The sequence below is a fragment of the Rutidosis leptorrhynchoides genome, chromosome 7 (genome assembly GCF_046630445.1).
Source record: "Rutidosis leptorrhynchoides isolate AG116_Rl617_1_P2 chromosome 7, CSIRO_AGI_Rlap_v1, whole genome shotgun sequence".
Classification (NCBI taxonomy): domain Eukaryota; kingdom Viridiplantae; phylum Streptophyta; class Magnoliopsida; order Asterales; family Asteraceae; genus Rutidosis; species Rutidosis leptorrhynchoides.
Window position 1 is genome coordinate 63,747,061 of NC_092339.1, and position 72,089 is coordinate 63,819,149.

Below are 72,089 nucleotides of genomic sequence, written 5' to 3' on the forward strand. Positions count from 1 at the left end.
ATAATAATAATAATATAATAATAATAATAATAATAATAACAATTATAATACTTGTAATTGTGATAATAATAGTAATAATGCTAATAATACTTATAGTACTAGGAATAATAATAATACTAGTAATGATAATAATAATTAAAGTCATAATAATAATAATAATGATAATTTTTATTATAAATCATAGTAATGATATTAGTAACAATATTAACATAATAATAATAATAATACTAATACTACTTAATGATATTATTTAGTAATAACAAAAATGATAATAATATTAATTCTATTATTTATTAACATAATAATAACAATTATTAATAATAATAACAATAACAATAACAATAATAATAATAATAATAATAATAATAATAATAATAATAATAATAATAATAATAATAATAATAATAATAATAATAATAATAAAACTAGAAGAAAACTACCTTAATGTATCCAGGCTTTAAAAACAAATAAAAGTCACTGCCCGGGCTCGAACCCGAGACCTCTCGGTCGCATACTAACACTTATCACCACTGAACCATTTCCGATTTTTCTGTAATATAATAATTGAATATAAATATATCTTGTTCTATTTGTTTTCTAATTCTTCCCCTTCTGCCAAAAATCAAACGACTACTACTAGTTTTAAATAACATAATCAACTTATATCTGTGATTGAACTGCTTAAATTAGATTAACAGATAGAGAAAAAAACTGTAGTCGTATTTTTTAAAGTTCAAGAACCCAATTGCAATTTCAAAATTTTAATACGTTTCAGCCTATGTTTATAACATAAAAAAGGTTTTAATTCATTCACTTAAACTTTATCCATTATCAATTTCACTTAACATATCAAAACAAAATCGAATTTTTATAATGCACAAATTATTTGACTTTTGACCTATAAGGTTTGAGTCATAAATTCGATTTTAATTCAAATAATTGAGAGCTGAAACCTTGCAGTTATATTCAATAAAAGGTTTCTAACATAACCTCATATATAGATTTTTAAAATTTATTCTAATTCATGCTATTGAATACCCCAGTTAATAAAGTTATGAACACCGAATCACATTTTAACGTGTAGATAGTTTTAGATTATAATTACAATACAAAAAAGGTTTTAAATCCATAGTATAAACTTTCTGCATCACCAATTAATCTTAAAACATAAAAATGAGTTCAAATTTTAAGATGAACGATTCAGTTGACTTTTTAAATTTAACATTTGACTTCAAAATTCGAAATCAAAACAAAGAATTGGGACATGAAAACTTACAGATGGTTTAATTAGATCATTCCTAATAGAACTGCATTTTTACATTTTGAAAATTCATTCAAACTCGAGCTTTTGTTAATTTGGACCAAGAACAGAGGTCGTCGTATTTATTTTCTGTGTTTTGGTTTCATTCCCTTACAAATTACAGAGTTATATATATAATATGAACGATTTCTGTTTTTAAACGTGATTGAGAATGACATGTAACAAAATTCGAAAATTACAAAAATGAATTACAGTATGGATAGAGATGGACAACTGATTCATACGCTTTATAAAAATTTATATATTATATGCATATAACTGTAATTCTATATTTATATCTGTATATATATATATATATATATATATATATATATATATATATATATATATATATATATATATATATATAACTATATTTATAAATATCCGTTTGTATATCTGCATATAAATTCATAATTTTGGTATTTAACAAGTATAACTAGATTAATATTACTAATAATAATATTACTAATAATAATAATATCATTGATATATGAACTAGTAATAATAATTGATAAATAATGATATGATAATATTAATACTAATAAAATTAATAATAATGATAATAATGGTAATAATAATCTCATAATAATGATAATTCTTAATGATAATGGTAATATTAATATTATATAATAATACTAATATTATTCATATTAATTAAAATTTATAACCTTACAATTAATTATAATAATGATATTAACAATGATAACACTGATATTAATTATGATAATAATAATATTAATAATAATGTAACAATTAAAATGTATCAAATATAATATTATTAATAATACATATATTATTATTAATATTAATATTTATTTTAATACTGATAATGAAGTAATAACATTAATATAACAACTATATTGTAACTAATATTATATATTATTAATTGTGAAATTAATAATCATATATTTTATAATATCCTTTATTGAGTATTTATTATTTGTACATTTTATATATATTACCATATAATAATATTTATTTTTAAGAATCATATATATACATATATAGCTTAGTATCATATATATATATATATAATATATATATATATATATATATATATATATATATATATATATATATATATATATATATATATATATATATATATATATATATGTATATTTTTATTTTAATAATACTTAATTATTCTGTTTATTATTTTACATTTTTAACTCTATTGATTAAAGTGTATTTTTATTTATTCAAAAATATTACATACACATTTATATTTATAATTATATATATAGTTATATTTTTTTTATTTACACACAATTGTTCGTGAATCGTCGGGAGTAGTCAAGAGACAAATGAATTCATGTGAACAGTTCTAAAGATTTTTGATACTCAACATTACAGACTTTGCTTATCTTGTGAAATCATATAGAGATTGAGTTTAAATTTGGTCAGAAATTTTTGGGTCGTCACAGTACCTACCCGTTAAAGAAATTTCGTACCCGAAATTTGATAGAGATGGTCATGGTTGACAATAAGTATGTTTTCATGACGAATATGAGTTGATAAATTGAGTTTTATCACTATTGAGTCGTAGGGATAAAATAATTTAATTGAGTAAATAGTACGAGTGAAGCTATCACAAAATAGTGAATTGAAATGAGATAATAAAGATTTGTCTTAACCTCTGACGTAGTCAAGTTTGCGTTTAGAAAATAAGGTTCGTCTTAAATTTTGACATCGTCTCGGTTGAATTCCAAAATTCAAGAAATTTAGAAAAAATCTTCGTAATAAGATTTGATTATCCGGTAATTAAGGAAATTAGGATCTTCTTTGGTTAAATATGATAATCTGTTTTGATTGCTCTGTCGGATATTTCCATTATAAATGAACCCCTTTCGTTCCATTATTTCCACAACTCTCATCTTTTATACTTCAATTCATATTTCCAAAACATTTATCAAAATTATCAGAAGTCACTGAAGAAGATAGAACTATTAATAAAAATATGTTCTTGATATGTTTAGAGATTAGGTAGAATGTAAGAGTCGCGTGACATGGCACATGATGATGTTATAGTCCGTGAATCATCACGTTTCATTAGAAACTCAGCATGACTTACTGTAATATAATCACGTTGATCAAGTGTCATTATATTATACTAACTCATGCTTCAGTTCCCAACACTACTTTAATATCATTCATATTTTAAATTCGAACTTTTCAGAATTTAGAAACTGAAACAGTTTCCTTTATGATGTAATGCAGATAACGTGAAAAGATAAACAATTTCAGATAAGAATATCTTCAGATATATCGAGGATATATATAATAAAAGATACGATGATATCTTAGAATTTTAAAATCAAATTGTGATGAAGAAATTCATTCACGATGATTTAGAGCGATTAAGGAGCAAGATATTCGCTAAATATTTCATCAGAAACAGAATCATCAGGATTCTTTATGTACAAGTTTAGTCCTTGTGATTTGTCCACAGTCTCCTTCATAATTTCGCATAATCCGCTTTTTGGTACTAAATTTTCTATTGAGCGTTTCCAACACTCCATTCTTTATCATCATACTTTTGACTGTTAAGGTCATTTACAGTTTCTGCTGCTTCATTCAGCTTTTTGAATATTCAGAGTATTGGTTCATAACCTGAGTGCTTTTCAGAATTTCAAAATGGAAGATCATAATTCTAAGAGACAAATGTTATATGTATACATATAACTGTTGATGTAGAAACGCTGTGAGATTCAAAATACTGATTGCTGATTCCCAGTAATTAGTAAGGCAATTCTTGTTATAAGATGCGAATGAGTATATGAACAGGTTTTAACGAACAAATATAATGGTTCTTCGGAGAGACTTAAGCCAATGAGTAATGAAGTTGCTAGTAAGTTTACTTCTAATATGGTGGAATATAAACGGTTCTCTGGTAACGATGACGAAAGGTAAATTTATATATCAAGATTATAATAAGGCTAATTCGAATGAAGAGTCGAAATTGATTTGCTGAAGCTGTGACAAAATTGGCTACTTTGGAAAGGGATTGCAAAATTATTTTCGGTAATAACAACTCCAAATAGTTAGCACAGCTACGTGATAAACGTGTACTTTGGTTACGAGTGTTTTCAGGCGCATAACTATATGTATCATTCTTTTCTTTCGTAGATGAAGTGCGGTTGGTTTATCCTCTCGATTGAGGTGTTTTCAAGAATCATAAAAGGTTTAAATGCAGATTGTAACCATCGAGATACAAATGAGGGTTAAGATGAAATCAAGTGGCAAACTTGAAGAATTGTTTAGTTTCATATGTTATAATCAATATTTTAATTTATTTTAATTGTCCAATGTTGGCAGTCCACAGTTAGCAGTCCATAATTAGTAGTTCAACAATTCATATATAGTTTAATATATAATATTCAAATTAATTAATACGTATCGTGACCCATTGTATACATGTCCCAGACTCGATCACAACTCAAAGTATATATATTATTGTAGAATCAACCTCAATCATGTATAGCTAACTCAAGCATTACTGCATATAGAGTGTCTATGGTTATTCCAAATAATATATATAGATGCGTCGATATGATATGTCAAAACCTTGTATACGTGTCCCGATATTTAAAATGCTAAATAACAGTATTTAAATGACGATAAATAAAGTGCGTAAAATAAATAACAGAAATTAAATGACGATAAATAAAATTGCGAGAATTAAAATTGTGATAATTAAATTGCGATAAATAAATGTAATAAGGAGTTAACAGTTAGCTAGGAACAGTTAGCTAGGATTTTGTTAGCGTGGATTCTTAACAGAATTTCTCATAGTTAATTTGTTTGTTTCTAACAAATTTTATTTTGTCAAATGTTTTCTTCATTATGCCACTTGTTGGATTCTGATAGGTCAAAATCCAAGTATGAAATTGAATGAAAATGGTTATTCTGTGGTGAATGGATTCGTATATCTGTGGATGTAAGTAGGATAGTAAATGACTGTTGAATTAGATTCGAAGAATGTACAGTGTAACTTATTAATGTGAAATCTAAATATTCCTCGGGTATTACCTACCCATTAAAATATTTTCATCATTAACAGTTTGTACGAAAGAATTTTCAATTACAATCTTTATGAAAATATACTTACATATATATTTTCTTCAGATGTAATCATGGATTTAATGAGTCAATATGATATTAGACTCATTTGATTTACCATTAGAACAAGAATATATAATCTCTAAAACATTAGAGATTATATAATCGCCATGTCGAACGAAGATAAATGATGTAGAACGATTCGTAGAACGATGATTATGCTCGAGGTACATAATGAGATGTTGAGGCATGTGATGTTGAAACTTGGGTTGTTGGTGGTACTGTTGATGCTGGTGATGTTGCTGAAGTTGGTAAGTTTTGCACCATATTCTCCAAATTGGTTACTCGAGTGCGAAGCTCGTTGACTTCTTCCATTATTCCGGAATGATTGTCTGTCGAAATGAGCGGATGAATAAGGTATAGAATTGTGGATAGAATATAATAGTGTTGAGCTACTTTGGAAATGAGGCTGAAAATGGTGTTTCGATAGGCTCGCCGGTAAGTGCTTCAGGTTCTTCGCCAAGAGGTGAATTCGGTTGTTGGAAAGGATCGCCTTCTTCTCGTCTTCATTGATTTAGTCAACTACGAACTCATCAGATGAATTGGGGATGGCGGATTTGATTCATTCCGGTCACACTACTTTCGGAGCTCAGGTGAAACTCCATATCGGAATCCGAGGGACTTGAACTAGTGGCGAGTTCCATTTCGTACGATTGAATAAAGGATTTTTTCGATATAAAATGATTTTCGGCTATCGGGTGGTATTCTAATTATATAGAATATCTATATATATATAGAGCAAAAGATTTCGTAGATTATGGAGAAATTTACGGAATATGTCAGGCAAAGCTTACAGTAACATATATGCTAAGATATTAATTAGCAGATACGCTAAGATATGAATTTTGTCTATACACTATTAATGCAATCAATGCAATAAGATGTGTCTAGACTAAGAATGATAAGCAGGTAATTTCTGACAAAAATGATAAACAAAACTTTTGACATGCAGACACGGTCGAAGTCCAGACTCACTAATGCATCCTAATGACTATCAGTTTGACACACTAATGCAGACCTGGTTCGCTAAGACCACCGCTCTGATACCAACTGAAATGCCCCGTTCATATACATTATAAACGATTCACAATAGTTGATTACATCGCGAGGTACTTGACCTCTATATGATACATTTTACAAACATTGCATTCGTTTTTAAAAGACAAACTTTCATTACATCGAAAGTTGATAGCATGCATACCATTTCATAATATATCCAACTATAATTAACTTAATAATAATCTTGATGAACTCAACGACTCGAATGCAACATCTTTTGAAATATGTCATTAATGACTCCAAGTAACATCTCTAAAATGAGCAAATGCACAGCGGAAGATTTCTTTCATACCTGAGAATAAACATGCTTTCAAGTGTCAACCAAAAGGTTGGTGAGTTCATTAGTTTATCATAATCAATCATTTCCAATAATTTTAATAGACCACAAGATTTCATTTTTGTTTCAAGGTGCAGGTCTGCTCACTGCTATAAAATTCATTCATATGGATTGAACACCTAGTAACCGACATTAACAAGATGCGTATAAGAATATCCCTTATCATTCCGGGACATCCATCGGACATGATAAAATAGCATCGAAGTACTAAAGCATCCGCAACCATGGATGGGGTTTGTTAGGCCCAATAGATCTATCTTTAGGATTCGCGTCAATTAGTAGATCGGTTTACTAATTCTTAGGCTACCAAGCAAAAAGGGGCATATTCGGCTTCGATCATTCCAACATAGAATGTAGTTTCAATTACTTGTGTTTATTTCGTCAAACATTTATAAAAAACAGCGCATGTATTCTCAGTCCCAAAAATATATATTGCAAAAGCATTTAAAAAGGGAACAAATGAAACTCACGATAATGTATTTTGTAGTAAAAATATATATGACGACATTGAATAATACAGGGTTGGCCTTGGATTCACGAACCTATATCATTCATATATTATTAATATACATAATTGTGATCGAGTAAGTTTCTATATATTTAATTTATTAATTATATCATTTTTATATTAATAATCTATATATGTCTCATATATTCTTTATATATATGAAAATATTGATTTTGTTATGTTATATGTAACGAATATATTTGTATATATATATATATATATATATATATATATATATATATATATATATATATATATATATATCATTTGTTTGTTAGAACTAGTAATTATAATGATATTAAAATTATATTAATATTGGTAATAATGATAATAATTATGGTACTATATATTACTAATAAAGGTAATAATGTTAATAATTTTATTAGGGATAAATATCATAATATTAATATTAATAATAATAATTGTAAAATTTTAATCTTACTGTTACTGATAGATATGATTAAGGATTTTAATATTTATATAATAATACTCATTAATTAAACTACTTATAATGATACTGATAGTAGTAATAATATAATTGTAGTTATAATAATGATAATGATAATAATAACAATTATAATACTTGTAATTGTGATAATAATAGTAATAATGCTAATAATACTTATAGTACTAGGAATAATAATAATACTAGTAATGATAATAATAATTAAAGTCATAATAATAATAATAATAATGATAATTTTTATTATAAATCATAGTAATGATATTAGTAACAATATTAACATCATAATAATAATAATAATAATAATAATAATAATAATAATAATAATAATAATACTAATACTACTTAATGATATTATTTAGTAATAATAAAAATGATAATAATATTAATTCTATTATTTATTAACATAATAACAACAATTATTAATAATAATAACAATAACAATAATAATAATAATAATAATAATAATAATAATAATAATAATAATAATAATAACAACAACAATAATAATGATAACAATAAAACTAGAAGAAAACTACCTTAATGTATCCAGGCTTTAAAAACAAATAAAAGTCACTGCCCGGGCTCGAACCCGAGACCTCTCGGTCGCATACTAACACTTATCACCACTGAACCGTTTCCAATTTTTCTGTAATATAACATATGAATATAAATATATCTCGTTCTATTTGTTTTCTAATTCTTCCCCTTCTGTCAAAAATCAAACGACTAATACTAGTTTTCAATAACAATTACACCTCGTTTTATTATTGAATTTGAAACATAATCAACTTATATCTGTGATTGAACTGCTTAAATTAGATTAACAGATAGAAAAAAAAAACTGTAGTTGTATTTTTTTAAAGTTCAAGAACCCAATTGCAATTTCAAAATTTTAATAGGTTTCAGCCTATGTTTATAACATAAAAAAGGTTTTAATTCATTCACTTAAACTTTATCCATTATCAATTTCACTTAACATATCAAAACAAAATCAAATTTTTACAATGCATAAATTATTTGACATTCGACCTATAACGTTTGACTCATAAATTCGATTTTAATTCAAATAATTGAGAGCTAAAACCTTGAAGTTATATTCAATAGAAGGTTTATAACATAACCTCATATATAGATTTTTAAAATTTATTCTAATTCATGCTATTGAATACCCCAGTTAATAAAGTTATGAACACCAAATCACATTTTAACTTGTAGATAGTTTTAGATTATAATTACAATACGAAAAAGGTTTTAAATCCATAGTAAAAAACTTTCTACATCACCAATTAATATTAAAACATAAAAACGAGTTCAAATTTTAAGATGAACGATTCAGTTGACTTTTTAAATTTAACATTTGACTTCAAAATTCGAAATCAAAACAAAGAATTGGGACATGAAAACTTACAGATGGTTTAATTAGATCATTCCTAATAGAACTGCATTTTTACATTTTGAAAATTCATTCAAAATCGAGCTTTTGTTAATTTGGACCAAGAACAGAGGCTGTCGTATTTATTTTCTGTGTTTTGGTTTCATTCCCTTACAAATTACAGAGTTATATATATAATATGAACGATTTCTGTTTTTAAACGTGATTGAGAATGACATGTAACAAAATTCGACAATTACAAAAATGAATTACAGTATGGATAGAGATGGACAACTGATTCGTACGCCTTATAAAAGTTTATATATTATATGCATATAACTGTAACTCTATATTTATATCTGTATATATTTAGATATATATATATATATATATATATATATATATATATATATATATATATATATATAACTATATTTATAAATATCCGTTTGTATATCTGCATATAAATTCATAATTTTGGTATTTAACAAGTATAACTAGATTAATATTACTAATAATAATATTACTAATAATAATAATATCATTGATATATGAACTAGTAATAATAATTGATAAATAATGATATGATAATATTAATACTAATAAAATTAATAATAATAATAATAATAATGGTAATAATAATCTCATAATAATAATAATTCTCAATGATAATGGTAATTGATAATGCTAAAAAGGAACATATATTTAGTATTAATATCCTTCCAATATGTAAAGCTTTTAGTTGCAATTGTTCTATTTTTATGTAATATTCGTTTAAATAAATAAGTGCGAAGATAAAAGAAGAAAATGACGATTTGAAGAAGCAAATGACCAAAAAGCTCAAATGTACAAGATATAATTCAAGTGGTTCAATTTATTGATGGGAAACGTCCAAAAATGATAAGAGTACAAGCCGCAAAACTCAAAGTACAAGATATTAAATAGTACGAAAGGACGTTCGAAAATTCGAAACCGGGACCAGAGTCAACTCTTAACACGCGACGCAACGGACTAAAAATTACAAGTCAACTATGCACATGAATATAATATAATATATAATTAATTCTTAAAATTACATATATATTATATTATATTTTAAAACAGTCGGCAAACAAGAAAACAAAGTAATATGAGTTGTCCTAAGCAGCCATGCGATCGCATGGCCATAAAGAAGAAACTCCATGCGATCGCATGGAGTCCTGTAGCTGCCCACATTCTATAAAAAGCACGAGTTCTGGACGAATTTTACACATAATTTTTCAATCTCTCTCTCTCACGATATATATATATATATATATATATATATATATATATATATATATATATATATATAATTTATAATTTTAATTTTAATTTAATATTAATAATAATAAGGTTATGTTAGCGAATGTTGTAAGTGTGTAAGTCGAAATTCTGTCCGTGTAACGCTACGCTATTATTAATCATTGCAAGTTATGTTCAACATTTTTAAATTAATGTTTCGTAGCTAAGTTATTAATATGCTTATTTAAATCGAAGTAATCATGATGTTGGGCTAAATATTAAGATTGGGGTTATTGGGCTTTGAACCATAATTGGGGTTTGAACAAAAGAACGACACTTATGGAAATTAGACTATGGGTTATTAATGGGCTTTATATTAACTAAACAATACCTCGTTAATTTAATATAAAGATTACAATTTGACGTATCTATATATAACCACATACGCTTAATCAGGTACGGTTAGCGGGATATCTATAAATACGAATTATCGTTCATTTACTGGACACGGAATTGGATTAATAGTTAATGGACTCATTAAAATAGGGGTGGATTACATTCAAGGGTAATTGGTGTAATTGTTAGCAAAGTAGTAAAACCTTGGACTACACGCAGTCAATAACCTGGTGTATTCATTAAATAAAGTATTAAGACCTTGTCACAGTTCGAATCCCCAATTAGTTGGAATATTTGACTTCGGGTATAAGGATAATATGACAAAGACTCTCGCACTTTATATTTATGACCGATGGACTATTATGGACAAAACCGTATGGACATATCAAATAATCCAGGACAAAGGACAATTAACCTATGGTAATAAACTAAAATCAACACGTCGAACATCATGATTACGGAAATTTAAATAAGCATAATTCCTTTATTTTATATCTCATCGCACTTTTATTTCCTGTCATTTTAATTATCGTACTTTTTTAATTATCGCAATTTTATTTACTGTCATTTACTTTACCGCACTTTAATTTATCACATTTTAATTATTGTCATTTACTTTACGCTTTAAATTAAGTTATTTTTATATTTAATATTTTACATTAGGTTTTAATTGTGAATTAAGACATAAAATCGACAAATCGGTCATTAAACGGTAAAAACCCCCTTTTATAATAACAATAATAATACGACTTATATATATATATATATATATATATATATATATATATATATATACAAATATAGTTTTAAAAATATAGCGTTAAACTTGGCTAGTTCCCTGTGGACGAACCAGACTTACTAAAAACTACACTACTGTATGATTAGGTACACTGCCTATAAGTGTTGTAGCAAGGTTTAGGTATATCCACTCTATAAATAAATAAATAACTTGTGTAAAATTATATCGTATTTAATAGTATTTTGTAATAAAATTATAATTATTTCGTACCCCTCTGCTTTAACATCAAGTATTTTTCGCGCCGCTGCAGGGGAATCACTTAACGCCGAAGCGAAACGCTATTTTAAAAAAAAAAAAAATTTATTAAGTTTTAATTTCTTTTTGTAAAAATACGTTTTAAATATTAAAAATACAAAAATATAAAAAGAAAAACAAAATATATATATTTTTAAGAGTTTGTTTAAAATATAAAGTTTTTCTACTTCTATTTTAGTTTTTAAAAATTAAGTTTTTATTCATTTTATATAAATAAATTAAAAAATAGAAAAAAAATTATAAAAAGTATTCGGGCTACACTGTAGCAGCCCAATTTGTGATCTGAATATCTGGGCCATGCGACCGCATGAACCCGTAGGCTAAAACTCATGCGACCGCATGAGATTGACTGACACGCAAGGATTGAACCTGGTACTGCATTAATTATGGAGTATAATTTATTTATTATTATTAGTAAACCCTAATTAGGGTTAATTATTATATTAATTAGTTTTAGTTTTATTTATTTTGTATTTTTAAGTTATAATTAGTTTTATTAATTATATAAATTAATAATTTTATAAAATAATAATATAAAAATAATATTTTTATAAAAATTATATTTTTATAACTTTAGTTTTATTTTTTAAATTTTGTATCTTTTAGTCGTTTAATCGTAATTTATATATTTATCGTTCGTAATTAGTTTAAGATTAGTATTTGCCGTAGTTTATTTTTATTTCTAGATTTTTAGGCTTTTTCGTAAAATCCCTTAAGTGCTTTTTCTTTAGATTAAGACTTAGGCGCTTTAGAATTTTACGACATCGCTTATTGCTTTAGTATTTAAAATTTTAGTGACTTTTAAGTTATTGCCGGTTTGGATATAGAATTCTTTTAAGCTTTAATACCTTTGGACACAACTTTTAATATTTAGTTTTTAGACTTTTGAGTTTCGACGCTTTTTTTTTTATTTTTATTTTTCGACCTTTTATTTTTTTCGACATTTTTCGACGCGCTCTTTTTCTTTCTTATTTCTCGACGCTCTAGTTTTTAGGACATAGAATTTTCTATTTCTTCTCTAAAATTTCAAAACGAAAAATTATTTTAAGTGGTTAAATTGATAGACATCCAAAATTTTCTGGTTCGTAGTAATAGTTGGATTTGTTAGTGGCGAGTTGTGGGCTTCCGATTTAAAGGGTCCTAGCTACCTGCTGCATCTATTGGCTATTCGAAATGTGGGCAAAATCAGAAAAGTCTATTAATTTGATAACTTATATAATTTTTATCTTTTATAACTAATAGGATCACCTGTGAATGCACCGAGCAAAACGTTCACCACCTTTTATACGTTCACCACCTGTAACTCGATCAAGACATCTAGCCAACATTGTCGCCGTTGATTTTTCTTTAGAATCGTCATCCAGTCGACCAAGTACTCCAGTTTAAATTTCCGATAATCCATTTTTTGAACCCGACCTCACAATTGAGAATCCGGAGGATATTCAGGGACAATTCAGAGATCCTGAACCACTAATCATTCCTCCTGAACCACAAATCACTCATCCAGAGATTGTCGATGAAAAAACCATTAAATCAGAATCCCTTAGTGATTCAAATTCAACAAATTCAATAATGAAAAATCTGGAACCTCTAAGTATGGAAGACCGAATGAGAGCTAAATGCACTGGCCAAGGTCACGCAATTACTCAACTAGACATTAATGCGCCAGATTATGAAATCAAAGGACAAATCCTACACATGGTAACTAATCAATGCCAATTTAGTGGTGCACCGAAGGAAGATCCAAACGAACATCTTCGTACCTTTAATAGGATCTATACACTATTTAAAATCCTAGAAATGGAGGATGAACAGATCTATCTCATGTTATTTCCCTGGACTTTAAAGGGAGAAGCCAAAGATTGGTTAGAATCGTTACCTGAAGGGGTGATTGATACATGGGATGTCTTAGTTGAAAAATTTCTTAAACAATTCTTTCCGGCATCTAAAGCCGTAAGACTTCAAGGAGAAATTGTTACGTTCACGCAAAAGCTAAATGAAACTCTGTATGAGGCATGGACAAGATTTAGAAAGTTGTTGAGAGGATGTCCGCAACATGGTTTAGACACTTATCAAATAGTACAAATATTCTACCAAGGATGTGACATCACTAAAAGAAAAGACATCGATATAGCAGCTGGTGGTTCCATTATGAATAAAATCGCAACTGAAGCTTACAAAATTATTGATAACACTGCTTCCCACTCACATGAGTGGCATCAAGAAAAAGATATCGTTAGATCATCTAAAGCGGCTAGAGCCGATTCTAGCCATGACTTTGATTCCATTTCCGCAAAGATAGATGATGTAGAGAGACGAATGGAAAAAATGTTTAAAGATATTCACTCAATACGAATTAGTTGTGAGCAGTGTAGAGGACCACATTTGACAAAAGATTGTCTCAGTATTGAACAAACAATGGAACAAAGAGAGAATGTTTCATACATGAACCAAAGGCCTGGAAATAATTATCAGAATAATTATCAACCGCCAAGACCAATCTATAATCAAAATCAGAATTATAACCGAAATGTTCCATACAACAATCAACAAGGTCCTAACAATCAACAAGTATCCAACAATACTTACAATCAGCAAAGACCTATTTTTCCAATTAAACCACCACAAACCGATGATAAAAATCCAAATTTAGAAGACATGATGTCGAAGCTAGTTGAATCTCAAACTTAATTTTTCACATCTCAGAAACAAACCAATGAACAAAATACTCAAGCATTTAGAAATCAACAAGCTTCTATTCAAAATCTGGAACAAGAAGTAAGCAACCTAGCAAGGTTGATAGGTGAAAGAAAACCAAGAAGTCCACCTAGCGATACAAATGCTAACCCCCGGAATGAAACAGCTAAAGCCATTACCACAAGAAGTGGTATTACACTTAAACCACCTGAAAGACCTGTAATTTCTGATGACTCTATTCCTACTCCACAAGAACAACAACCTAAGCAAGATAAGGAAACAGAACCGGTAGTTGAAAAGGTTAATGAAGATAACACAGTTAAGGCTAAGCCTTATGTTAAACCATATCAACCACCACTTCCTTACCCGAGTAAAATGATAAAAGAAAGACTTGAAGACAAGCAATCCAAATTCTTGGATATGTTTAAACAAATAAATGTCAATCTTCCTTTCATTGATGTGATTTCAGGAATGCCTAGGTATGCTAAATTTCTGAAAGATCTAATCACAAATAGAAAGAAAATGGAAGAACTCTTGGCTGTTACTATGAATGCAAATTGTTCTGCAGTGTTGTTGAATAAGATACTAGAAAAATTATCAGATCCAGGAAGTTTCACAATTCCATGTTTTCTGGGTAGTCTTAGTTCAATAGAAGCATTGGAAGATTTAGGTGTAATGACCCAGAATTTTCTGACCAAATTATACTTATGAGATTAATATTTACATAAATTAAACCATATCAACATGATAAGCAATCCAAATTGATGAGACTTGTGTTTTTGAAAAGAGTTTTACACAACGTTTGACCATCCAATATGACCGATGATATCACGAACTATATAACATACGATAATTATACGTTTGTGTATATATATGTATTTATATATATTTAACATGATTTAAGGATGGTTTAACATCTCATTGTGTACTAATGACAATGAGTTATAAGTATATTTTGAAACTACTAACTTAAGTTTTCAAAACGATAACTATACGTAACATTCTTTGATATATATACATATAATCTATAATGCTTATACATGTATCGTATATATAATGTATTTAATCACTTTTTAAGGACTTAAATACATAAAAAAAAATATAAGTATATTCACAAAAGATAGCTATATTTGAATTCTCGTTCCGTTTCCTCAAGATTTCTATACGTATATCTAGGGTATATGTACCCGTATCATACCCAGTTTCTATACGTATTTAATATTGGTATATACACATTAAATCAACATCCTAATCAACATTATTACTGCCCTAGATATGAGGTAACTAGGATTTGTCAAGTAGTATGAATTATTAGTAAGAATACAAAATTAGGAATCCTTTTCTTTCTTTATAAACTAAAAACGTTTTTATAAATGAACACCATTTCTTCACTCCATTTTCTCATATATACACCCTCATTTATCTCTCAAAATACTCCTAAATTCATAATTGATCATCTCCAAGCATTTTCCCCATCATTTAGCTTCAATTACAAGCCTTAAACACCATAAGAAAACTCTTTGAAGAACATATCAAAATAACCACCCATTTGAAGAAGTTTACTTCCAACCTTTTGATCTAACTCCACCACTCTTTGATTCCAAGATTATTTCTTATCTTTTACAGTAACTTTGTCCAAGTAACTTGAGGTAGTAACCTTGTTCATAATCTTATTCAATTCATATTCATATAGCTATCTTATTTTGTGGTATAAAATTTTAACAACAAGAACATGGTTTGAATGATTTCAAACTTGTTCGCAAACTAAATAGATCCTTCTAACTTGACTTTTAAAACACTCCAAGACCTGTAATATATCATAATGATATGCTAACCTAACAAAATATAACTTGGTTTTACAAAGAACATCTTAAAAACTGAATCTACGTCGTCAGAGTGCAACCGGGGGCTGTTTTGGGTTGGATAATTAAAAACCATCTTGAACTTTGAATTGGAAGTTCATGTTCTGGAAAAATGATATTTCTTATGAATATGTTAACACATAAAAATTTCATGGTTTAACTCAAAGTGTAAGTATTTTTAGAAAAATGATCATTAAATGTTATTTTTATGATGGAAAATGATCACTTTCATAAGTTTCACCAAAGTTTGACCTATAACCTATGATTTCGAATACAAACTAAGGTATTTTCAATTCATATTCTTAAAATTTGACTCAATCCAAGGAAGTGGCAAGTTGAACCAACAAAAACGGAGTTGTAATGAAGAAACTACGACTAAAACAAGATTGGGTATCCGAAGCTAGTTTAGCTACGAAAATATTTGGAGAAAAAGTAAATTAATCATATCTTTTCTAATTAATATGATATTTTATATATAATTACTTATGATTTGATTTTATATATTTCAGGACCACCCGTAAACAATACGAGAAGATTAATCATAAGACCTCATGATTGTACGCAACACGTCATTTGACAACACGGTACTTTATGTACACAACACGTCATTTGACAACATGGTACCATGGGTCGAGATTAATTCTGATCAATACGAATACGATGGGGTCTTTATTTATTTTATTTAAGCATCTAATTGTGGACCACTAACATCGGACTGTTAACTACGGACTAAGAAAATATTAAAAGTATTAAAAGTATATATATATGTAACGATTACTTAAAAAGAAAATATGTTGATATATTATATATATGGTTAGGTTCGTGATATCTATCGGAGACCAAGTCGAATTAAATACCTTCAAGGCAAAAGTGAGTTTCATTTGCTCCTTTTTTAATTGCTTTTGCAATATATATTTTTGGGCTGAGAATACATGCGCTGCTTTTATAAATGTTTACAAAATAGACATAAGTACTTAAAAATATATTCTACGTTGAGTTGTACCACTGGCATATTTCCCTGTAGCTTGGTAACTACTATTTACATGGGTATTGTAAACGCGAATCCTGTTGATAGATCTATCGGGCCTGACAACCCCAATCGGACTGGACGACCAGTATTCAACGGTTGCACAGTACTTCGTTTTGGTGACTACACTTGGTACGGTGTAGTGAGATTTCATAATAAAGGGAATATGCGATGTTGATTAAATGTTAATTATGGTTACCAAGTGCTCAACCACTTAGAATGCTTTATATACACTTGCGAGTGTATTATGTTTATGATTATGAAATCTTGTGGTCTATTAACATATTGAAATGATTATTATGATAAACCTATGAACTCACCAACATTTTGGTTGACACTTTAAAGCATGTTTATTCTCAGGTACGAATTAAGTCTTCCGCTGTGCATTTGCTCAATATAAGGACATTACTTGGAGCCGATCATCGCAATGGGACCAAATGTTGATGACTTCGTCCAGGTGGATTAGGACGGGTCCTTTCAGTTGGTATCAGAGCGGTGGTCATAGCGAATCAGGTCTTGCATTAGTGTGTCTAACTAGTAGTTGTTAGGATGTATTAATGAGTCTGGACTTCGACCGTGTCTACATGTCAAAAGTTTTGCTTATCATTTCTAGTCGAAAATCATCTGCTTATCATCCTTAGGAAATTACCTGCTTATCATTCATAAGTCTAGACACGTTTTACTGCATTTACTGCATTGATAGTGTATAGACGAATTCTTATCTTAGCATATCTGTTATTGCGAACTTTGACTGATATCTTTTCAAAGATTCTCCGTAATTTACGGGATTTTGGTATTATATATACATATGTAAATTATGTATTGAAGAGTACCAAATCTAACTCCTATAATCTATTCCATAACAAAAATTCATTTTCCCCATTATACAAGATGGATTCCGCAACTAGTTCGAATTCTTCAGATTCCGACAGTTATGCCGATATGAATTTCCATTCGGGCTCCGAAAGCAGCGTCACCGGAATGGATCAACCAATTTCCCATCATCTATTCTGGATAAATTGGGGATGGGTTCATAATATACTAAATCACTGGAGACAAGAAGAAGGTGATCCATTCCATCCACCAAATTACCCTCTTGGCGATGAACCTGAAGCACTTACCGGCGAACCTATTCGAAACACCATTTTCTCTCTCATTTCTAGAGTATCTCGTCACGATTATATACTATCCCATATTACAAATCTTGTTCATTCGCTCGCTCCAACCGCCAATCATCCCCGTGTACTAGCAGAAGTTAACGAACTTCGCGCTCGCGTGACGACTTTGGAGAACATGGTGCGAAGGTTGCAAACACCGGCAGCAGCACCAGCAGCATAATCAGCACCACCATCAATAACATCAACAATACCATCATCACCACTAACAAACAACATCCGCATCACACGTCTCGACATCATAATCTGTCCCACAAACATCAACATCATACGCACCATTGATACTAAGGAGTACCAACAATAATGAACGATGAAATATTGATCCATAACTTCATTGATATTCTGCGAAGAATATGTGGTTTCAAAAAGTTTTAGAGATTTCTTATTCTAGCTCAAACCGAAAAGCAAATGAGATTAATATCATATTAACTCATTAAATTCATGATTTCATCTGAAGAAAATATATATGTATATATGTTTTCATAAAGATTGTAATTAAAAGTTCTTTTGTAGAAAATATTAATGGTGAAATTTTTTTTTTAACGGGTAGGTAATACCCGAGGAATAATTAGATTTCATCTTAATAAGTTACATTGTACATTCGTCGAAGCTGATTCAACAGTCATTTACTATCCTACTTACAACCACCGATATACGTATCCGTTCACCGCAGAATAACCATTTTCATTCAATTTCATATTTGAATTTTGACTTCCCAGAATCCAACAAGTGGCATATGAAGAAAACATATGACAAAATAAAATCTATTAGAAACAAACAAATTAACTATGAAAAATTTTGTTAAGAATCCACGCTAACTGTTCCAGCTAACTGTTCCTAGCTAACTGATTATATTTTATTTATCGCAGTTTATTTATCGCAATTTAATTATCGCACTTTTATTTATCGTCATTTAATTTCTGTAATTATTTTACGCACTTTAAATATCGGGACACGTATACAATGTTTTGACATATCATATCGACGCATCTATATATATTATTTGGAATCACCATAGACACTCTATATGCAGTAATGATCGATTTCTCTATACAGGGTTGAGGTTGATTCTACAATAATATATATAGTTTGAGTTGTGATCGAGTCTGAGACGTATACGGGTCACGACACGTATTAATTAATTCGTATATTATATATTAAACTATATATGAATTATTGGACTGTTACTGTGGACTATCGACTGTGGACTAATGACATTGGACAGTTAAAATGAATTAAAATATTGATTATAACATAGGAAACTAAACATTTCTTCAAGATTGCCACTTGATTTCATCTTAAACCTCATTGTATCTCGACGATTACAATCAGCGTTCAAATCTATCATGATTCTTAAAAACAACTCAACCAAGAGGATAAACCAACCGCACTTCATCTACGGAAGAAAAGATTGATGCATATAGTTATGCACCTGAAAAACCCTCAGAAACTGAGTAAACGTTTGACACGTGTCTGTTCTAGTTCCTTTGACATTGTTATTACCGAAGATCGTTTTGCAATCCCTTTCCAAAGTAGCTAATTTTATCACAGCTCCAGCAAGTCAACTCCGACTTTTCATCCGAAACAACTTTATTATAACCGCGATATATATGCGTACTCTTTATTGTTACTGGGGAACCTTTTATATTCCACAATATTACCATCAGAGATTAATCATTCTAAAAACACAATTCTCCTGAAACTACCTCGGTTTGATAACCGATGACCCAGATCAGTTAACTTTGAAAATGCTGACGAAGCAGCATGTTGTAGATGATCTTAATGGCCAAAAGTTTGATGATAAAGAAAGGGGTGTTAGGAACGCTCGATAGAAAATTTAGTACCGAAAAGCGGATTATGCGAAACTATGAAAAAAGCCGTGGACAAATCACAAAGAATAAGTTTGCCTTCAAAGAATCCAAATGATTCTGTGCCTGCTGAAATCGTTAGCAAACATCTTATTTCTCATTCTAAACCTTCACAGACAAATCTTCTTCATCATCCATTGATATTAGAAATTCTAAGATATTCTCGTATGTTCTATTATAAATATCCTCCATATTTCTGGCGATATTTTCACAACTATTCTTATCCGAGATCATTTATCTCTCCGTAATATCTGCAACATAAAAGAAACTGTGTTAGTTTCTAAATTCTGAAACCTTCGAGTTTAAAATATGAATGTTTTGAAGTAGTGTTGGGAACTGAAGCATGGATTAGTATAATATAATGACACTTGATCAACGTCGTTATATTACAGTAAGTCATGCTGAGTTTCTAATAAAGCATGATGATTCACAGTACCGTCATCATGTGCCATTTACACGACTCTTACATTCTATCTAATCTCTAAACATATCAAGAGAATATTTTTCTGGATGACTCGGTCATCTCCAGGGTATTCTGGTAATTTAACAAATCAAAATCGTTCTATTACCATTTTCTTCTTAGAGCATTAGCTATGTTCATTCTGAATTTCATATCTACGAATTCCGGACCATTACTCGCTTGACTCGAAGTCGGGAAGAGAAAACGAAAGCATGAAGCTCCGAAAAATAAGGAAGAATATAAACTCCGATAATAACTCCGAAATTACAAACCGTGTATATTGATGCAGATAGCAATATAGAGACATGGAAGAATTAGAAACACTATAAACACAAGAGTATAGTAGAAGTAAATAGATTCTTCTGGTGGTAGATGAAAAAGAAGAATGACGGATATAAAAGTTAGGAGTATATCAAGAATCAGGACTGGATGGAGCATATTGATGAATGCTTTAAAGTAAGAATCAAGGGAGAAATAATAGAAGGTGTGACTCATGGAAAATAAGGAAACGAAGGGGTGAATTTATAGTAAAATATCCGACAGAGCAATCAAAACAGATTATTGCATATAATCAAAGAAGATCCTGATTTCCTTAATCACCAAAGAAGTAAATCTTATTACGTAAGATTCTCTTTAAATCTCTTAAATCCCGAAAATCAATCATAACTACGTCAACGGTTAAGACGAATATATTTTACTCATCTCACTCTTTTACGATAGTCTCATTTATATTCTTCGCATAATCGAATCGTTTTATCTACATTACTCAATGATGATAAAACTCCATTATCACCTTATATTTGTCATGAAAACCTTCTTATTGTTATCCATAACAACCTCTATCAAATTTCGGGGACGAAATTTCTTTAACGGGTAGGTACTGTAATGACCCGGAATTTTCCGACCAAATTATACTTATGAGATTAATATTTACATAAACTAAACCATACCAACATGATAAGCAATCCAAATTGTTGAGACTTGTGTTTTTGAAAAGAGTTTTACACAACGTTTGACCATCCAATATGACCGATGATATCACGAACTATATAACATAAGATAATTATACGTTTCTGTATATATATGTATTTATATATATTTAACATGATTTAAGGATGGTTTAACATCTCATTGTGTACTAATGACAATGAGTTATAAGTATATTTTGAAACTACTAACTTAAGTTTTCAAAACGATAACTATACGTAACATTCTTTGATATATATACTTATAATCTATAATGCTTATACATGTATCGTATATATAATGTATTTAATCACTTTTTAAGGACTTAAATACATAAAACAATATAATTATATTCACAAAAGATAGCTATATTTGAATTCTCGTTCCGTTTCCTCAAGATTTCTATACGTATATCTAGGGTATATGTACCCGTATCATACCCAGCTTCTATACGTATTTAATATTGGTATATACACATCAAATCAACATCCTAATCAACATTATTACTGCCCTAGATATGAGGTAACTAGGATTTGTCAAGTAGTATGAATTATTAGTAAGAGAACAAAATTAGGAATCCTTTTCTTTCTTTATAAACTAAAAACGTTTTTATAAATGAACACCATTTCTTCACTCCATTTTCTCATATCTACACCCTCATTTATCTCTCAAAATACTCCTAACTTCATAATTGATCATCTCCAAGCATTTTCCCCATCATTTAGCTTCAATTACAAGCCTTAAACACCATAAGAAAACTCTTTCAAGAACATATCAAAATAACCACCCATTTGAAGAAGTTTACTTCCAACCTTTTGATCTAACTCCACCACTCTTTGATTCCAAGATTATTTTTTATCTTTTGAAGTAACTTTGTCCAAGTAACTTGAGGTAGTAACCTTGTTCATAATCTTATTCAATTCATATTCATATAGCTATCTTATTTTGTGGTATAAAATTTTAACAACAAGAACATGGTTTGAATGATTTCAAACTTGTTCGCAAACTAAATAGATCCTTCTAACTTAACTTTTAAAACACTTCAAGACCTGTAATATATCATAATAATATGCTAACCTAACAAAATATAACTTGGTTTTACAAAGAACATCTTAAAAACTGAATCTACGTCGTCAGAGTGCAACCGGGGGCTGTTTTGGGTTGGATAATTAAAAACCATCTTGAACTTTAAATTGGAAGTTCATGTTCTAGAAAAATGATATTTCTTATGAATATGTTAACACATAAAAATTTCATGGTTTAACTCAAAGTGTAAGTATTTTTAGAAAAATGATCATTAAATGTTATTTTTATGATGGAAAATGATCACTTTCATAAGTTTCACCAAAGTTTGACCTATAACCTATGATTTCAAATAAAAACTAAGGTATTTTCAGTTCATATCTTAAAATTTGACTCGATCCAAGGAAGTGGCAAGTTGAACCAACATAAACGGAGTTGTAATGAAGAAACTACGACTAAAACAAGATTGGGTATCCGAAGCTAGTTTAGCTACGAAAATATTTGGAGAAAAAGTAAATTAATCATATCTTTTCTAATTAATATGATATTTTATATATAATTACTTATGATTTGATTTTATATATTTCAGGACCACCCGTAAACAACAAGAGAAGATTAATCATAAGACCTCATGATTGTACGCAACACGTCATTTGACAACACGGTACTTTATGTACGCAACACGTCATTTGACAACATGATACCATGGGTCGAGATTAATTCTGATCAATACGAATACGATGGGGTCTTTATTTATTTTATTTAAGCAACTAATTGTGGACCACTAACATCGGACTGCTAACTACGGACTAAGAAAATATTAAAAGTATTAAAAGTATATATATATGTAACGATTACTTAAAAAGAAAATATGTTGATATATTATATATATGGTTAGGTTCGTGATATCTATCGGAGACCAAGTCAAATTAAATACCTTCAAGGCAAAAGTGAGTTTCATTTGCTCCCTTTTTAATTGCTTTTGCAATATATATTTTTAGGCTGAGAATACATGCGCTGCTTTTATAAATGTTTACAAAATAGACACAAGTACTTAAAAATATATTCTACGTTGAGTTGTACCACTGGCATATTTCCCTGTAGCTTGGTAACTACTATTTACATAGGTATTGTAAACGCGAATCCTGTTGATAGATCTATCGGGCCTGACAACCCCAACCGGACTGGACGACCAGTATTCAACGGTTGCACAGTAATTCGTTTTGGTGACTACACTTGGTACGGTGTAGTGAGATTTCATAATAAAGGAAATATGCGACGTTGATTAAATGTTAAGTATGGTTACCAAGTGCTCAACCACTTAGAATGCTTTACATACACTTGCGAGTGTATTATGTTTATGATTATGAAATCTTGTGGTCTATTAACATATTGAAATGATTGTTTTGATAAACCTATGAACTCACCAACCTTTTGGTTGACACTTTAAAGCATGTTTATTCTCAGGTACGAATTAAGTCTTCCGCTGTGCATTTGCTCAATATAAGGACATTACTTGGAGCCGATCATCGCAATGGGACCAAATGTTGATGACTTCGTCCAGGTGGATTAGGATGGGTCCTTTCATTAGGTGCTAGTATAAATTTAATGCCGTATTCACTATACGCTAAACTAGACCTTGGAGAATTGAAACCAACACGAATAAGCATACAACTAGCCGATCGATCAGTAAAATATCCTAGAGGGATAATGGAGAACATGCTAGTTAAAGTTGGTACTTTAGTATTTCCAGTAGATTTTGTTATTCTGGACATGGAAGAAGATTTTCGAGTTCCTCTCATATTAGGAAGACCATTCTTAAACACAGCTAAAACAAAAATAGACGTGTTCGGTAAGAAACTGACCCTAAGTATAGAGGACGAGAGTGTTACCTTTTCTGTTGATAAAGCCATGCAACAACCGCAATCTGCAGATGATACATGTTATTATATTCAAACTATAGATTCACATGCAGAATTGTTAGAAGAATTTTCAGAATTACAAGGAACAGGATAATGTTCTTTAGGAGAAGGAACTGAACTAATTAATGAAGCTGAAATGTTAGCTACACTTATGGCTAATGATTATGAACCAACAACAGAAGATATTCAAATGCTAAAAGAAGAAGACAGATATCGATACAAATCATCAATAGAAGAACCACCGACATTAGAGTTAAAGCCACTTCCAAACCATTTGGAATACGCTTATTTACATGGTGAATCTGAATTACCTGTAATAATATCGTCTTCTCTTACTGAAAATAAAAAATCTCAACTCATTTCTGTGCTAAAAGCTCATAATTGGAAGATTCATGACATTAAAGGCATAAGTCCTTCGTATTGCACACATAAAATCCTTATGGAAGAAGGTCATAAAACCTATGTGCAACGCCAACGAAGACTAAATCCTAATATGCAAGATGTTATTAAGAAAGAAATTATTAAACTGCTAGATGCAAGTTTAATTTATCCAATCTCTGATAGTCCATGGATAAGCCCAGTTCAATGCGTACCTAAGAAGGGTGGCATGACTGTCATCACAAATGAAAAAAATGAGCTTATTCCTACTAGGACTGTAACAGGATGGTGTGTTTGTATTGATTATAGAAAATTAAATGACGCCACCAGAAAAGATCACTTTTCCTTACCTTTCATTGATCAAATGTTGGAAAGATTAGCCGGGAATAGTTACTATTGTTTTCTTGACGGTTTTTTCGGATACTTTCAAATTCTAATAGCACCCGAGGACCAAGAGAAAACCACGTTCACGTGCCCTTATGGTACTTTTTCTTACAAACGCATGCCATTTGGACTTTGCAACACCCCTGCAACCTTTCAAAGGTGCATGATGGTAATTTTTCACGACATGATAGAAGAATGCATGGAAGTTTTCATGGATGACTTTTCAGTCTTCGGTAATACTTTTGAATCATGTCTAGTTAATCTTGAACGAATGCTAATTAGATGCGAGCAATCAAATCTAGTTCTTAATTGGGAGAAATGTCATTTCATGGTTAAAGAATGCATCGTTCTTGGTCATAAAATTTTAAAGGAAGGAATTGAAGTGGATAGAGCTAAAGTAGATGTAATTGCTAAACTTCCACATCCCACCAATGTTAGAAGAGTTAGGAGTTTTCTAGGGCATGCCGGTTTTTATCGACGTTTCATAAAAGATTTTTCTAAAATTGCCACTCCTATGAATAAACTCCTAGAAAAAGATGCTCCATTCATCTTTTCAGATGAATGCATCAAATCTTTTAATATTCTTAAAGAAAAACTCACGAATGCGCCGATCATGATAACTCCAAATTGGAATCTACCATTTGAACTCATGTGCGATGCAAGTGATTTCGCAATAGGAGCCGTTTTAGGTCAAAGAATTGAAAAACGATTTCAACTTATTTATTACGCTAGTAAGACGTTACAAGGAGCACAAACGAACTACACAACTACTGAAAAGGAACTCCTTGCTATAGTCTTTGCTTTTGACAAATTTCGTTCATATCTCGTTCTAGCTAAAACGGTGGTCTATACTGACCATTCTGCTCTTAGATACTTATTTTCAAAACAAGATGCCAAACCACGATTAATCCGTTGGATCTTACTCTTACAAGAGTTCGATATTGATATCCGAGATAAAAAGGGAGCAGAGAATCTCGCGCTGATCATCTTTCTCGTCTTGAGAATCCCGAATTAGAAGTTCTAAATGAATCGGCTACACAAGATAATTTTCCTGATGAATATCTATTGAAGATCGATTATAATGAAATTCCATAGTTTGCAGACTATGCAAACTATTTAGTATGTGGATTCCTTGAAAAAGGGTTGTCGTACCAAAAACGAAAAAAAATCTTTAGTGATATAAAACACTATTTTTGGGAAGATCCACATTTGTTTAAAAGTTGTCCCGATGGAATAATACGCCGATGTGTATTCGAAGACGAAGCTAGTCAAATCTTAAACTATTGTCACACAGGACCAACATGAGGGCATTATGGGCCTCAACTCACAGCAAGAAAAGTCTATGACGCTGGATTCTATTGGCCTACAATTTTCAAAGACGCACACCTTCTTTGTAAATCCTGTGATGCTTGTCAAAGGGCCGGAAAAATAAGTCAACGTGATGAAATGCCATAAAAAGTCATTCAAGTATGTGAAGTATTTGACGTTTGGGGTATTGACTTTATGGGTCCATTTCCAAAATCTCATAATAATCTCTACATTCTCGTTGCTATTGATTATGTATCTAAATGGACGGAAGCACAAGCTCTCCCGACTAACAATGCACGAGTTGTAATCAACTTTTTAAAACGTCTTTTGCTAGGTTCGGAACACCGAAAGCTTTAATAAGTGATCGGGGTACTCATTTTTATAATAATCAACTTGAGAAAGTTCTTAAAAGATATGGAGTAACTCATAAAATCTCAATCGCTTATCATTCACAAACAAATGAACAAGTTGAAAATACCAATCGAGCTTTAAAACGTATTCTAGAGAAAACGTAGGATCAAATCCGAAGGAATGGTCCATGAAATTGGAGGATGCACTCTGGGCTTTTAGAACAGCCTACAAAACTCCAATTGGAACCACACCTTTTAAACTCGTTTATGGAAAAGCATGTCACCTTCCAGTAGAAATTGAGCACAAAGCATTTTGGGCTTTGAAGACATGTAATCTTGATTTACATGAAGCCGGATGTTTACGATTAAGTCAACTAAACGAATTAGAAGAATTAAGACATGAAGCATACGAAAATTCGTTAATCTATAAGGAAAGAACGAAGAAATGGCATGATAAAAGAATCAGAAGTTCAAAAGAATTTAAAGAAGGAGACAGAGTTCTTCTTTTCAATTCACGATTCAAGCTATTTTCTGGAAAATTGAAATCAAAATGGTCTGGACCATTCATAGTCAAAAGAGTTTTCCCATATGGAACAATAGAGTTAATAAATTCAAATGGGATTGAATTTAAAGTTAATGGTCACAGAGTTAAACATTACATACATGGTCCGATGGAAGTTGACAATGAAGTCAATCATAATTTCACCACCCAAGAAAACCCTCAAAATAAAAACATAAATATGTTATCAACAACATATGAAAAACCAAAATTGGAAGACGGAGAAGCTTCAAATTGGAGTGATGAAGAAGAATTCCTATACAAACCTCCCATTCCAATAAACGAATAAGTTCAAGTAGAAGTGAAAGAACCAAGAAAAAATCACCCGAAAAAGGTTAACAAACCAACTCTACTTACTAAAGTAGGAGACCCAGGTGAATTTATCATTTCTTGCTTGCTTAATGATGGTGCTATGTATAATGGACTCGCAGATTTAGGAGCAAGTGCAAATGTTATGCCTCTTTCCTTATATAAAAGATTAGGTGTGGGTAAATTAAGACCAACCAGAATAGGTGTTCAATTATTTGATCAAACCATTAAACATCCGGTTGGAATAGCAAACAATTTACTTATTAAAGTGGGAAGTTTGACCTTTGTTGCAAATTTCATAGTTATTAATATGGAGGAAGACCTTGATATTCCTCTAATTTTAGGTCGCCCATTTTTAGCAACCACCGAGGCATTCATTGATGTAAGAGAAGGTAGAATAATACTTAGGGATGGTGACAAATCGGTTACCTTTGTGAACCGAAAGTTTAGATCTCCACCAACTAAAACTGTTGAACCAATAAAAATGCCTAAGTGTGAGGAAGATGAAGCAACAACCAATGATGACCTGATAACAAAGAACCCCATTGTTGACACAAAATTAGATGAACCCGTTTTTAAAAGTTCAATGAAGAAACCTTATAAACGGATTCAAGATGCTAGGATTAAGGGGAACTTTAAGTTATGTAACCGATTAGTATCCAATTTGTCACCTAAAGAAAAGGCAATGTTAGTTGAATTTGTGAAAGTTACAGAGGAAATCAATAATTGGCTTGAAGCAAAAGTCAGAGATATACAAGTTGTTGATAGTCCAATTAAAAACGAAGTTAATCACAATTTCGATACCACAGCTAACTAAGTGTGGGGAGAATCAAGTCTTTTTAAGGATAATATATATTTCTGTTAGAGTTAGATTTTTTGTTTTCGTGTAGTTCTCGAGAATGGAATCCGAATGGTCTTTCCCTAGCAGACCCTAAAGAACTAGTCTTCTCCTTCCATTCTGAATTTTTATTTTTTTAGGTTTTACGAGATGAAGAATTCCTTTGATCTGAACCATGGTCTACTACTACACGCTATGATTACTAAACGTAATAATAACATCTTCCCGAGTGAACTGATATCATTCATATGAGGAAAAATGGACGAAGTGAGGAAAGAACTCAGGAAAGATCATCATAAGATACATTTTGGTAAAGGAAAATCAAAATCTGCAACAAAAAGAAGAGCATGACACCTTGAAAGATGTCATAAATGCGGAAAATGGTCACACGAAGGTAAATGTTCGAACAATCAAACATATTCAAAAACCGAATTTGTTACTCTATGCAGAGAAGGACCATTCATATGTTTAGAAGAAAAATTATTGAAGAATCAAGGTTATGCTTATGTAGCTATGGAGAACTAAATTACACGACTGTCCTATGAGTCGGCTAAAGCAGGTCTCTGAGAATTCTATCTAATAGGTAAGTATGTACAGTTTTGATTTTTGATTTTTATTTATTGCTTTTAACCTTTTGATAATAAACGCTGAATCGTTCGCTATAAAGTATTAAATTGGTATTCAATAAAATTAGGTATGCGTAACCGAAATTATTGATATCATACAAAAATTTATTACATCACTGCGAAATTTACCGTTTATTCTTAAGGTATAAATATCTTTAATCAATCAATCCAAAAATATTTCAGAAATTCGTCAGGAGTAAAACTAGGTTATGGAACCGAAATTACTTTACCGAAAAGAGGAGCGTATAATTTTGATAATATTTGATTGATTAAAGTGGGATAAAAGACCAAAAAGATTTTTAATTTTAATTTTTACCTTGTTTTTAAAATTAATATATAAATATCAAATTATTAATGTAAATTTTTAAAATCAATATATTTAAGTTTTTAAATATTTTAAAAAATTAATATTTTTAATATAAGTTTGTAAAATTAATGTATAAAAATATTAATGATATTTATATGAATTTTTAATTTTATGCATCTTAAATTTAAGTATGGTGTGAATTTAAAAACAAAAATTTACTTTATTTCATTAAGTTAAAAATATGATTTCTAAAATTCGTCGTGAGTTGAAGACTAGGTCGTTGAACCGAAATTGCTTTCCCCAAAAGAGGGACGAGAAATTTTATTATCATTATTTTTAATCTTATTGAATTAAAGTATGTCAAAAACATTAAAAAATTCAAAAATCTTTGCTTTTAAAACAACGCTTTAAAATGACAAATTTTAAAATTTTGTCGAGGGACGCACAAGGACTAAGATCCGAAACGCCCTCATTCTAAAAAGAAACAAAATTTTTAATTAATTAATTGTTTTAAAAGTATAATTTAAAAAAAAAATGACCCCATGCGATCGTATGGGGTTTGGCCTTCAGAACCATGCGGTCGCATGGGAAGGAAAAGCTGGGCAGGTACAAAATTTCCAGTCGCCTGCTTCTGTCTCATAACACAACACACACACAATACACGAACACTCTCCCAATCTTTCCCAAAATTCACCAAATTTCTTGCTATAATCCACTTTAATCATGAAATTGTTCCGAAGTTTTTCAAAGAAGGTAAAGATTTCACCCCTAAACTCTTTAAATTTTCAGTTTTAGTGTTCTTGAGCTAATTTTTACCTAATTTAATTTTGTTAATTTCTAGTGTAATTAGAGTTAAATTGTTAGTATATTATGCATGTATAACCTAGATTGATGATATTTGTCATGATTTGAAGCCAAAAACTTCAAAATTTTAGAAATCTATGGTTTGTGTTCTTGAGCAATTTGGGGCTTTTTGATATAAACAGGTTATGACCGATTTTTGTCATGAATTATTGCTAAATTAAGTAGTGTAACATGTTTAGGTAGCTAAATGATCTAAACTTTGATCGTAAACATGATTTTTGAGAATTAAAGTGGACTTTTTAAGTCTAAAATTCATGAACTTGATTAAATTTATGTAAATACCATTTGAAACTTGTTTAATTGCTAGTAATGGATATTTTAACATGTTATTTGAGATTGAATGCTTATGAACTTTGTAAACATTTTCATACATGCTTATTTAAAAAAGTGTAGAATTGTTAAAATTGTGAAAATGTGTATAAGTTTAATTTTGATTGAACATGTTATTGTAATTGTTTCAAGTTGTTATTTTGCTAACACTAATGCATATTTGGATGCACAAATTTTGTGTTTAATGTGTTTTGCAGAGATATACCGATACTGATGGTGCATCATCATCATCTAGGCAACCTGCTCCGGAACCACAGCTAAAGATGCAATATCACGAACCGGAGCAACAACAGGAACAACAACAACAACCTGATCAACACATACCATATTATGATCCGCAACAAGAATATGTTAATGCCTACGTATAATTTCCGATTCATCCAATAATAGAACACCCAACGATTGATGAAGAGATTTTGCATCCCAATTTGAGATTTGATTGAAGTTGGAGAGATTACCAGACGTACCAAAGTAACAAATTTAAACTAGTACCGAAAAATGTAGAAGTACCGAGGGTAATCGATTGGGAGCCTTTGGAAAGGGTCCAACTAGCTAACTCAGTTAGGCAGCATCTGATCCAAAGGTATGGAAACTCTTCTTTTCCCGATTGGGAACGTTTATTCACCATTCGTAGGCCTGTATATAAAGAGTGGTGTGTTGAGCTTATGAGTACTATATCACTTAATGCAGATGTAGTTAGGTTAGACGATAGGAATTTTCTTAGATTTTTACTTGGCCGTACGATGTATAGGATGTCCATGCTGGACATGGCCAGGGCTTTACAGATTTACACTCCTGGTGAATTACTACTACCTAATTGTACAAATTTGATTTATCATGGTGAAAGGGTAGATAGGAATTTTGACGCGGACGCCGTCTGGAGGCGTATGTCAAATTATAATGTTTTTACGCGGGGAGGAAGTCACTCCTATTTAGATATTAACAAAGCCGAGCTTCGTATTATACATAGATTTTTAGCTAATTCGATTACACAAAGAGGTAACAACAAGGAGCAAGTGACTCAACACGATTTATTTTACCTTAAGTGTATTCGAAACACTAGAAGCTTTGTTAATATTCCCTACTGTGTTGGTTTTTATCTGTCCAAAATGGTGGAAGGAATACAGGATGGGGGAATAATAGGATGGGGTATTTTTGTTACTCTCATTGGAGAGTATTTGGGTGTATATAGGGATCAAGGGGGTCCACTGATGGTGTGTAGGGAACAGGTTGAGACTTTAGGATTGTGGGTCTATCAGGGTGCAAAGGTATTAAAGAGCAGACGCAATCAGGCAGTACCATATGAGGGTCATCATCCACAGGTAGAGAGAGGTTCAGATGAGGAAATGGAGGAACCGGATGACATTAGGGATGTCATAAGGTGAAAGGATCCGAAACTAATCATCCGGACATCGTCCATATAGATTAAAAACGAATTACAATAGTTGATAACATCGCGAGGTACTTGACCTCTATATGATACATTTTACAAACGTTGCATTTATTTCTTAAAGGCAATCTATTATTACATCGAGAGTTGACATATTAGCCTAACATTTTATAACAACCAAATGATCTAATCTGCCATTTTCATAACAATAGTCTTTAATGAACTTCAATGACTCGAATGCAACGTCCTTGTATCATAGCTTAAATGGTCCCAAGTAGTATCCTTAACATGAGCTAATGCACAGCGGAAGACTTAATTCGTACCTGAGAATAACATGCTTTAAAACGTCAACATAAAGTTGGTGAGATATATAGGTTTGATGCTAGCAGCGTTATAACAATGGACCACAAGATTTCGTATATAATCATTTCAATAAAAATATTCTAAGTGGTTGAGCACTTGGTAACCATACTTAACATTTAATCACGTCGCATATTCCCTTTAATATGAAATCTTACTACACCGTACCAAGGTGTAGTCGCAAAACGAAGTACTGTGCAACCGTTGAATACTGGTCGTCCAGTCCGGTTGGGGTTGTCAGGCCCGATAGATCTATCAACAGGATTCGCGTTTACAATACCGCTGTAAATATTAGTTACCAAGCTACAGGGAAGTATGCCAGTGGTACAACTCAACGTAGAACATATTTTTCAGTTACTTGTGTCCATATCGTAAAACATAAAATACATGTATTCTCATCCCGAAATATTTAGAGTTTAAAAGTGGGACTATATACTCACTGTTGTCTCGAAGATATATATATTTTTGACTTGGTCTTCCGGTTGATATCACGAACCTATCCATATATAATATATCAATATATTTTCATTTTAAACAAACATCTCGTATATATATTTATAATACTTTTAATACTTTGAATAATTCCTTAGTCCGTAGTTAGCGTTTCGATGTTAGTAATTCAATTTTAATGGTTCATTTTTAGATGTTTAATATACCCGCAATAAATAAACCCCCAACGAAATAAATAAAACTCCCATAAAACCCCATCGTATATGTGTTGGTCGAGATTAATCTTGACCCATGGTACCGGTGTTGTCAAATGACGTGTTGCGTACATAAAGTACCGGTGTTGTCAAATGACGTGTTGCGTACAATCATGGGATCTTATGATTAATCTTCTCGTGTTGTTTACGGGTGATCCTGAACCATATGAAATTGAATTATGAGTACATATATATAAAATATCATGTTATCTTAGAAATATGTGATTTATATCTTTTTTTTCCAATTGATCCCGTAGTTGAAATGATCTAGGATAACCAATTTTGTTTCGGTCATAGTTTCTTCGTTACAAGTCCGTTTTCGTTGATTCAAATTGCCATCTTCTTGGATCGAGTTCTTCTTTAAGACTATGAACTGTAAATACCTTGGTTTGTATTCAAAATCATACGGCATAAGTGAAACATTAGTGAAACATATGAAGTTAAACATTTTGTTACAAAAAAAAATCATTTAATGACCATTTTTCTAAAAATACTTATACTTTGAAAAACCAAGTTTTACCTTATTAAATTAGCATATATTTAAGTTATATTACAGGTCTTGAAGTATTTTAAAAGTTAAGTTAGAAGGATCTATTTAGTTTGCAAACAAGTTTGAAAACATTCAAACTATGTTCTTGTTGTTAAACTTTTGTACCACAAAATAAGATAGCTATATATATATGAATCGAACAAGGTTATGAACATAGATTCTACCTCAAGTTCCTTGGATAAGTTTGCTGTAAAAGAGGAGTAAGAAGCTAGAATCAAAAGGGTGATAGAAGTGGATGAAAGATTGGAAGTAAGTTGGTGTTCTTGGAAGGTTTTCTTGAAGTGTTTTTGTATGGTTTTCTTATGGTGTTTATGTAAGGTTTTTGAAGCTAGATCTTCTTAGAACTTTACTGAATTGTTGAAGGTGTTTAAGGGTTATAAGTGTGTGTGTTTTAGCTAGGAGATTGAAGTAGTAAATGAATCAAAATGATGATACATATATACTCCTAAAAATGTGATCTTTAAGGATAACATGACAAAATTTTAGTTTGTAATCTTATGTATTTGTCAAACAATAATACAAAAGCAATTACCTTATACCTAGGGTAGTAACAAGGGCTGGTTAGGTGGTGATTTGATGTGTATATACCAATAGTAAATACGTATAGAAGCTAGGTATGATACGAGTACAAATACTCTAGATATACGTATAGAAATTTTGTGAAAAATGGAATGAGGATTCAAATATAGCTATCTTTTGTGAATACACTTATATGATTTTATGTATTTAAGTCTTAAAAGTGAGTAAATACATTACTTATACGATATATGTATAAACATTATAAGTCTTAAGTATTTATGTCAAATAACGTTACGTATAGTTATCGTTTTGAAAACTTAAGTTAGTAGTTTCAAAATATACTTATAACTTATAGTTTTTGATACAAAATAAGATATTAAAACATTCATTAATCATGTTAAATATGTATATATACATATATATACGCAAACGTATAATTATCATATATTGTATAGTTCGTGATATCGTCGGTCAAACTAGACGGTCAAACGTTGTGTAAAACTCTTTTCGGAAATATAAATCTCGACAATTTGGATTACTTATCATGTTGGTAAGTTTTAATTTATGTAAATATTAATCTTATAAGTATAGAACGATCGAAAAAAAATGCGGGTCAACTTTAGGGTTTTTGCTTATCGTGTCGGAACCATATAGAGATTAGAGTTTAAATTTGGTCGGAAATTTCCGGGTCGTTACAGTACCCATCCGTTAAAGAAATTTCGTCCTCGAAATTTGGTAGAGGTTGTCATAAATAACCATAGGAATGTTTTCATGACGAATATGAGGTAATAATGAAATTTTATCATTATTGAAAGATTTAGATAAAACGATTTGGTTATGTGAGACGCACGAGCGAAGCTATCACAAAAAAAAAATGAAATGAGTAAATATGGAATCGTTTTTAATCGATGACGTGGTTTAGAATTGATTTCCGGGATTTAAGGGATTTAGGAAAAATCTTACGTAATAAGATTTGGTTATTCGGCGATCAGAATCTTCTTTGATTTAATGCGGTAATCTGTTTCGATTTCTCTGTCGGATATTTCACTATAAATCCACCCCTTCGTTTCCTTATTTTTCACAACTCGCATCTTCTACTCTTTCTCCTTAATTCCTACTTTAAGGTATCCTTTGAAATGCTTCATCCCGTTCTGATTTTTGTTATACTTCTAACTTTTATATCTTTCATTCTTCTCTTCCATCTACCGCCAGAAGAATCTATTCACTTTTATGATTTTCTTGGAATTATAATGTTTCTAATTCTCCCGTGTCTTTACGTCGCCATACGTATTGATATACATGGTTTGTAGTTTCTGGGTGGTTGTTGGGTTTGATATCTTTCCTTATACTTCGATGCTCCTGCTTCTGTTTTCCATAATCATTGTCATCCATAGTTAATATTCTCTCCTATTTGCTGTGATCTATACCCCAATTTCTATTTTGGGACTTTGTCCCTTCGTTTCTTCTTCCCGTCCTTGAGTCAAGCGATCAATAGTTCGGAATTCGTAGGTATAAAATTTGGAATGAACCTAGCTATTGGTTTTAGAATAAAATTGTAATGGCACGATCTTGATTCGTTAAATTACTCGAATATTCCAGAAAAATAGAACTATCAAGGTGATACGTTCTAATATGTTTGGAGACTTGATAGAATGTAAGAGCCGTGTAACATGGCACATGATGACGGTACTGTGAATCATCACATTCCATTAGAAACTTAACATGACTTACTGTAATATAATGAAGTTGATCAAGTTTCATTATATTATACTAATTCATGTATCAGTTCCCAACACTACTTCAAAACATTCCTATTTTAAACTTGAAGGTTTTAGAACTTAGAAACTAACACAGTTTCTTTTATATTGTAACGCAGATATTACGGAGAAATACATGATTTTGGATAAGAACAGTTGTGAGAATATCTCCAGAAATATGGAGGATATGTATAACAAAAGATATGAAGATATCTTATAATATCTAAGATAAGATGATGATGAAGAATATCATCGGGAAAGGTTTAGGATAAGGGGTAGGTTTTTTTTTTTTACTAATGGTTTCAGCAAGCACTGAATCGTTTGAATCCTTTGAAAGCAGATTCAGTTCTTGTGATTTATCTACATCCTCCTTCATACTTTGCTCAATCCGTTTTCCAGTTCCAACTCTCCTCTTTTTCTAAGCTTTACCAATACAATGTACTTCATCATTAAACTTTTGACTGTTAAAGTAGTTTACAGTTTTTTTTTTTTTTTTTTTTTTTTTTTTTTTTTTTTTTCTGCTTCTTCAGCATTTCAAGAACTACTTCATAGTCCAGGATGTTTTTCAGAACTTCACATTCGAAAAATGTAATTCTTAGGGATAGTCGTTCTCGGTATAACTGGGAGAATTTCTACGAGATTTTCAAAATACTGATTGCGGGTTTCGCCAAAGAGATAACGAGTTGCTGGTACGTCTGCTGATGATGTTGTGAAAAAGGTTCTCCGGTAACAACGTCGAAAGGACAAAGTATAAATATCGAGATTATAATAGGAGTAGTCTCACTGAGAAGTCGAAGTGGAGCTGTGACAAAATTAGCTTCTTGAAAAGGAATCGTATGATTGTTTTTGATAATGAATGATAAGGAATTCGACGCGGATACGTTTTAACTATAACTTCGGTTTCGAAAATTTTTCAGGTGCATCACTGTATGCATAAATCTTTCTTCCGTAAACGAGGTGCGGCTGGTTCAACTTCTCGATCGAGGTGTTTTCAAGAATCATGAAAAGATTTGAATGAGGATTATAATTGTCGAAGTACAAATGAGGTTTAGGATGAAATCAAGTGGCAAAATTGAAGAATTGTTTAGTTTCATATGTTATAATCAACATTTTATTTCATTTTAATTGTCCAATGTTTCTTCTTTATGCCACTTGTTGGATTTGGATAGGTAAAAAAAAATTCAAATATGAAATTTAAATGGAAATGGTTATTCTGGGGTGAACGGATACGTATATCGATGGTTGTAAGTAAAATAACAAATGACCGTTGAATCAGATTCAAGAATGTACAATATAACTTATTAATGTGAATTCTAAATATTCCTCGGGTACTACCCACCCGTTAAAATATTTTCATCATTATTAGTTTGTACGAAGGAATTTTTAATTACTATCTTTATGAAAATATACTTGCATATATATTTTCTTCAGAGATAATCATAGATTTAATGAGTCAATAAGATAATAAACTCATTTGATTTATCGTTAATTCTAGATTACATAATCTCTAAGACTTTAGAAATTACATAATCGTCATACGATACGTAAAGCGAAGATAATCGATGTAGAACGATATATAGAACGAAGATCATACTCGAAGTACAGATATTGAGTCGTGTGATGTTGATATTCGAGATACAGATTGTGATGTTGAGATTTTGGGGGTGACAAGAGTACTGTCGGCGTTGATGATGGTGGTATAGATTATGCTGCTGGTGCTGCTGCTGGTGTTTGTAACCTTCGCACCGTATTTTCTAAAGCCACTACCCGAGCGCGAAGCTCGTTGACTTCTTCTATTATACCGGGATGATTGACGGTTGGAACGAGCGAATGAACAAGATTCGAAATATGGGATAGTATGTAATCATGACGAGATACTCTAGAAATGAGCGAGAAAATGGTGTTTCGAATAGGTTCACCGGTAAGTGCTTCAAGTTCATCGTTAAGAGGACAATTTGGTGGATGGAATGGATCACCTTCTTCTTGCCTCCAGAGATTTAGTATATTACGAACCCATCCCCAATTCATCCAAAATAGATGATGGGAAATTGGTTGATCCATTCCGGTGACGCTGTTCTCGGAGCTCGAATGGAAATCCATATCGGCGTAGCTATCGAAGTCGGAGGAATTCGAACTGGATGAAGAATCCATCTTGTATAGTCGGAGAAGTGAATTTTTGGTTTGGAATAGATTATAGGAGTTGGGTTTGGTACTCTTCAATACATAATTTACATATGTATATATAATATCAAAATCCCATGAATTACGGAGAATCTTTGAAATACGTCAGGCAATGTCTATAGTAACAGATACGCTAAGATATGAATTTTGTCTATACACTATCGATGCACTAAATGCAGTAAGACGTGTCTAGACTTAAGAATGATAAGCAGGCAGTTCCCTAAGGATGATAAGCAGATGATTTCCGACTAGGATTGATAAGCAAAACTTTTGACAGGCAGACACGGTCAAAGTCCAGACTCACTTAATGTATCCTAACAACTACTAGTTAGACACACTAATGCAAGGCCTGGTTCGCTAAGACCAACGCTCTGATACCAACTGAAAGGATCCGAAACTAATCATCCGGACATCGTCCATATAGATTAAAAACGAATTACAATAGTTGATAACATCGCGAGGTACTTGACCTCTATATGATACATTTTACAAACGTTGCATTTATTTCTTAAAGGCAATCTATTATTACATCGAGAGTTGACATATTAGCCTAACATTTTATAACAACCAAATGATCTAATCTGCCATTTTCATAACAATAGTCTTTAATGAACTTCAATGACTCGAATGCAACGTCCTTGTATCATAGCTTAAATGGTCCCAAGTAGTATCCTTAACATGAGCTAATGCACAGCGGAAGACTTAATTCGTACCTGAGAATAACATGCTTTAAAACGTCAACATAAAGTTGGTGAGATATATAGGTTTGATGCTAGCAGCGTTATAACAATGGACCACAAGATTTCGTATATAATCATTTCAATAAAAATATTCTAAGTGGTTGAGCACTTGGTAACCATACTTAACATTTAATCACGTCGCATATTCCCTTTAATATGAAATCTTACTACACCGTACCAAGGTGTAGTCGCAAAACGAAGTACTGTGCAACCGTTGAATACTGGTCGTCCAGTCCGGTTGGGGTTGTCAGGCCCGATAGATCTATCAACAGGATTCGCGTTTACAATACCGCTGTAAATATTAGTTACCAAGCTACAGGGAAGTATGCCAGTGGTACAACTCAACGTAGAACATATTTTTCAGTTACTTGTGTCCATATCGTAAAACATAAAATACATGTATTCTCATCCCGAAATATTTAGAGTTTAAAAGTGGGACTATATACTCACTGTTGTCTCGAAGATATATATATTTTTGACTTGGTCTTCCGGTTGATATCACGAACCTATCCATATATAATATATCAATATATTTTCATTTTAAACAAACATCTCGTATATATATTTATAATACTTTTAATACTTTGAATAATTCCTTAGTCCGTAGTTAGCGTTTCGATGTTAGTAATTCAATTTTAATGGTTCATTTTTAGATGTTTAATATACCCGCAATAAATAAACCCCCAACGAAATAAATAAAACTCCCATAAAACCCCATCGTATATGTGTTGGTCGAGATTAATCTTGACCCATGGTACCGGTGTTGTCAAATGACGTGTTGCGTACATAAAGTACCGGTGTTGTCAAATGACGTGTTGCGTACAATCATGGGATCTTATGATTAATCTTCTCGTGTTGTTTACGGGTGATCCTGAACCATATGAAATTGAATTATGAGTACATATATATAAAATATCATGTTATCTTAGAAATATGTGATTTATATCTTTTTTTTCCAATTGATCCCGTAGTTGAAATGATCTAGGATAACCAATTTTGTTTCGGTCATAGTTTCTTCGTTACAAGTCCGTTTTCGTTGATTCAAATTGCCATCTTCTTGGATCGAGTTCTTCTTTAAGACTATGAACTGTAAATACCTTGGTTTGTATTCAAAATCATACGGCATAAGTGAAACATTAGTGAAACATATGAAGTTAAACATTTTGTTACAAAAAAAAATCATTTAATGACCATTTTTCTAAAAATACTTATACTTTGAAAAACCAAGTTTTACCTTATTAAATTAGCATATATTTAAGTTATATTACAGGTCTTGAAGTATTTTAAAAGTTAAGTTAGAAGGATCTATTTAGTTTGCAAACAAGTTTGAAAACATTCAAACTATGTTCTTGTTGTTAAACTTTTGTACCACAAAATAAGATAGCTATATATATATGAATCGAACAAGGTTATGAACATAGATTCTACCTCAAGTTCCTTGGATAAGTTTGCTGTAAAAGAGGAGTAAGAAGCTAGAATCAAAAGGGTGATAGAAGTGGATGAAAGATTGGAAGTAAGTTGGTGTTCTTGGAAGGTTTTCTTGAAGTGTTTTTGTATGGTTTTCTTATGGTGTTTATGTAAGGTTTTTGAAGCTAGATCTTCTTAGAACTTTACTGAATTGTTGAAGGTGTTTAAGGGTTATAAGTGTGTGTGTTTTAGCTAGGAGATTGAAGTAGTAAATGAATCAAAATGATGATACATATATACTCCTAAAAATGTGATCTTTAAGGATAACATGACAAAATTTTAGTTTGTAATCTTATGTATTTGTCAAACAATAATACAAAAGCAATTACCTTATACCTAGGGTAGTAACAAGGGCTGGTTAGGTGGTGATTTGATGTGTATATACCAATAGTAAATACGTATAGAAGCTAGGTATGATACGAGTACAAATACTCTAGATATACGTATAGAAATTTTGTGAAAAATGGAATGAGGATTCAAATATAGCTATCTTTTGTGAATACACTTATATGATTTTATGTATTTAAGTCTTAAAAGTGAGTAAATACATTACTTATACGATATATGTATAAACATTATAAGTCTTAAGTATTTATGTCAAATAACGTTACGTATAGTTATCGTTTTGAAAACTTAAGTTAGTAGTTTCAAAATATACTTATAACTTATAGTTTTTGATACAAAATAAGATATTAAAACATTCATTAATCATGTTAAATATGTATATATACATATATATACGCAAACATATAATTATCATATATTGTATAGTTCGTGATATCGTCGGTCAAACTAGACGGTCAAACGTTGTGTAAAACTCTTTTCGGAAATATAAATCTCGACAATTTGGATTACTTATCATGTTGGTAAGTTTTAATTTATGTAAATATTAATCTTATAAGTATAGAACGATCGAAAAAAAATGCGGGTCAACTTTAGGGTTTTTGCTTATCGTGTCGGAACCATATAGAGATTAGAGTTTAAATTTGGTCGGAAATTTCCGGGTCGTTACATAAGGGAGGCTGTTACTGACGTTTACCAGCGTATAGATGAGGTAGAAATGACAAACGCGACTAGACATAGTCAGTTCGAGCAGTGGCACGCCGAGAATGTGTAAGAACATTCCAGGCAACGACAGCATGATAGATGGCACTATCATCAGCATCAGATCATGAGCCAACTATCACCTCAGGTACCAAATAACTACGTACCGACCCAACCTGCTTACTATCCGCCACACCAGCCCGTTATGCGACCACCATTTACTGTTTACGACCCCAACCAGGCCTATCAGTACACCTATAACCAACCGTGGAACCCGACCGACGACATGAACTGGAACCCCTATCCAGATTGATATAGTTCCCGTTGGTGATTTTTATCTTTTATTATTTTTATTTACTTATGTTTAAAACATATAATATTGTGATACTTTTATGTAATTTTTAACATTTTTTTATTTTATTACTAATATTTCGTATTTATAATTTGAAAGTGGGATGTTAAGTCCCATTTCAAATTACCATGCATGTTATTATTTGTATGTATGTATATTGTCAATTGTATACAACAGGGTAAAACATCGAACTTTCAAAGACTGGCATTAAGTTCAGCAAAAGCTACTAATTTTAACGACAAAATAAAAAACAAATGTGATGTAACAACAAGACAGAATGAACAAATGATGTGCACCATTTATCATCCAACAAACAAACGCCAATATGTTTGGAAACTTTGGTAAAATTTAATCATTTTTCTACGCTAATCACCCTCAATAATTTAAATTGTTACTGATTTCTTGCAAATGAGTGCATTGCAAGATCTTAAGTGTAGGAAGGGGTTAAATTCTTTCGGATTTTTAAAATTTTAAATTTAAACACTTGGTTACCATTAAAAATACTAGTAACGCAGTAATTGAATTAGAATCTAGTGTTCTCTGATAATAAAGAACAGCCCTAGTCTTATTTACTGACTACCCAATTCTAGTAAAAAAATTTCAAAATTTTCAAATAAATGAATTCAAAATCATGTTTATACATATTTATGAACAATAAAACTAGGTGTTAACACCGAAATTATTGTTACCTCAGAAAGGACATAAATTAAGAAACAGCCCAAAATGTTAGAATTCATTTAAAATGGAATAGGGGAAAATAAAAAGGCAAAGAAAGAAAACTAAAAGCCAAGTGTGGGAAAAATTTACCAAGTTATTTAGAACATATATCACATATTTTTGTACAAATAATTGAAGATATTTTGTTTTGGACGATATTAATCAGTTTTACTCAGTTTATTGTAATATAAATAGAATTTATAAGGAAGTAAAGTCTTCCGAGAGAAAAAGACAAGCGCTTCTTGATTTAGGTCATGAAGTTGTTGTCCAGACCAGTTGTAGAGTCTACGAAAAACCTTGAAAAGTTTTCTCGAAAATCAGCTGGAAATCCACGGACCTCAGCATCAAACAGGGTCGCCAAGTGGTCAGACTTATCCTAACCATGAGAGGATCTGTCTCGTACAATGGGGGGCACCGTGCAAATTAGCTTAATAAGACTAATGAATCAGACCCCCAGAAAAGGATAATCTCCTTAAAGATTAAAAATCAGCTTTTAAGCCTGATATTACTCAATCCTTGAGATTGACTTTAAAAGATTGAGAATTACAAACTCATGAAATTCGATAATATCTAAACTCGAGCTTGAACGAGAAAATATTTTGATCAAAATTACAAACCGATTTGTTTTCTGAAAACCATTTTCAATGCGTTCATTACCATTGAACGTTAAATCCTAGGAATTCACCTGGAATTCATTAGGTCACCTGAACCAAATCGGGTGTCAACCATAAGAACGGTAGTTGCATAGCATGGTCGAAGACAGGACCTTGTGCCAGATCGAAAAACTATAGGGTGATCTATACTATTGCTCCTACAAAGAATAGTAATTGCATCCGACACGTTTTTGACCATAATTATCTGCATGTCACGGGACATTGCCTTAACAGTTGCTTGTTCAACGATTTCCTTTACAACCGGACGGTAGTTTACCGAAAGGTAATATATGGAGCAAGTATACTGGACGTGTGCTTTCCTAATACAAGGTTAGCAAGTGGGTGACACAAAACCATAAGTTTTGAGCTAAAATTTTCAAATCTGAAACCCATCAAACCCACAAAAACAATTTGAAAACACCGGTGAAGGTTATTCTGGAAAAGTTATCTAGGATAAAATCTATAATGAATTTTCAAAAGATCAAATGTTTTCATAAAGATCCAATTTCCTTAAAGGATCTAAATTTTTATAGTCATGTGGGACTGTAAACCACATCGTTACTATCATTGTTCATACCGCCGTATCAAAATCACTAATGTATAAAGTGTGAGAATAAAAAAAAGTGATTCGAGTGAAGTGTGATTTAATTTCAAGTTCTGTATTGCTTGAGGACAAGCAACGTTCAAGTGTGGGGATATTTGATAATGCTAAAAAGGAACATATATTTAGTATCAATATCCTTCCAATATGTAAAGCTTTTAGTTGCAATTGTTCTATTTTTATGTAATATTCGTTTAAATAAATAAGTGCGAAGACAAAAGAAGAAAACGACGATTTGAAGAAGCAAATGACCAAAAAGCTCAAATGTACAAGATATAATTCAAGTGGTTCAATTTATTGATGGGAAATGTCCAAAAATGATAAGAGCACAAGCCTCAAAACGCAAAGTACAAGATATTAAATAGTACGAAGGGACGTTCGAAAATCCGAAACCGGGACCAGAGTCAACTCTCAACACGCGACGCAACGGACTAAAAATTACAAGTCAACTATGCACATGAATATAATATAATATATAATTAATTCTTAAAATTATATATATATATTATTATATATTAAAACCGTCGGCAAACAAGAAAATAAAGTAATATGAGCTGTCCTAAGCAGCCATGCGATCGCATGGCCATAAAGAAGAAACTCCATGCGATCGCATGGAGTCCTGTAGCTGCCCACATTCTATAAAAAGCACGAGTTCTGGACGAATTTTACACATAATTTTTCAATCTCTCTCTCACGATATATATATATATATATATATATATATATATATATATATATATATATATATATATATATATATATATATAATTTTAATTTTAATTTAAGATTAATAATAATAAGGTTATGTTAGCGAATGTTGTAAGTGTGTAAGTCGAAATTCTGTCCGTGTAACGCTACGCTATTATTAATCATTGTAAGTTATGTTCAACCTTTTTAAATTAATGTCTCGTAGCTAAGTTATTATCATGCTTATTTAAATCGAAGTAATTATGATGTTGGGCTAAATATTAAGATTGGGGTTATTGGGCTTTGAACCATAATTGGGGTTTGAACAAAAGAACGACACTTATGGAAATTAGACTATGGGCTATTAATGGGCTTTATATTAACTAAACGATACCTCATTAATTTAATATAAAGATTACAATTTGACGTATCTATATATAACCACATACGCTTAATCGGGTACGGTGGGCGGGTTATCTATAAATACGAATTATCGTTCATTTACCGGACACGGGATTGGATTAATAGTTAATGGACTCATTAAAATAGGGGTGGATTACATTCAAGGGTAATTGGTGTAATTGTTAACAAAGTAGTAAAACCTTGGACTACACGCAGTCGATAACCTGGTGTATTCATTAAATAAAGTATTAAGACCTTGTTACAGTTCGAATCCCCAATTAGTTGGAATATTTGACTTCGGGTATAAGGATAATTTGACGAAGACTCTCGCACTTTATATTTATGACTGATGGACTATTATGGACAAAACCGTATGGACATATCGAATAATCCAGGACAAAGGATAATTAACCCATGGTAATAAACTAAAATCAACACATCGAACATCATGATTACGGAAGTTTAAATAAGCATAATTCCTTTATTTTATATCTCATCGCACTTTTATTTCCTGTCATTTTAATTATCGTACTTTTTTAATTATCAAAATTTTATTTACTGTCATTTACTTTACCGCACTTTAATTTATCGCATTTTAATTATTGTCATTTACTTTACACTTTAAATTAAGTTATTTTTATATTTAATATTTTACATTAGGTTTTAATTGTGACTTAAGACATAAAATCGATAAACCGGTCATTAAACGGTAAAAAACCCCTTTCTATAATAACAATAATAATACGACTTATATATATATATACATATATATATATATATACATATATATATATATATACATATATATATATATACATATATATATATATATATATATATATATATATATATATATATATACAAATATAGTTTTAAAAATATAGCGTTAAACTTGGCTAGTTCCCTGTGGACGAACCGGACTTACTAAAAACTACACTACTGTATGATTAGGTACACTGCCTATAAGTGTTGTAGCAAAGTTTAGGTATATCTACTCTATAAATAAATAAATAACTTGTGTAAAATTGTATCGTATTTAATAGTATTTTGTAATAAAATTATAATTATTTCGTACCCCTCTGCTTTAACATCAGTAATATTAATATTATATAATAATACTAATATTTTTCATATTAATTAAAATTTATAACCTTACTATTAATTATAATAATGATAATGATATTAACAATGATAACACTGATATTAATTATGATAATAATAATATTAATAATAATGTAACAATTCAAATGTATCAAATATAATATTATTAATAATACATATATTATTATTAATATTAATATTAAATATTAATATTTATTTTAATACTGATAATGAAGTAATAACATTAATATAACAACTATATTGTAACTAATATTATATATTATTAATTGTAACTCTATTGATTAAAATGTATTTTTATTTATTCAAAAATATTACATACACATTTATATTTATAATTATATATATATATATATATATATATATATATATATATATATATATATATATATATATATATATATATATATAGTTACATTTTTTTTATTTACACACAATTGTTTGTGAATCGTCGGGAGTAGTCAAGAGACAAATGAATTCATGTGAACAGTTCCAAAGATTTTTGAGACTCAACATTACAGACTTTGCTTATCGTGTCGAAATCATATAGAGATTGAGTTTAAATTTGGTCGAAAATTTCCGGGTCGTCACATTATTGCACTCACCCGAACCCCCCCCAAAGAAGTTTCTCCTAATACTCTCTAAACAATTTAGGACACTTGCCGGCGCACGAAAGAGTGAGAAATAATATAGAGGTAAACTATTGAGAACCGATTTAACTAGCGTCAACCTTCCATTAAAGGAAATCGTTTTTGCTTTCCAATCCGCGAGTTTGGAGTGAAATTTATCTATGGCCGGTTTTCAATTTTAGACCCGATTCATGTTGCGTCCAATGTGTAGGCCTAAATATGTAAACGGAAGTTCACCGATTTGACAACCAACCCGAAGAGTCAAACGTTCTACTTCATCCCTTATAACCCCTATGCCATATAGCACACTTTTATTGTAATTCACTTTTAGGCCCGATACTTTCTCAAAACAATTAAGGAGTTTCATAAGGTTAAAAAAGTTTTGTGTATTCCAATCTCCAAAAAAGATCGTGTCGTCCGCGTATTGGAGATGCGAGATTTGTACTTTATCCGAACCAACTTCTACGCCTTTGAATAGACCGCAACTAACCACCTTTTTCGCAAGTAAGTTCAATCCCGCGGCAGCAATAATAAAAAGAAAAGGCGATAGAGGGTCACCTTGCCGGATGCCTCTCTCGAGTTTAAATTCTTGTGTAGGTGAACCATTAACAAGGACGGAGACACTCGCCGATTTGAGGCACACGAGGATCCATTTTCTCCATTTACTTCCAAAACCCATTCTTTCCATTATTTCCAAAAGGAACTCCCAACTTAAACTATCGAAAGCTTTCTCAAAGTCAACTTTGAATATGAGACTCTTTTTCTTATTTTTCTTTAAATACTCGATGGTCTCGTTAGCTATAAGGGCGCCATCTAAAATATTTCTGCCTTTTATGAAGGCGCTCTGAACCTCATCGATAAGGCCCGGGATGACTTTCCGAATTCGGTTGGAGAGTACCTTGGCAAGGATTTTGTAATATGAGTTTATCAAACTAATGGTTCGGAAGTCGTTAAGACTCATATTAGTATAAACAATAGGCAGAGGGGGATAATTATTTTCATGGTGAATATTAACTCAACAATGAGGAATATTAAGTTTATATTGAAATTTTGACATTCATTATAATTTATAATGAGTTATATTTATCACGATGTCTCGGTGTTATAATAATATATATTATTATATTATGATACTTATAATGATACTTATAATGAATGCTAATGTTATGTTAATAAAGTTATTAATCATCGAAGTGAATAGTAATTATCTGAGAAAAAAAAAATTTAAAGTGATGAAATACTTGGTCATTTTTAGGGGACAGAGATACTGGACATGTTGTCCAAGGTCTTGTTAGCAACCGAACAAGGATAAATGGTAAGTGGCTTCGCATGGACTAAATCACGATAGCATAATAACTAGGCCCAAAGCAATAGCCAACAGCAGTTATTGCACAACATGTATGGCCCAACTTCTTCCCGAACCTGCATTTACATAAGGGATATTGGTCAAAATGCCCTCATTACCGAAAGTGTTTGATAATATGCAATCAAAAAATCGTAATTGCAAAAACGCCCCCTTTACACGCGCCATGCACCACACATCACACACCACACATGATGAGTGCAGGTCCATGCGTGTGCGCGTTGTTGCCAGTGGCGGTACCAGGATTCCAAGTCACCGGGGGCAAAAAAAAAATTCTTTAAAACCGTGACAATTTTTTGGACAAAATATGAAGATTTTTGAGCAAAAAATGGAGGTTTTTAAGCAAATTATAAAGGTTTTGGGGCAAAATTTAAACATTTGTGGACAAAATTTGAAGGTTTTGGGGTAAAATTTGGAGATTTTTGGGCAAAATTTAAAGGTTTTGGAACAAAATATGTAGGTTTTGAGGCAAAAAAAAAATTCGCTGGGGGCAAAGTCGAAAAATCCAAAAAAATTTCACTGAAAATTGCAAATCCATTGGGGGCGGCTGCCCCCGCCTGTCCCCATTAAAAACCGCCCCTGGTTGTTGCGATAATCACCGAGACAACCTATCTTCATCGCAACACACACGAAACATGAGCGCGGTGTGTGGTGCGTGGGGTGAGTTGCAATCCAACTTTAAATGGTAATATCTTTTGTGTAACGACCCGGCTTTTTCGACTTGCTTTTGTGCTTTGTGCTTTCACGAAACTGCGTATTTGTGCGTACTGAGCTAGCTTATGCTCTGGGATCTTTAATCATGGTTAATTACTTTCGTTAATATCTTACAATGTGCTATTAAGTGTGTAATCACTTAACTTGATCCTCGAATGCTTTTACGACCGTTGGTGTCACTTATCGTTTTAAACGAGATACGTACTTGGTACACGTTAACCTTTTGTCGTAATTGAAATATTATGACTGCTTAAACTTGATTGTTATTTATTATAATAATTACTTGGCTTAAGGGCTTATTTAATTAAGCTTAGTGTTTACTAATGCTTACTAGTTACCTTAATGGACTTAACATCTTAATTGACTTTCCATGTCCCGACTTGTCTTTGTGACACACGTACTTTTCACGAATAATATTTCGAATATTATTTAAGTTCATGATTAATTATTATTAATCATTTTTAATTAACTAATGCAAGTAGTTAATTACTTGGGCTTTATTTATTTAATTGTTACATACTTGAACTTGGGCCTTTATCAATGGACATGGACTTGGAAGCCCACCCTACTTATCTTAATGGACTAGTTATGAGCTCACCATATTACTAGTAACTTATTAAAGTTAAGCTAGATTAATTAGTGAAATAAGGAGACAAATACTACAAGCATGCTTGCACCTCTTTCCCATGCATTTAACTTCAATCTATTCTAAGCTTACACCATCTCCCCATGCATGAAAGTTGGCTTTTTACCTTGCCCTTTTTGGCACTCCTTTGGCCGTTGGTTTTGTAGCTAGGAGGAATGAGTTTCATTTCTTTTTTTTTTTTTTTTTTTTTTTTTTGATACTTATAAACTAGTTTTCTACTTCATTTTTCACACACATACTTACACCACTCTGTTTTTCTCTCATCTTTTCTCTCAAACTTGTAAGTAACAAAACTTTATTTTCTTTCTTTTTCTTGTTCCAAAACCGAATTATTCATCATCATCATTTACTAGTTTGTAGTTTGTTGTTGTTTGTTGTTAAAGATCAAACTTGTTAGTTTGTATCTTCATGAATCTTGTTCTTCCATCTTTGTTTGATGAAAAACCAAGAACAAGGATCTAAGTTTCTATAACTTATGGTTCTACACTTCAATGTTTTAAAGATCTAAAACTCATAAGCCTTGAGAGCTTACTTGTGTTCATGTTTTGTAGACTTAAAGTTTACTTTCCTAAGATCCAAACTTTGATTTGAATCTTCTTAAGTATGAAACAAACATGAACATAATACTTGTAACTTTAGTTTATTTCTTTCTTTTGTAGGTACTTTAAAGTTGTGATGTTGTTAATTTGGTCAAGTATTACTAGTTAAACTTGATCTCATATTTCTTGAAACTAAAGTTAAACTTTATAAGTTCAAGAACATGGAAGTATAACTTTTTAGTTATAACTTCATACACTTATGTTAGATCGAAGTTTCTATAGCTTATGGTCTTCCAATTTTGTTGTAAACAAGAGCTTATAAGCTTATATACATTTTACAAGATTAAAATCTAAGTTTCATAACTTATGGTTTTATTAAAGTAAAGATCCAAGTCTTATAACTTAGGATCTAACTTAAGAACACTAGATCTAGACTTTCTAGTCTAGGATCTTTAAGATCTAACTAAGATCTAAGTTCTACAACTTAAGATCTTGTTTATTTAGTTTACTTTCAAGTTTATAGCTTAATATTATCATTAGAACTTATGTATGTGTCGGATCTAAGATTTTGATGTAACTTTGGTTCATCAAACTACTTGCAACACTTAAATGAGTTGTGCTACTTATCTTAGACATACACAAGTGTTATGATGGTCAAACCTTGGTTAAGATGATGCAAACACATCAACGAGTTGTACACTTGAAGCTACAAGCATCAAGGATGAGAACCGTGATGAGCATCAAGCACCAAGAACCCACCGGAACACCTTTCTTACTATTTTCTGGAACTGATCATTAACCTGGGCTACTGGAAAAGTTAATTTCCAGATTTTTCGGTTCGAGTAGATGACTTTTCATTTAAGACTCGTCTTAATCCGATTTACGGTTTAGGATTTATAGCCTTCCGAAAGTCACTACACCCTTTTAACGTTGTGCTGAAAAATTCTGACCTACTCGCACTTAAACCATTGCCAAGGTCAAACGAAGATGAGTTTGGTTCTGGAAATTGGTCAGCAACTAGTGGACTCACATACGGAGCAATGGCCACTGATTTCGCGTCTTTTCAATTTACGTAGAGGTCGTAGCGGCTGATCAAAGTCAGCCTTTGTTTCGATCTCTATTCTTGATTGAAACTTACTTTACTCTTTTTGACTTATGATGAATGATGATGATACTTAAGACCTAATTTACATACTATTAAACCTTTGGGAACGATTTACTGATTTAGTACCTTTTGACTTAGGTTGAGGACCTTTCGGACAAACTACTTACTTACTTATCCCGAATCAACTTTACTACTTTCCACTGTGAGTTATAGCATCCCTTTTTACTTTAACTATTTTGGGACTGAGAATACATGTGCATTTTACGTTTTACATACTAGGCACGAGTATTTAAACTTTATATATGTGTGGGTTATACAACGGCATAAAATTTCCCCTTAGCTCGGTAATGTTTAGTCATTGGTCTTTGAACCGGTGAACGCGAATCTTAGATATGGATCCATAGGGTTTGACATCCCCACTCGGGCTAGTCGCGCTACATTTAACGAGTGTTTAATACTTCGTAAACTTACACACTCGCCAAGTGTACTTTCAGGGGGTATTATTTACGTTAAGTTAGTTACCAAGTGCCCACGGTTGAACATATACTTTATCATACTGATTTGAATTACTGAAATCTCGTGGCCTACATTACATTACTGATTACAAATAAACTATAGCTCACCAACATTCATGTTTGTAACGCCCCGTACAAAACCATCGTGTACGGATCATAAACAACAGGATCATCACAAGGTCAAACACTATATGCTGTTTGAAAACCGATTTGCATTCATTAAAAAGATAACGTTTTACAAAGATAACATGTCATAAGACTTATTACAAACCATTGTTCCGAAATAATATAAGTTTACGAATGCAAAACATAAGTTTCATAAGTTGAGACATCTCTAGTAATGCAGCGGATAACTAGTTCAGTAGGTCCATAACAGCAATTCAATAACAGCATGACAGAAAGTGTAACAGCGGAAGCAATAAACCTCTAGGCACCTGAGAAATACACGCTTAAAAAGTCAACACGAATGTTGGTGAGCTATAGTTTAAGTTGTAATAGTAACGTAAGATAGGCCACGAGATTTCAGTGCTGCAACAGCGTATCAAAACAGTATGAAAAGTATATGCATAACCGTGGGCACCCGGTAACTAAACTTAACGTTTATAACCCCCTGAAAGTACACTTGGCGAGTGCGTATGTTCACGAAGTATTAAACACCCGTTAAATGCTAGCGCGACTAGCCCGAGTGGGGATGTCAAACCCTATGGATCCATATCTAAGATTCGCGTTCACCGGTTCAAAAACCAATGACTAAACGTTACCGTGCTAAAGGGAATGTTTATGCCGTTGTATAACCCACACACATATAAAGTTTAAGTACTCGTGCCTAACATGTAAAATGTAAAAAGCGCATGTATTCTCAGTCCCAAAAATAGTAAAAGTGGTAAAAAGGGATGCTATAATTCACAGTGATAAAAGCGTAAAGTCGGTAATGAAAGTACGCAAGTAGTAAGTCGGTCCGAAAGGTCGTCAACCTAAATCAAAGGTTACTAGGTCAGTAGGTTGTCCTTATAAATTCTAATAGTGCACAAAATAAGTTTAAGTGTCATCATCATCATCATTCATCATCATGAAAGCTAAGTAAGTTCGTCAAGAATAGAGATCGAAACAATAGGCTGAATTCGGTCAGCTGCTACGACCTCTACGTAAATCGAAAAGATGCATAGTCAGTGGCTATGGCTCCGTATATGAGTCCCCTAACCGCTGACCAATTTCCATAACCTAACTCGTCTTCGTTTGACCGTGGCGATGATTTAAGTGCGAGTAGGTCAGAAATTTCAACACAACGTTAATAGGGTGTAGTGACTCTCGGAGGGCCATAAATCCTAAACCGTAACTCGGATTAAGACGAGGCCTAAACAGAAAATCATCTAATCGAACCGCTGAAAATCAACTTTCCAGTAGCCCAGGTGGTCTGATCAGATACGAAAATCAGTGGACAAGTGCTCCGGTGGGGTTCTTGGTGATTGATGCTCATCACGGTTCTCATCCTTGATGCTTGTAGCTTCAAGTGTACAACTCGTTGATGGTTTAGCATCACTTTTGACCAAGATTCACCATCAATACACAATATGTTAAGACCAAGTAAGAACACAACTCATTCATGAGTCTTAGATGGATGATGAACCAAGGTTACATCATATCCTTAGTCTTAACACAATTTCAATTCACAATAACAACTAAAGTTACAAACTTTACATTAATTCAACAAGTAATAGCACAATCTAAGTCAAATGAGGTGATGGAACCCTAAGCTAGAGAGCTTGGATCCATTTCACACAAGTTACAAGGTTGCAAAGCTAGAAAGCTTGAACCTTTAAGTGTTCTTGAAGATCTTGAAGCATAAAGCTTGGATCTTTAAGATATATGAAGATAACAAACACAAGTTTGAATCTTTTTCACAAAACAACATGATTAAAGTAAAAAAAAACTTAGATCTAACAAAAAGATATGAAGATCCAAGCTAGAAAGCTTGCATCTTGTTTGTTCTTGAAGATCTTGAAGCATAAAGCTTGGATCTTGAAGATGCATGAAGATTACAAACAAAAGTTTGAATCTTTATCACAAAATAGAAAGATTAAAGTATAAAAGAAGTAGATCTACAAAAGATATGAAGATTCAAGCTAGAAAGCTTGAATCTTCCATGTTCTTGAAAGATTCATGCTTGAATCAACAAGATATAAGTAAGATCAAAGCTAAAAGGAACTTTGATCTCCATATTATGATGATGATGACCACGAAATTGAAAGGAAAAGAAGAAGGAAAAGAAAACTTACAAGAAGAACTAGAGAGGAAAGAAAGAAAGAACAAGTGTGTGTGAAAATCAAATGATCAAGTGTTGGAAATGAGAGGCAAATGGCTAGTATTTATAAGCAAGGAATTTCACTTGGATTGATGAGGTGGCAAGGGCCTTGTGGCCGTGATTTTTGAGGGAGGGGAGGGGGAGACAAAACTTGCTTTATGGATAATGGTTGTCTAAAGTGTGTACTAATGCTAGAATCCCATGTGACAAATAGATAATCCTTATCCATTATGCTAGTGTGACTCATTAATTAATTAATTTATTATTTATTTATTATTATGGGCCACTAGTAATAATACTTGGGCTAATTAATTGGGTCACTAGCTAGAGTAGGGTGGGCTTGAGTCCAACAAGGTAGAAAGTCCAACAAGACTAACTATTGGGCTTTAGAAATTAAATAAATAAAATTAAGCATCCAAAGGGCCAAGTAATTATTATTATAAAATAATAATTAATATTTTGCTGTCCAAATATTCCGGTTCCGACAAAAGTCAAACGTGCGCGCAGTCCGCGGTTTATTCGTAACGGCAAGTAACACTAACGGTTATAAAGCATCCGGTGGACAAGTTAAGCATTCTACATACACCAAGGTACGTTTTAAAGTATATATGAATATAAAACATGTGTGTCAAGGTTCCGGAGTAATAAAGTAACACAGTACGCACAAATACGCAGTTTCGCTAAAATACAAGGCACAAAAGCAAGTCAAAAAATTCGGGTCGTTACATTACCCACCTGTTATTGGAAATTTCGTCCCGAAATTTAAGCTGAGGCAGGTGTTGGAGTCGGGAAAAGGTGAGGATACTTCTGCATCATTTCATCCTCTCGTTCCCAAGTGAACTCAGGTCCACGCTTGGCATTCCATCGAACTCGGACAATTGGAATCTTATAGCGTTTCAAGGTTTTGACCTCACGGTCCATAATTTCGACAGGTTCTTCCACGAAGTGGAGTTGGTCATCAATGGTAAGTTCTTCCAATGGTATGATAAGTTCCGGTGGAGCAAGACATTTCTTCAAATTTGATACATGAAAGGTAGGATGAACGGCACTTAACTGAGTCCGAAGATCCAAACGGTAAGCAACGGGTCCAACACGTTCCAAAATTTCAAAAGGACCAATATATCGCGGGTTTAACTTTCCGCGCTTTCCAAAACGAATTACACCTTTCCAAGGTGCGACCTTCAACATTACACGGTCACCCACGTTGAATTCGAAGTCTTTACGTTTAAGATCAGCATAACTCTATTGGCGATCGCGGGCCGTCTTAAGTCTGGCCTGAATCTGAGAAATCTTCTCCGTCGTTTCATGGACTATCTCGGGTCCGGTGATTTGCACTTCGCCTAACTCGGCCCAACAAATAGGAGAACGGCACTAGCGACCATATAACGCTTCAAAAGGCGCGGCTTTAATACTCGAATGATAACTGTTGTTGTAAGAGAATTCGGCTAGCGGCAGGTGCCTTTCCCAAGACTTTCCAAAGTCAATAACACAGGCACGCAACATGTCCTCCAATGTCTGAATCGTTCTTTCGCTCTGACCGTCGGTCTGGGGGTGATACGCGGTGCTCACGTCGAGACGAGTTCCCAAGGCTTCTTGTAAAGAACGCCAGAATCTGGAAGCAAAACAGGGATCGCGATATGAGATAATTGATAGAGGCACACCATGACGAGATACAACTTCTTTGATGTACAGTTGAGCAAGTTTCTCCATTGTGTGTTTCTTTCATCGCTAGAAAATGAGCAGATTTGGTAAGACGGTCAACGATAACCCAGATTGTATCGTATCCGCCCACCGTCTTTGGTAGCTTCATGATGAAATCCATTGTAATTGCTTCCCATTTCCATTATGGGATTTCTGGTTGCTGAGGTAATCCAGATGGCCTCTGATGTTCAGCCTTAACCTTCGAACAAGTTAAACACCTTCCAACATAAGTTGTAACATCCTTCTTAAGATTTGGCCACCAATACTGTTCCTTAAGATCGTGGTACATTTTTCCAGCTCCTGGATGAATCGAATATCTCGACTTGTGGGCTTCATCAAGTATAAGGTTTCATAGATCTCCATAACGAGGTACCCAAATTCTTTCGGCATAACATCGGAGTCCAGACTCCTTAACCTCGAATTTAGAGACGAGAATGTTCAGGTATTCGCGAGATATGTTCTCCTCCTTGAGAGCCTCTTCTTGGGCTACTCGAATCTGACTGTGGAGGTTCGAATGGATGGTGATGTTCAGAGCCCGAACGCGAAGAGGTACCATCCTCTCCTTTCAACTTAAGGCGTCAGCTACAATATTGGCCTTGCCCGGATGGTAGCGAAGTTCACAATCGTAGTCATTTAGCGTCTCAATCCATCGACGCTGTCTCATGTTTAGTTGCTTCTGATCGAAGATGTGTTGGAGACTCTTGTGATCGGTAAAGATAGTACTCTTTGTTCCATAAAGATAGTGTCTCCACAGCTTCAATGCGAAGACGACGGCTCCAAGTTCGAGATCATGAGTAGTGTAGTTTCGCTCGTGGACCTTCAGTTGACGAGATGCATAAGCAATGACCTTCGTTCTTTGCATCAACACACAGCTAAAACCATTCCTCGAAGCATCGCAGTACACAACGAAGTCGTCACTGCCTTCAGGAAGAGATAGGATAGGTGCGGTGGTTAACTTCAGCTTCAGGGTTTGAAATGCTGCTTCTTGCTCTTTTTCCCAAACAAACTTCTTTCCTTTATGAGTTAACGCAGTCAAAGGACGCGAAATCAAAGAGAAACCTTCAATGAACCTTCGGTAATAACCGGCAAGACCTAGAAATTGGCGGATGTGAGTCGGAGTAGTGGGTGTCTCCCACTTGTTGATAGCTTCAATATTGGCGGGGTCAACTTTGATACCTTGATCACTCACAATATGACCCAGAAATTGGACTTCCTTCAACCAAAATTCACACTTGGAGAATTTGGCATAAAGCTGCTCTTGTCTCAAGAGTTCGAGCACTAACCGAAGATGTTGTTCATGTTCTTCTTTGCTCTTGGAGTAGATGAGGATATCATCTATGAAGACGATAACGAATTTATCCAGATAAGGCTTGCAGACACGATTCATGAGGTCCATGAACACAGCGGGTGCGTTGGTTAAACCGAATGGCATCACGAGAAACTCGTAATGACCATAGCGGGTTCTAAACGCAGTCTTCATCACATCACTCTCCTTCACCCTCAATTGGTGATAACCTGATCGCAAATCGATCTTAGAATAAACGGTCGATCCTTGCAGCTGATCAAAAAGATCGTCAATTCGGGGAAGAGGATATCGGTTCTTAATCGTAAACTTGTTGAGTTCGCGGTAGTCGATACACATGCGGAAAGATCCGTCCTATTTCTTCACGAATAAAACAGGTGCGCCCCAAGGCGACGAGCTCGGTTGGATAAACCCTCGGTCGAGCAATTCCTGCAGTTGACTCTGCAACTCTTGCAGTTCTGAAGGTGCCAGACGATACGACGCACGAGCTACGGGTGCAGCTCCCGGCACTAGATTGATTTGGAACTCCACTGCTCTGGGTGGCGGTAATCCAGGCAACTCTTTCGGAAAGACGTCGGTGAATTCATTCATGATTCGCACGTCATTCACACTCTTCTCCTCTGATTCTAAAGCCTTCACGTGTGCTAAAACAGCAAGTCGTCCTTTCTTCATGATCTTCTGCACTTTCATACAACTAATGAGGTTCAGTTTCGAACTACATCTCTCTCCGTATATAACCAGTGGCTCACCATCTCCTTGTGGTATACGAAGAGCTTTATCTCCACAGATAACATCGGCCCTTACTTTAGTCAACCATTCCATGCCGACAATCACGTCAAAGCTTCCCAATTTGATGGGTATCAAGTCAATTTCGAAATTCACACCAGCTATGTTAATAATAGCTCCTCGGCCAATTTGGTCAACCTTTTCAAGTTTACCGTTGGCTACCTCGACAAGCATACTTTCTTTTAAAGGAACTAATAACCAATTTATCTTATCATAAAAGTGTCTACATACATAGCTTCTATCGGCACCAGTATCAAATAGGACAGAAGCTAAAAGATTGTTGATAGTGAATATACCTGTAACCAAGTCGGGGTTCTCACGTGCATCCCTTGCATTAACATTAAAAGCTCTACCACGCGGTGGTCCGCCGTCCTTCTTCTTATTGGGGCAATCATTCCTAAAGTGGCACTGCTGTCCACACTCATAGCATTTCCTTGGCCCATTTGGGTTTGTCTTTGCAGCTGGGACGGGAATCTTGCAGTTCTTACCAACATGTCCGATCCTGTTGCACTTTTCACATACCGCATTACAATACCCAGTGTGGTGTTTGTAACACCTCTTGCATTACGGTAGGGTACCTTTGTAGTTCGGGTTGGAGCTTGTGCCGGGGTTGGGGTTTTCACCGTTGTTGTGTCTCTTAACGGGGGTTTGATCATATGTCCTCCCCTTACTATTATCCCACTTTCGCTTGTCACTACTACCCGCTTCAGACTTGGACTTCTCCGGTTCATCGATGAGAATCTGATTCATGAGTGTATGCGCCATGCGCATTGCTTCGGGAACATTCGGTGGCTTGGACGAGGTGACATTACCCTTGATGGACTTAGGGAGTCCCCAAAAGTATCTCTCCATACGCTTGAATTCCGGGGTGACCATGGTAGGACACATAAGAGCTAACTCAAGAAACCTCCGATTGTAACCATCGAGATCGTTGCCAACAGCTTTCAATTGCATAAACTCTATTTCCATCTTTTGTATCTCGGTTCTCGGACAATACTCATCAATCATAGCCGCTTTGAACTCCTCCCATGGTGTAGCATACGCCTCATTAATACCTTGTGCCTGAGCCATGGTGTTCCACCACGTGAGGGCGCCATCAGATAGCGTGCAAGAAGCAAATTTGGTTTTGTTAGACTCGGAACAGTTGCTGACTCGGAACACTAATTCAAGCTTTTCAAACCATCTTGTGAGACCAACGGGCCCCTCAGTTCCGCTGAAGTTATGTGGCTTACAGCTCTGGAATTCTTTGTAGGTGCACTCTTTTCGAACGGGTTGGATAACCGGCGGTGGTTCAGCTTGAGGGTTCATTTCCACCAAGGCTGCGACGACTCGTTCATTAATCATCTCTTCGATTTGAGCTGCTGTGGGTGTTGTTCGTGTGTTTGCCATTGCCCTTCGAAACAGAAATTTTGACTTCAGTCAAAATCCAGCATTTAATATATAATAATATAGTATATAGTAAACAGGGAAACAACATAACACATGCCAATATAGTGACGCAACTAGGTACAAATACCGCAAAACTAACATACACTAATGTAAATAGAACACTGTGCAAGAATTTAACAATACAAAGTTCCATTAATAAAGAGTTGCATACATAAGTTCGTACATTACATAAGGAAAACATGGATCTACAACGAGATTACAAAATGAAACCTACTACAAAGCTCTATGGTGACGGTGGGTAAAGGATGTCCAGCACATGGGACATCTGCTCCTCGAGCTCAGTCACCCGAGCACAGAGGATCTCCACCTCCCTCGCCACTTCCTCGATAGAGGGAGGGGCTGGCAGAGCAGGCGGTGCTGCTGGTGCAGGTGGTGCTGGTGGTGCAGATGGTCCGGCTCCAAAGGTAGATGCTGCATGGCGGTAAGGCTTACGCACGAATGGATCAGCCGGGTAAGGCACGACCCGCTTACGGGCGGTAACCCTACGACGCTGACCATGTGCGTCAGTGAATGCTCGTCCTCCGTTGATCCCCGGAATAACGGTGCCATCGAAACGGTACCGCTTCTTCGGCGGGGTGGAGGGTGGCTGTACAGGTGCATCATCAAGGTCCTCCTCGTCGGAGTCATCGTCACTAGTGTCGTCTGTGGATGAGTCGTCGGATGATGAATCAGCTGGGGGTGGCGGCGATCGGCGACCGGTAGTCATGATCCGGTATCTGAAAGGTGGGATCGGTATGACACGTCCATCAGGAAGGCGTCGGCACCAATGGTTATGCTCATTACGGAACGGAACGTCCCCGTATTCCCCGGGAATCACAACACCGGGGCGGGGCTGTGGCTCCTGAGGTACCGGGGCAACTGGAGCTGGAATCTCCGGAGGGTCCTGGGCTCCGACTGCGATAACCACTGGTACAAGTGTATGGCTGTTGGTTCCGGAGGAGGAAGCGACGGGGTCACTGGTTAATGGGATCTGTGTGTCGGTAGCAGCAGTAGGTGAGGTGGCTGACGAGTCTGAATCGCTGTCCAAAATGATGACAGGTGGAATATCCGACATCTGAACAAGGAAAATAACTTTTCCATATCAGTAAGTCATAAGCAAGCATGTATTAGGCACTATAGCAACCTAGCATGGCAATAACAATAGTGCTAAACAGAAATAACATGCGGAAGCAGATTGTTCTCATGCAAAGGCAGAAATAGGCATACAGTAAGTTCGCATGGCAGTAAAGATAAGCAATAGTATGCAGTAAGATCATAGCAGTAAAAGTAATCAGTAGCATGCAGTAAGTCTCGCAGAAACAAGTAAACAAGCTAGTTGTAGATTAGTCCTATTAGTGAATCCTACTTGGGTCCGGTCTAGACTCACTAATGCAACCTAATTCCCTATAACCAATGCTCTGATACCAACTGTAACGCCCCGTACAAAACCATCGTGTACGGATCATAAACAACAGGATCATCACAAGGTCAAACACTATATGCTGTTTGAAAACCGATTTGCATTCATTAAAAAGATAACGTTTTACAAAGATAAAATGTCATAAGACTTATTACAAACCATTGTTCCGAAATAACATAAGTTTATGAATGCAAAACATAAGTTTCATAATTTGAGACATCTCTAGTAATGCAGCGGATAACTAGTTCAGTAGGTCCATAACAGCAATTCAATAACAGCATGACAGCAAGTGTAACAGCGGAAGCAATAAACCTCTAGGCACCTGAGAAATACACGCTTAAAAAGTCAACACGAATGTTGGTGAGCTATAGTTTAAGTTGTAATAGTAACGTAAGATAGGCCACGAGATTTCAGTGCTGCAACAGCGTATCAAAACAGTATGAAAAGTATATGCATAACCGTGGGCACCCGGTAACTAAACTTAACGTTTATAATCCCCTGAAAGTACACTTGGCGAGTGCGTATGTTCACGAAGTATTAAACACCCGTTAAATGCGAGCGCGACTAGCCCGAGTGGGGATGTCAAACCCTATGGATCCATATCTAAGATTCGCGTTCACCGGTTCAAAAACCAATGACTAAACGTTACCGTGCTAAAGGGAATGTTTATGCCGTTGTATAACCCACACACATATAAAGTTTAAGTACTCGTGCCTAACATGTAAAACGTAAAAAGCGCATGTATTCTCAGTCCCAAAAATAGTAAAAGTGGTAAAAAGGGATGTTATAACTCACAGTGATAAAAGCGGTAAAGTCGGTAATGAAAGTACGCAAGTAGTAAGTCGGTCCGAAAGGTCGTCAACCTAAATCAAAGGTTACTAGGTCAGTAGGTTGTCCTTATAAATTCTAATAGTGCACAAAATAAGTTTAAGTGTCATCATCATCATCATTCATCATCATGAAAGCTAAGTAAGTTCGTCAAGAATAGAGATCGAAACAATAGGCTGACTTCGGTCAGCTGCTACGACCTATACGTAAATCGAAAAGACGCATAGTCAGTGGCTATGGCTCCGTATATGAGTCCCCTAACAGCTGATCAATTTCCAGAACCTAACTCATCTTCGTTTGACTGTGGCCACGGTTTAAGTGCGAGTAGGTCAGAAATTTCAGCACAACGTTAATAGGGTGTAGTGACTCTCGGAGGGCCATAAATCCTAAACCGTAACTCGGATTAAGACGAGGCTTAAACAGAAAATCATCTACTCGAACCACTGAAAATCAACTTTCCAGTAGCCCAGGTGGTCTGATCAGATACGAAAATCAGTGGACAAGTGCTCCGGTGGGGTTCTTGGTGCTTGATGCTCATCACGGTTCTCATCCTTGATGCTTGTAGCTTCAAGTGTACAACTCGTTGATGGTTTAGCATCACTTTTGACCAAGATTCACCATCAATACACAATATGTTAAGACCAAGTAAGAACACAACTCATTCATGAGTCTTAGATGGATGATGAACCAAGGTTACATCATATCCTTAGTCTTAACACAATTTCAATTCACAATAACAACTAAAGTTACAAACTTTACATTAATTCAACAAGTAATAGCACAATCTAAGTCAAATGAGGTGATGGAACCCTAAGCTAGAGAGCTTGGATCCATTTCACACAAGTTACAAGGTTGCAAAGCTAGAAAGCTTGAACCTTTAAGTGTTCTTGAAGATCTTGAAGCATAAAGCTTGGATCTTTAAGATATATGAAGATAACAAACACAAGTTTGAATCTTTTTCACAAAAAAACATGATCAAAGCAAAAAAAACTTAGATCTAATAAAAAGATATGAAGATCCAAGCTAGAAAGCTTGCATCTTGTTTGTTCTTGAAGATCTTGAAGCATAAAGCTTGGATCTTGAAGATGCATGAAGATTACAAACAAAAGTTTGAATCTTTATCACAAAATAGAAAGATTAAAGTATAAAAGAAGTAGATCTACAAAAGATATGAAGATTCAAGCTAGAAAGCTTGAATCTTCCATGTTCTTGAAAGATTCATGCTTGAATCAACAAGATATAAGTAAGATCAAAGCTAAAAGGAACTTTGATCTCCATATTATGATGATGATGACCACGAAATTGAAAGGAAAAGAAGAAGGAAAAGAAAACTTACAAGAAGAACTAGAGAGGAAAGAAAGAAAGAACAAGTGTGTGTGAAAATCAAATGATCAAGTGTTGGAAATGAGAGGCAAATGGCTAGTATTTATAAGCAAGGAATTTCACTTGGATTGATGAGGTGGCAAGGGCCTTGTGGCCGTGATTTTTTGAGGGAGGGGAGGGGGAGACAAAACTTGCTTTATGGATAATGGTTGTCTAAAGTGTGTACTAATGCTAGAATCTCATGTGACAAATAGATAATCCTTATCCATTATGCTAGTATGACTCATTAATTAATTAATTTATTATTTATTTATTATTATGGGCCACTAGTAATAATACTTGGGCTAATTAATTGGGTCACTAGCTAGAGTAGGGTGGGCTTGAGTCCAACAAGGTAGAAAGTCCAACAAGACTAACTATTGGGCTTTAGCAATTAAATAAATAAAATTAAGCATCCAAAGGGCCAAGTAATTATTATTATAAAATAATAATTAATATTTCGCTGTCCAAATATTCCGGTTCCGACAAAAGTCAAACGTGCGCGCAGTCCGCGGTTTATTCGTAACGGCAAGTAACACTAACGGTTATAAAGCATCCGGTGGACAAGTTAAGCATTCTACATACACCAAGGTACGTTTTAAAGTATATATGAATATAAAACATGTGTGTCAAGGTTCCGGAGTAATAAAGTAACACAGTACGCACAAATACGCAGTTTCGCTAAAATACAAGGCACAAAAGCAAGTCAAAAAATTCGGGTCGTTACAGTGTTGACTTTTTAAGCATGTATTTCTCAGGTGCTTAGACATTGTTGCTTCCGCTGTTAGACTTGCTGTCTTGGTGTTACAGACTCGCTGTGTTAGACTTCCGCTGCATTACCTAGAGATGTCTCAATCATGGAACTTTTATTTTGCATTCGTAACTTACGTTATTTTTAAACAATGGCTTTGTAACGACCTTTGGGTCACGTACTTATGTTTATGCTTCCATTCATAGGAAGCACAATATCTTTTGTAAAACGCTATATTTTCATAAATGCTAAACTGGTTTTCAAACAACATATAGTGTTTGACCTTGTAATGATCCTGTTGTTGATGATTTGTACACGATGGTTTTGTACGGGGCGTCACATTTTGATCCATAGCTCCGAGTCAAAATCGGTGCTACGTGTCAAAATATACAAACATTCAAAGTACAGTTCTAGTGCAGCTCCTACGACGGACCACGCACCACACACGGTGCGTGGTGCGTGTTGCGCCAAAAATGGAGCTGTCTCGGTGATTATTTTGGCAACACGCATCACACACATACTTGCATGCATCATGTGTGGTGCGTGATGCGTGGACAAGAGACATTTTTGCAATTATGATTTTTTAAAGTCATATTGTTAAACACTTTTCAGAATGAGCGCTTTTGACCAATTTTCTTTTGCATAAGTTGTAGGACATAGAAAGAAAAATTCAAGTTACCTAAAATAGCAAGAGGTTCTTTTTTGGCGAACTCGTTAAAAGTACGATTTTAAATGATTTTAAAATTTATTGGTAGACAAATTAATGTGTTTTCAATAGACATTTTTGTATACTATCATTGTTTAGAACAAAAAGCTTCTAGTCTAGCGGTATTAAGAGAACTCATCAATCACGAGGTTATGAGTTCTAGTATCGTTGTGAGAAAAAAATGTGTGTGTTTAGTCTTTAAAAGAAAACAGAACACTATCATTGTTTGGTGTCGCACGAAATATTTTCATATACGTTATAATTCTAGTGGTAGTATGTCTAAAATCGATGCCGTATAAATCACGCATAATACAAAATCTAACGCTTCAACCACCACTCAACCTTGTATTTGTATACCATCAATATCATGTCCGCAAAGTCTTCAAATAATATTTTCAAAGATAAGGCTAACGATGTAGATAGCTTTAATGTAATTAACTAATTAATCAAGTCTATTCAAGATCTCAATTTCTATATATTTGTATACCATCAATACCACATATATGTTGATACATGTCCGGTATTGAGTGTTGTTTATTCAAGTGGTCGTGCTTGAACACTCGTATGCGATTACAACAACAATATCCAATCATGGTGTAAGCGTATTGAGGAATTAAAAAAATAGAAAGTCATTCCTTCACCCTTCACCCTGAAAAGAGACCCCATAATTACTCATACGATTACCTTAAAACTCTATAAAATTTAGGTCATGAGACCCAGAGCAATTAGTTGCCATGAATTTGAATGACTGCAACAGCATCACAATTTATTTTTTTACCTTTTTACTAGATTATTACTTGCTTAGAGCAGTTTTAACGGTTGGGTTGATAGAACAAAGTTGTGAGGTGGTGTTCAATGTATGCCACATTTATATTCATTTGGCATTCCACAATCAGTTGACATCAAGGGATGAATGGAAAATTTGGCGAGTTAGCTCATTAGACTTGCTAAGGTTGTAAAATGAAGTTATATCGAAAAAGTGTCTGTCACAACTTTGTTGTTTAAAAAAGAAACAAAATGGTCAACATCATTTCTTATATTCTTACAACATGTCTCGGGTTCAAAATCTCATCAAAATATCATGAATTGGATGTCTAGTAAAATGGTAGGAAACGGTCACGAATAAACTGGTTAGATGATCGAGTACATTGTGAGTAAAAATACTCCCCTCTCTAGGGTAGTCCTCTTTCTGGGGTAGTCTAAACAGAATAAAACCTATTCAGTTTACCCGTAATTTAATAAGGTCATAGAAGGAAGATGGACGAAGATGCTTGGTAAAACCCTTTCACTAGAGACCAACTTATGATCATGACTTTTTTTTTTTTTTTAAATTGAAATAAACACATTATTTTACGAAGTTAATCTTAGAAAATAGGGTTGTAACTGATAACCTGTTTCGTTCTTGAATCGTGAAATAACTATTTCGATCTAGTATTTCGACCCTACAAGCCTCGGGTATCACAAAATACTAATCGGGATAAGACAAGAACGAGATTTGATTTCAGGCAAGAAGATTCAAATCTAAATGTATGAGAGAATGTATGTTTCTGTTTTTCGTATGTGAAAGTTAGTGAGTGTTTTCTTGAGGGAAAACACATTAAATTTAGTTGCGACTCGAAAAGGTGCAACGAAAGGATATAACGAAAGAATGCAACCTTTCGTTTTTGGCGGAAAAACGGTTACCTGAAAAAGTGTAACAGTTGGCGGGACCCCAACCAGGGGCGCCGCCCCTTGGACCCTGCAAGGGGCCGCAACCCCCTTGACCCCGTTACTGAAAAACAATAGCTATCTACTGTATATAAACTAAAGCCGCGTGTGTGCTGGAGTGTGAGAAACTTGAGTAATCTTATGATGAATTGTAGGCTAAAGAATAATATGCAAATTCTACCTAATGACCTAACCTTATAATCACCTAACTTCATATATACAATAAACATCCTGTCTCAAAAGCCATACAGGTTACAATATTTTGTTCCTAATGTCACCTGTTACAGATTTTATAATGTTTTTTTAGGTTTGTTTTGATCTGTTTTGGGATATCAGAATCTCAACACTTTTGTTTTGACCAAACTTACACACTACAAAGAAACCACTGGGGCTAAAAAAAATCGTCTATCGAACCAAATATCTTGATTCAATTCTAGTCCCGCTCATACCAATCACCAATCACACATTTCGCTATTTTCTCCGGTTACAATATATCAACAAACAAACCAATATCCTCCACAAATGTGCACCAACTTGTGTAGTTGTGTTTATCTTTCTTTTCAGTTTTATTATTTTTTTAGTTTTCATTATTATCAACATTTGTTTGGCATCTACTGAATCGAGTGTTATTGGTGTTATTACATGAAACATTAGTAACTTAGTGCATTGAATTATTAATATTCCTATACCTATGAGCGAGAGGTAAACACTATGTAGTGTGTACCACATTAGACTCTTTGTTATGGTATGTGGTGTGAGTTGGTGGTGTAAGTGTGAGTTGTAGTTTTTGTGATGACTTGAAGGGTGAGTTGAAAATACTAAATTATGGTAGTGTGGGTGAGAGTTGCGATGAAGATGTGATAAAATATGATTAGAAGTTGAGTAAAAAGAAGATAAAAATAGTATTATTAAAAATAATTACTGTAAAGAAAAAAATAAAATTGGAATAATCAAAAAACACCACGGGCCGTTGATCCTTCCGTGACTTTCTCACCCGCGCCTTTCTAAAGCAGAAGTCACGCCACATAAGATGAAAATTGGGAGTGGGTTTTTGCCATGAGGCAACCCACGGCGTGAGACATACACCGTCCGTAACGTGAGACATACACCATAACAAACAATCTTATGGTAGGGTCTATTAAGTAGGAGGTAAACTCTTTGATCACCCTACCAACTACTTACTTATTATGTTTTGACTTTACGCCGTCCTCGATCGAGATTGAGTACTTTTATCGAGATCGGATACTCATCAAGATTGATGTTGAGTGCGAAGCGAGTTAAACAAGAAGATCGAGAAACTGCAAGTATCGTGTTTGAGTAGAGTTTTTCGCCAAACGCGACGTGTTGGAACGTGATGAAGTCGACTGGAACGCAACAGGTGTGGCATGGATCGAGTTGGATGCTGTCGTATCTTGGTGTAGCGTTGGAGCATTGTTTGTCACGAAAAGCGACATGGTGTCACGGAACGCGGCGGTTTCCTTGGCCAGCAAGTCGATCTAGATCTTTCCATGTTTTGTTATTTGCACTATAAATACCCTCATTGTAACATGTAAATACCGTGCACGAAAAATATAAAGAAATTCTCTGGTTTGCGCCCGTGGACTAAACTCGTCTCCGTGTTTTCGAGATGGGATATAACCACGTTAAATTCTTGCGTCGTTTACTTTATGTTTTAGTTTTAATTCGTTTGTCGTTCGTGGGTTTAATGATTGTGATCAATCACTTGTCTTCTTTGGGTCCTAAATCCTAACAAGTGGTATCAAGAGCTCATGGTTTCGAGTGGGAGCGATGGCGAGTTGAATGCATGAACAAACGATAGATCTAGGGTTTGTGCAACATTGATCGAGATCTAGAGACTTAGTTGATCACGAAGAACTCGCGGGTATGGTCTATGTACTCGTGATATAATCTATTATAATTGTCTATGATTACTAATAGATTATTATGGTGGCTCGCGGTGGTAACGGAGTTGGTAGTCGGATCGATAAGTTATGTTGCGGGAGAGGTTTGAAAAATTCGGATGTTCATAAACTGCTGCAGAAGAAAATTCATAGCGGGTTTGTTAACCGTTGGATCGCCATGATACTTTAACTGGGGTTTCTCGGCTGATAGATCTAATTGTGGTCAAAACTTCGTAGCGATCGGACCGTTCAATTGGGAGATTTGTTTTTACGAAGTTGCAGCAACTCAGGTAAGGGTTTAATTGCGCAGCTGTAGTATAAAAATCATTTCCGGTTCGTCTATCGTTGGATCGACCTAAAAATTGGACTGTAAGTGTTCAACAAGTAGAGCTAGTGGCTGTAAAAATTTTAAAGTGATCAGACCGTTAGATTTCGAGTTATGTGTTTTCGAAGTTGACAGCCGTCATGAAAACTCTTGGGGTTTTGTGATTGCGCAGCAGAAGTAAAAAATTCATTGTAAATTCGTCTACAAATGGATCAATCTGAATTTTTTACTGGAATTGAAAAACAGCCGGATCTACTGGTGGTTTAAATTTGGTGATAATCAGACCGTTGGATTTTGAGATACATTTCGAATCTGGGCAGTTTTCAGGGTGAACTTTTTCGGGTTTTGATGACGCGAGTGAGAGATAGTTTAGTCTCGGAAACTTCAGGCGATACGAGCTGGATATTTTGAGATGTTGGCTTGTTATAGAAGCTCATGTGACAACCCAGAAATTTCCAACCAAATTTAAACTTTAATCTTTATATGTTTCCGACACGATAAGCAATATTTGTTAAGTTAAATTTCAAGAATTTTAAACTATGTTCATACATTCATTCAACCTCGATCAAGTTCCAACGATTCACGAATCATTAAACGAATATGATTATATATGTATATGTGTATATATATTATAACTTGAAACGTAAACAAAATATTAGATTAAATACTTTATATGATTGTATCTGTTTCAAAATATTTATCAATGGAATTAGAAGATAAGATCAAATGATTGAATTATCAGATATATTGAATTATGATTACAAGTCTCTGTTGAAAGGCTCACGTTGAATTGAGAAATCTTTCCATTATAACAATATTCGGAAAATGGTAAAGTGATTTATAAATAAGAACAAATTGTCAATCATTGAGAACTAGACAAAGGATAGTGGAAGATTGAATCTCATAAAGACTCGATTGATCTATTTAGTTTCAAACGTACAAAAACGTTTTCAGTTTAAAAAGAACTTTATTATTAAAACGTATATAACTTTTATAAATATCTAGAACCACTTTTGACAACTCATTACTTAACTAGTATGATAAAGATAACGATATTTATATTTTATTTTATTAAATATATATAACGATTTAAATTAATATTATATATATTTATACGCGTATTATACGTACATAGTTTTATACTTTTACTATACTTAAACTTTACCTTTACTTTCACTTTAATAATTCATACTTTAATAATTCACTTTAATAATTCATACTTTAATAATTCACTTTAATAATTCATACTTTAATAATTCATATTTTAATAATTCACTTTAATAATTCAAAAATATATTATAAATAGAATTCAATAGGTTTCATTATTTCATAGAAACTTGAAAATATTTTTCTCTAAACTCTTTCAATCGATTTACATATATATATTTACTCCGTATTATTTCAAGATATTATTAGTATACATAAAATATTACAACGGAGTGCTGTCCGAGTGGTTTCGAAATTGTTTTTCGAGTAGGATAGGATTAAGGAAATTATGGGTTATAGCTATGGAGGTGATTGAGTATGATTTATGGGTATGCTCGTGAGGTCAATATAGTGTTTATCATTTCCGTTGCGTCTACGTACCTTTCCTGCAATATTGAATCTCAATATTGATACGTGAGTACTCATAATTTAACTTTTACATACTAATAGTGTATCCCTGACTAGTGCTCGAGTATTTAGGATTATGCATGCTTGTACTTTTGATATTGCCCTTAGACAGGTTAGGTTGAATCTTGAATTAGTTACACTTGCGGTTGAGATAAGGTATAAGATATGCATGTCCTTGGAAAGCTAGCGAAAAATTAAGAACTTTTCCTTTAGATATCGAATGGTTTCGATGAACGGATTAGAAGTTATAATCAATTGAATTTTCGATATTTTTATTAAAAATGATTATTATTATCGTCGTTTTTATCGTCGTTCTAGTTTTATCTTATTATTATGATTATTATTATATTTATCAATAAAAGGGATTTATCATTAAAAATTGTTATTTTTTTTTATTATTACTATCGTTATTATCGTTAAAGTTATAATTAGTATTATTATTATTATCCAATTATTATTATTATTATTATTATTATTATTATTATTATTATTATTATTATTATTATTATTATTATTAGTATTATTATTATTATTATTATTATTATTATTATTAATATATATATCATTATTTAAAAATGGTTATTGTTATTGTTATTATTATTATTACTATATTATCATTAAGATAATTATTAGTATTATCGTTAATAATGGACAAAGTTGTGTCGATGGTCTTTTATCTTTGAATCAAATAGCACGGATAACCTTTATATATTTTTTCGACTTAGATGACCCTCGACTATGAACTTTGGACACGGATGACCCAATCACTAACACCCATTAATTTTTGGACATTAAGTACGATTACATGCTAAACACGTGAGGGCAGTTTCGTCCACACCCGTTTTATTTGATACAAATATAAAGGAGCATGGCGCAATTCTGAATTCAATCCTAGATTTAATAACAAATGATGAACAGTTGCGTGTTCTTATGAAGAACACCAAATTTGATTTCACAAAAATACTCCGTTTCAGATGATGGAATCTGAATGAAATGTGCTTAAAATCACTCCACTAATGCTCGACGATTGCTTATAACACCTGTAAATTGACCATTAGTTCCAATTCGATTGTTGACCAAAACCTAGCAAACTTTGACTTTGTGATGTCAAATTGTTTGTTGAATCTCAATCTGATTTAAAGGCTTATATAGCTCAAATGATCATCAAGGAATTCGTATCTATGCTTGAATTGATCTAAGATAGCCTGAATCGTTCTGTAGGCCAAAAGGTCTTGAGTTTTCGGTTGATGAAGACCACGAGATGAATCTCAACGAATTTAAAATAGTTAATCTTGTTTGATGCTTGTCGAGAGCTTGGTTTTGATTTCTAAACACGAATATGAACTTGTTTTGAGATTATGACTTCCAAATGATGAAGTCCTAAATTCGGATATAGGTTTGAAGATGAAGAACTTCGATGATGGAGATTGAGATGTTGTTGTAATGACGAATATGAAATATGAATAATAGAAGAAGAAGAAGAAGAAGAAGAAGAAGAAGAAGTTGATGTTTGATGATCGATGAAGATGTTAGAGGTTGAAGAGTCAGATGATGATCAAAGAAGGTGAGATGATTTTGATGATTAAAGTATGGATGTATCGATGTATGTATGTGAGAGATGATATATCAGATGATGTAAAGGTGTTTGATGTCAGATGTATAAGATATGACATGGATATTAGAGGATTCTATACACGAGTACTTGATCTGCTATGATTTTGGAAATCTAAATGTTTTTTAATTTTCTTTTTAATTTTGTATTTATGAAAAGTGATTTTTATTTTTGTATTTTCTATAAATTGTTAAATGAATTTTTGGACGAAACTGCCCTCACATGCTTGGCATGTGAGCAGACTTAACGTCCAAAAAATTAACGAGGTTTAATGGTCGGGTCATCCATGCCAAATAGTGATAGTTGAGGGTCATCTAGGTCAAAAATAAAGATAAAGGTTAACTGTGCATTTTGATACAAACATGATGGACCATCCATGCAATTTTGTCTTAATAATGTTATAGTAACTATCATTATTAATATTAGTGTAATTAAAACAAATATTTGTAACACCTA